The 72089-nt window shown below is 38.3% G+C and overlaps 5 protein-coding genes across 9 annotated transcripts in view; 2 read left to right on the top strand and 3 right to left on the bottom strand.

Moving 5' to 3' along the window:
• Positions 1-45568: 45568 nt before the first annotated feature.
• On the top strand, positions 45569-47423 carry LOC145052795 (uncharacterized protein At2g39795, mitochondrial-like). The gene is made up of 3 exons (XM_079000679.1): positions 45569-45893; positions 46556-46878; positions 47012-47423. The coding sequence occupies exons 1-3, from the start codon at positions 45651-45653 to the stop codon at positions 47169-47171; spliced, it is 726 nt and encodes a 241-aa protein (XP_078856805.1). The 5' UTR covers positions 45569-45650; the 3' UTR covers positions 47172-47423.
• Positions 47424-47672: 249 nt separating this feature from the next.
• Positions 47673-49835, bottom strand: LOC145052794 (Golgi SNAP receptor complex member 1-1-like). 2 transcript variants are annotated; one of them, XM_079000677.1, is made up of 5 exons: positions 49586-49835; positions 49130-49360; positions 48313-48480; positions 48042-48159; positions 47673-47913 (listed from the first exon to the last, which is right to left on the bottom strand). In XM_079000677.1, exons 1-5 carry the CDS (start codon positions 49748-49750, stop codon positions 47741-47743), a joined length of 855 nt encoding a protein of 284 aa, XP_078856803.1. In that variant the 5' UTR covers positions 49751-49835; the 3' UTR covers positions 47673-47740. The 2 variants fall into 2 exon arrangements, with proteins under 2 accessions (XP_078856803.1, XP_078856804.1); XM_079000678.1 differs by having other exon boundaries at positions 48046-48159.
• Positions 49836-52616: 2781 nt separating this feature from the next.
• On the bottom strand, positions 52617-55092 carry LOC145052792 (two-component response regulator ARR12-like). The gene is made up of 5 exons (XM_079000676.1): positions 54725-55092; positions 54170-54322; positions 53788-54081; positions 53152-53711; positions 52617-52897 (listed from the first exon to the last, which is right to left on the bottom strand). The coding sequence occupies exons 1-5, from the start codon at positions 54852-54854 to the stop codon at positions 52805-52807; spliced, it is 1230 nt and encodes a 409-aa protein (XP_078856802.1). The 5' UTR covers positions 54855-55092; the 3' UTR covers positions 52617-52804.
• Positions 55093-65665: 10573 nt separating this feature from the next.
• UBC23 (ubiquitin-conjugating enzyme 23) lies at positions 65666-71373 on the top strand. 4 transcript variants are annotated; one of them, XM_079000675.1, is made up of 10 exons: positions 65801-66151; positions 66514-66671; positions 66748-68526; positions 68609-68755; positions 68857-68966; positions 69045-69309; positions 70029-70098; positions 70198-70337; positions 70455-70766; positions 70844-71373. In XM_079000675.1, exons 2-10 carry the CDS (start codon positions 66636-66638, stop codon positions 71093-71095), a joined length of 3111 nt encoding a protein of 1036 aa, XP_078856801.1. In that variant the 5' UTR covers positions 65801-66151; positions 66514-66635; the 3' UTR covers positions 71096-71373. The 4 variants fall into 4 exon arrangements, with proteins under 4 accessions (XP_078856799.1, XP_078856801.1, XP_078856800.1 ...); XM_079000673.1 differs by lacking the exons at positions 65801-66151; positions 66514-66671 and adding an exon at positions 65666-65794 and having other exon boundaries at positions 68857-69309; XM_079000674.1 differs by lacking the exon at positions 66514-66671 and having other exon boundaries at positions 65802-66151; positions 68857-69309.
• Positions 71374-71961: 588 nt separating this feature from the next.
• LOC145051049 (signal peptidase complex subunit 3B-like) overlaps positions 71962-72089 on the bottom strand; it is a 1568-nt gene continuing 1440 nt past the window's right edge. Inside the window, exon 6 of the mRNA XM_078999199.1 lies at positions 71962-72089. This exon is cut by the window's right edge and continues 97 nt beyond it. Coding sequence (XP_078855325.1) covers positions 72061-72089 — 29 coding nt within the window. The 3' untranslated portion in view covers positions 71962-72060.

The raw sequence follows: 72089 nt of genomic DNA, 5'->3' as shown, positions 1-72089 counted from the left end.
ACATGAGGGCAAGTTTTAAACATTTAAAACATGGAGGATCAAATAACAAATAATTCCAATTAACAATTAATATCCTAATTATCTATATTTGATTTATTCAAGATTTCTTTGAAAGATAATTACCAAAATAATTAAAATAATTAATTAATTATCATATAAGGAAATTAAATATTTAATTAGTTGATAAATATCTTTTGCTAGATCAAGATAATAGACATATATATCATAAAATCGGATTTAGATTGATCTATTATGATTAAGGTAAGTTTCCATAAGATAAACGCAAAGAAATCCCGAATCTGGTCATTCCTGACGCCTGGACTCGCCGAGTGCACAAGGGGACTCGCCGAGTCAGGCCTACTCGCCGAGTCCACCTTGGGACTCGCCGAGTTAGTGACTCAGAAACCAAAAAATCGAATTTTGCAGGTTTGTTTCAGTTAATCAAGCAACAATTTAAAGAAAACCAAGCTAGGCTCTGATACCACTGATGGGTTTTAGCCATAAGAACTTTCCTATGTGCGCATGCAAAACCCTAATGCTTGGATCTAGGATTTCTAATAAACATGCTTTGAATCCAAGTCTTCCAATGACTAATTAGGTTAAATAACAACATTGAAATAGATCTAGAATCATACCTTTGAGTTCCTTGTTAATCTTGAGGTCTTGGAGCTTCTAGAGTCACAAATGTCACTCCTCTAATGGCTTACAAACACCAATAGCAAGAAGAATGATTTAGGAGAGAGGAGAGGGGAGGAATTTCGACTAGAGTTCTCTTACTTTTTGAGATGTGTCGAATTCCCTATGCCATGGGGTCTATTTATACTTGTAGACTCCTTAAGGGTTACAACCTAAACCCTAATTGGATAATCTTCTCTTAAGGCTATCCAAATCCATTCTATAGATAAGCATATGGACGATTTTAGCTATCCTAAAGCTCTTAGAATTCGTCCATACCATATCCAAATGGATTTACAGTCTAAAGCTTAACTATCAAACAATTGATAGTTTATACCCCTTTATTTAATTAATCTCTTTAAGTCACCAAATTAATTCTAATTAATTCTATGACTTATATTAATCAAATAACAAATATATTATTCATTATATTATTCTCATAATATATTAATAATATTTACTCTCTCTTAATAAATCATCCTATCAAGTTGCTATGGTGAAGGCAACCCAAAAGGATCATGCACAACCGGGTCAAGTACTTGCCCAATATAGTTGCAGCCTTAGACACTATTCCAACAGTACGGGCCCATACTACCTTCCACATCTATACGTGCTTTCCTCAAGGATTGCTTCAACTTCACCAGGTCCCTTTACCGATACCCCTTTCCACTAACCTCGTCCTAGGCTTCCCTAGGGTACTCTCCGACCTACTCTCTGTCATCAGCTGCACAGGAGCCCCTACCATTTCCCCCTAACTAACTTGTAGGTACTGTTACATAGCCGCTCCTTAGTCAGTTGGAAATAGCCAGAACCCCCATAGCACAAAGCAAGCGTCATTCGTGCATCGAGTAACCAAATCAGGCATAAGCTATACAGGCCATCCTACTGCTGACTAAACAGCCCTAGCATATAGCTCATACAATAGGCATATAAGGCATCCTACTAGCTCCTTAGCCCTAACTAGCATGCGATTATCAGAATCATATATCAGGCACACAAGGCATCTTCTAAGATCCTTAGTCCTATTCAATGATGCAATTCCGAATCAAGCCATATAGCATGACAGAACATGTATGGGTATCTTGGGGAACATTTACTTGAGCCCGGCCGGTCGCACGCATCACACACCTTGTCTTTCGTAAAATCCTTTCGCTTAGATTTTTAGAAAACCATTTTATTGTAAAAATCTTTTAGCCCCTTAGTTTGAGTCCAGACACCCCCAAGGGCATGTCCGAATCCCTCAAACCAGGGCTCTGATACCAACTTGTAACATCCCAAAATTCAAGCCCAAAAAATTCATTTTGATTAATTAATTCATAAAACATTCATTAGAAAGTATTGTATAAAACGGCATCTCAAAACCAAGTATCATATTTGAAACCCACAACCATGAACAAATGTCATATCATAGTACAATCCCAGAAAACACCATGCGGAAAAATCATATGTATGTGTGGGATGCCATGCTACGCCGCCAGCTCCTTCCCCTTAGACGAAGAGGTACCTAAAACCAAAAACTGAAACCGTAAGCACAAAGCTTAGTGAGTTCCCCCATCATACCACATACCATACAATACCATCAGTATCTTTCAACCGGTAATCGTCATCTTGTATCTTTCAACCGGTTATCATCATCGGTATCTTTCAACCGGTAATCGTCATCGGTATCTTTCAACCGGTAACCGTCATCGGTATCTTTCAACCGGTAACTGGGGACTATTCCATCCCCTACCACTAGCATACGATAGCAAGATAAAAGCACACATTCAGACATATCCGGGTACTGACCTACCCTCTTGGTCCTAAGGACCACTATCAGGGAAACAATCCCTATCATGTAACATATCATACAGATATAACTCATAACCAAACGCATACCAGACCAAGATAAATTATCACAATGACAATTATCTTCTAAATACTCCTCAATGGTGGGTTGCATTGTGGCCTTAGACCCACCCCTACTGGAAGGTAACTCACCTGGTATCTGCTGAACTGTGCGGGAATCCTCTGACTGCTGCCACTGCTGCTACGGAAATCCACCGGCTAAAATTCCCACAAAACACTTAGTCAGAAACTGACATCTACCCTTAGGGTAAAATGACCATTTTACCTCTTGACCAAATCAAAGTCAAAATCAAAGTCAACTTCCAGTTGACCTGACTCGCCGAGTTGACTTGTCAACTCGCCGAGTCCCTATCCTTCCATCAGACCTCATACCTGTCTCTACTCGTCGAGCTAGGCGATGACTCGACGAGTTTTCCTTCTAAGTGAACACTGACTTAATCCACATCCAACTCGCCGAGTTGTATGAACAACTCGTCGAGTTCATCATCAACTGATACTCATGTCTTGACTTGACTCGCCGAGTTGTATGAACAACTCATCGAGTTACTCTTCATCCTATGAACACGTTCTGTCCTCGACTCGCCTAGTTGATGAACAACTCGCCGAGTTCCATGAAGATTGTCTTGGACTCGCCGAGTTCCATGAAGATTGTCTTGGACTCGCCGAGTACCATAAATTCTCATAACACTTTGCTTAGTCCAGAACGTTGGGTCACTCCCCGTGACTCCTAAAACCCTTCCACACTCTACTGGTCCTTATGACCCTCACTGATATGGGACCAAAACCCTTGGACTTGCCGAGTCTATCACATTCCTTACTAAGAACTTCGATTTCTGATATACAACACTTAACCAAATGATAGATCCAGGCCCCCAAACTCGATCTAGCACGTAAAGTTACAAACTTTACGTGTATGCATGGGACATTAGAGCTTAAAAGGCTCTAAAATGGTTCTTTTGTTGCATGGGGCCTTCCTTGGTGAAAAATCAACCTAGATCTGACTTGTGACTCATAAAATGACATGATACAGAAGCCTAAACCCCCAACCATGTTTGCAAACTTGGTTGACCACCAAAAATGGCTTATAAAAGCCCTAAATCACCCCAAAGAGGGATCTAACAAAAGAATGAGCAAGGTTCAGACTTTATACCTTCCAAAGACTGCAAATGATGAACCAAACTCGAATCCTTCACTCCCCTCTTGATCCTTCTATGCTCTTCCTTCTTCCTTGAGATCAAAACTCACAAGAATCACTCAAAAAGCTTTAGATCTTCACAAAAACGGCTAGGGTTTGCTATGAGGAGTGTTTGGGAGCATAAAGGGGGAGAGGAGGCTACATAAGGTCGTTAAAATAGGGTGCAAACCCCTGGATTAGGGTTTTTGCCCAAACAGCAGCTACTCGCCGAGTCCGGGACTCGACTCGCTGAGTCCGCAACTTAATCCTCGCACCTCATCCCGCTTCTACTCGGCGAGTCAGTCCTTCGACTCGCCGAGTCCATGGCCAAAAATGCCAAAAATACATGAAGATTTAATAACAGAATACATACCAAGAACCATGTGCTACAACCTGGGGTTGAACTAGACCTGTTATGTTATGTATGGTGTTGGGTTTAAGTTCAAAAATAGTTTCAAAAACTCATAATGATAATAGCAACGGAACTCTTAAATTTTTTGAACATAATAACAACTTAGAATCCACCAAGGATCCTCTTGCAAGTAATGGAAAGATAAAACACAACCATAGAAGGAAGAAGTAAGAACAACCTTTGATTAACTTTGGATCCTCTAGGGAAGGCTTGGAAGTTGAAGAAGATGGATAAACTTTGAGACACCAATAGTTGTTGAGAATGCTAGTTCTTTGAAAGCTCTTAAGCTTGGAAACAATTACCCAAGTATTTGATCAAAGAGAGTGAAAGTAAGTAACAAATCTTAAAGAGTGCAAGACTAGAGATAAGAGGGAGAAGTTGCGAAATGCTCTCGGCTTTTTCATGCAAGAGTGAATCAATATGATAGTCTATCTCTCATCCCTTAAAGCATAAACATTACACACAAGTCTTTAACCATTAAGACTCATGCATCTACTAGCTAGATTGTCCCCCAATGCTTGCAACCCATGCCTATTTCTTTTGATTAAACAATCCAAAAGACAATCCCTCCTAACCTAAGCAATCTTCATCCATAGAGGACAAAAAGACAAGAAATGTTTAATTTTATAAACTCAAAGTTTGCAAAAATAGAAACTTTGTCTTTAGGTAGAAGACAAAATGATTCAACTAGTCCAGAAGGTTGTGTATGACTTATTAATGTATATAATATGAAATAATATGTTACTTGTTATTGCAAAATAGTTATTTCCATGAATAAATATTTTCCCAATCTATTATAAGAGTTTATGAATTTTTATTAAAATCAATTTCTAATAAATAATCAATTGTATCAAGTTGTTGTCAGTGTGACCCTTAGTATCATATGTTAATTATCAATATCATTCTAATATGACTCTTGAGCATATTAGATCTTTCAATCTCCCACTTGCGCAAGACTCATATTAGATTGATATAGACAGTGTTGAACGTCTAGAAACATTTCACTGCTCCCATCAACATACGACTTTGTGTCATTCTATCAACACCCAATTCCACAGAAGCCCAAGGGTACAAATGGTGTATAAGTTAAGTTTATCAGTTATTCCTTTGCTACAGACATCATATTGAACATGAGGTATAGATCGCGGTCAATCTCATGTAAATGTTCAACTTTATATCAGTCCTTAGATGTCTAACTCTTAACAAATAAAAGCAACAAATCTCATATTGACTACATACGCCTCTTTCATGGTTCACATTATACCTGAAAATAGCTTTTATAACTGCCTGGTTAAAGAACAGCGTTTGACTTCATCAAAGCACAACACTCCACACACTCAAGATGTAACACCCAGATTTCCAGGTATGAGATTTTCTCCCTTTATTTTTGGGTTTTGTGGGGGAACTCGGCGAGTTGGCGTCTAGACTCGCCGAGTATGGTCGCGGTTTCAGATGCGGGATCACAGCTAGACTCGGCGAGTCCACGCTGTTTAATGAAACCCTAATTTCCAGGGTTTGAGACCTATATAAAGGCCCTTATGTCCGTCCTTTGCGGCTACCACACCCCATAGAGAGTCTTAGATCGTTTGTGAGGTGAAGAGAGGCTATTGTTGATCTTTTGTTGGTGGAATTTGAAGGAGAAGGTAACCAAGGCAAAAGTAGGCTGAAGGAAGTGCAAATCTAGTGTCTTCAGAGATCTAAGGCTTCATATTAAGGTATTCCTTCGGACCTTCTCCGGTTTTGGGTGTTGATTCATAGAGTTAGGGTTTTTAAACCCTTTAGAAGAAGAGTATGTAGAGTATTTAGTCCCCTTTTCGAGTTGTGCTTTGGATCTAGACTCAACGAGGTCTAGAGACCTTAACCCTTGGAGCTTTATGAGCCATTTTGGAAGTCATGAGCTTAGAATGTCATTTTTGGGGCTAAATCACCATTTTGGACCATTTCTATGTTATATGTGTGTCAAGGCCCGAACTTTATGTGATTATCATGCTTGGGGAGGCTAGATCTATGATTGTATGGAACAGATCTAACCTCAGAAGTCGTTTTGATTTTGTGCATGGCATGAACTCGCCGAGTCCGAAGAACAGACTCCGCGAGTAGTTTGAAGGTTGTCCGTTAATCACTCAGTGAGTGGACTTGTCGAGTTGAAGGAATGACTTGGTGAGTCAGGGAGAGTCAGGGGTCTGAGTTCGAGTTGGAACTCGCCGATTTGTTCTTGGGACTCGGCGAGTTGAGTCGTGGTGGCCCTGCGATTCTTTCCAGGTGGAACTCGTCGAGTCAGGGGAGTACTCGACGTGCCAAGAGAGGGTCTAAGAGAGAGTCAGTAGACACGTGTAGACTCGCCGAGTCGCCCTAGTGCACTCGCCAAGTCGGTTCAAAGTTTGACCATTGACCTTGTTGACCTTTAGGGTTGAGTTCAGTTGTATTTATGGGAGTATTTGCTTTATGTGATTAGGCGGAGGCTAGATCACATTTCTACCGAGACAGAGACTTACCGAGATATCTGAGGTGAGTCTTCTCACTATACTGTACCTGGAAAGGTACCTATGTGTGACCGGAAGGTCTTGTATGCTATAAGTTGCATGTTTTGTATGCTATGCGTTGCATGTTCTATATGCGTGATGTATGTGATATGTATGCTATATATGATATGGGCCGGAAGGTATTATGACGTGGCCGGAAGGTCAGGGATTCATGGACCGGAAGATCGATACAAGTAGGACCGGAAGGTCTACTGGTACTGGGATGAAAGTCCCCTGAGACACATGGACCGGAAGGTCGTGTTGAGTATGGCCTGGAAAGGCGTATGTGAGTAGGGGTATTTTGGGGAACTCACTAGGGAATATGCTTACAGTTGTTGTGTTATGTGTTTCAGGTACTAGCGAGGACTGTGGAAAGGCGTCGGCGTGACTCATACACACCAGAGAGAGGATTCGATTTTTTTTGTGATCTTGGGATACGATATGTTTTGATAACTATTATTGGATACTTTATGAAACATTTATGTGAAAATGGTTGTGACAAAAATGAAATTTTTGGTTTGAAATTTACATTGTTACAAGTTGGTATCAGATCCTTGGTTTGAGAGATTCGGATGCACCTTCGGGCGTATCTGAACTCAAACTGAGGATTTGAGAAAAAAAAAGTTATAATAAAGTAAAATTTTTGTAAAGAGTAAAAAGAGTTTTGAGACAAACAGAGCAAAGTCGTGTGTACGATCAGCCAGCACCCGAACGGTGAATTCCCAAAAGTACCCTTACATTATGTGTTATGAGATATGTTATGTTACATTATGCATGCTAGAGTAGGCTAGGTATACATATTAGGACTAGAGTGGCCTGATTTATGATGCCTTAGCCTAGGAGATTTCTACTGCTGAGATGCTTTGAAAGCGAGTAGATGGCAGTTAGGAGCTCATGAGAATAAAGTACTTGTAATCCAAGAACCATAGAGGAGGACTTGGAGTGAATGCTGATACGGTGTGGTCAATAGTATTGGGCCTGTACTACTGAAGACACTGAATCAGTGGGCATTCCAGGTAAGAATCTTTTGTACAACGGAGGACAAGTAGGGTGGCGTCATCGAGTATGATTATGCTCGATCGAGTCTCTGATAATTCTTTGTTGTATTTCAGAGGCATCATGGTTGGGACACGCCACAGACCTGAGGCGAGTGGTGTGACTAACGAGGAGCTTCGTCAGATGATCCACGATGAGGTGGCTGAGGCGATCAAGGCCGAGATTCCGGAGATATTTGGGTCTATCAAGACGACACTGTTGGAGACTTTTGATGAGCGGTACACCGCGGTGACTGAGGCCGCAGCCGCAACAGCTACAGCAGCTGTGGTTGCTGCCAGGCCTCAGGGAGGTGACTCGTTGTTGTTCCGGGAGTTCAGCAACACGAAGCCACCCGAGTTTGATGGGACGCAAGATCCGATCGCTGCGATGTGATGGATTGCTGACATTGAGGGATACTTCTATACGTGTTCATGTCCGGAGCATCTGAGGGTACGGTTCGCTTTGAACCAGCTTCGCTTAGGAGCGAAGGATTGGTGGAAGTTCGTGACAGCGAACTTCACTCTTGCAGAGATTTCAGCAGTGACTTGGGAAAGGTTCACCACCATGTTCAGAGACGAGTATGTTCCCCCGGTGGAGAGGGAACGGCTGGTTCAGGAGTTCTTGACCCTCAAGCAGGGTAATGATTCGGTTGCAGTGGTCACCAAGAAGTTTCATGAGAGAGCGATGTTTTGCCCTGAGCAGGTGTCTTCTGAGCAGGCACGGATGAGCCGGTATTTGGGTATTCTAAGGAGGGACATTCGGGAGTTCGTTTCGAACTCAACGTACCGGACATTTGCTGAGCTCCAGGAAAATGCCCAGAAGAGGGAGATTGAGTTGCAGACTTAGGCCAGGGAGGAGGCCGAGTCTCAGAGGATGGATCGGCGGCCGGCTCAGTCTCAACTGGCAGCCAAGCGGACCAAGTCCGCCGATTCGAGGACTGGAGGCTAGAAGGGCCGCACTTGCGGGAAGTGCGGAAAGGGTCATGAGGGGGCCTGTCGATCGGGTGCTTGCTACAAATGTGGCAAGGAGGGGCATATCGTCAGGGATTGCCCCAAGGGATTTATGGTTTGCTTCCATTGCAACCAGACCGGCCATCGGAAGGCCGAGTGCCCTCATCTAAACCAGGGATCAGCACAGGGATCTGCACCTGCTGCTAGGGTTACCGAGGTTCGACCGGTGAAGGCCGAGGCTCCAAAGGCTCGTGGGAGAGCTTTTCAGTTGACTGCGGAGGAAGTTCGCGCGGCGCCCGACGTTGTGGCTGGTATGTATTCTATATTTTATCTTTTGTTTATAATGATGTGCTTATATGATGATATGCGTAGGTACTTTTCTTGTGAGTTTTGTACCTGCTCTGGTTTTATTTGACTCGGGTGCGATTCGGTCATTTGTTTCTTTGGCTTTTAGTCAGCACATTCGTACCCGTCGAGAGGCGTTGAGTCGGCCTCTACGAGTTTCCATAGCCGATGAGCGAGCAGTGTATGCTTCGGATGTGATTCGAGGATGTGTCCTTGAGATCTTTGGTGTGGAGTTCCAGATAGATCTAGTTCTGATCGCGATGGGAGACGTGTGTGTTATAGTGGGTATGGATTGGTTGAGCAGATATGGAGCTGTGATAGACTACGAGTGTCAGTTGGTGACGATTCGAGACCCTAGTGAGGGAGTTCTTACAGTGCACGGCGAGGGTACACATGCGGGGTCAGCATTTTGTTCGGCCGCCAGAGCGAGACAGAGTCTACAGCAGGGCTGTAAAGGATTTGTGGCATATGTGATGGATGCGAGGGTTGATTCAGAGGGTCCGAAGTCGGTTGATGAGGTTTCGATAGTGCACGAGTTTCCAGATGTATTTCTAGAGGAATTGCCAAATGTGCCTCCGGAGAGGTAGGTAGAGTTCAGTATTGAGTTGGTTCCGGGAGCTGCGCCTATCGCTAAGGCGCCTTATCTCCTTGCGCCTCCGGAGATGCAGGAGTTATCCTCGCAGATTCAGGAGCTGCTGGGGAAGGGGTTTATCAGGTCGAGTAGTTCGCCATGGGGAGCGCCCATCCTTTTTGTCGAAAAGAAGGATGGCTCGCTCCGGATGTGCATTGATTATCGTGAGCTAAATAAGCTAACGGTCAAGAACCGTTACCCATTGCCGAGGATTGACGATTTGTTTGACCAATTGCAGGGAGCATCTTGGTTCTCCAAGATCGATTTGAGGTCTGGCTATCATCAGGTGAGGGTGCGGGAGGAGGACGTCCAGAAGACAGCATTCCGGACTCGTTATGGGCATTACGAGTTCGTGGTAATGCCTTTCGGACTCACCAATGCACCTGCGGTGTTTATGGATCTCATGAACAGGGTGTGCAGACCAATGTTGGATCGCTCAGTGATCGTGTTCATCGACGACATATGGGTGTATTCGAGATCCAGAGAGCAGCATGAGGAGCATTTGAGGGAGATCCTCGAAGTTCTGAGATCGGAGAGGCTTTATGCCAAGTTCTCCAAATGTGAGTTCTGGCTACGAGAGGTCCAGTTTCTGGAACACCTCATTAACCAGAATGGGATATTGGTCGATCCGGCCAAGATTGAGGCGGTCATGAGATGGGAGGTGCCGAGGTCACCCACTGAGATCAGGAGTTTTTTGGGTTTGGCCAGCTATTATTGGAGATTTATTAAGGATTTCTCCAAGATCGTCGTGCCACTCACCAAGTTTACCCGGAAGGGTGTTGCGTTTTCTTGGGGTCCGGAGCAGCAGACCTCATTCGAGACACTTCGCCAGAAATTATGCGAAGCACCAGTTCTAGCTCTTCCAGAAGAAATGGAGGATTTTGTGGTTTATTGTGATGCATCAATATCCGGATTGGGAGCGGTGCTTATGCAGAGGGGGCATGTGATTTCTTATGCATCGAGGCAGCTTAAGCCTTATGAGTCGAGATATCCCACTCATGACTTGGAGCTAGGAGCGGTAGTGTTCGCTCTCAAGATCTGGTGACATTATCTGTATGGGGTTCGGTGTACGATATACACGGACCACAAGAGTTTGAAGTATTTGATGGATCACCCCAACCTGAATATGCGCCAAAGAAGGTGGTTGGACGTGGTCAAGGATTATGATTGTGAGATCCTGTACCACCCGGGCAAGGCTAATGTGGTAGCCGATGCATTGAGCCGTAGGGCGGAGGGCACCCCAATTTGAGATGTTTGTTTGAGATTGTCAGTGATGACTCCGGTGTTGGATGCTATTTTTGGGGCCCAGGCTGAGGCTGTGAAGCCAGAGAGCCAGAAGAGGGAACGAGTTGTCGGGCTGGTATCAGAATTTGTTACCGATAGTCGGGGGCTTATGACATTTCAGGGCCGGATTTGGGTACCGTCTGTGGGCGGGACGCGTACCATTTTGATGGAGGAGTTTCATCGATCGAAATTTTCGATCCATCCCGGGGCCACTAAGATGTATTTGGACCTGAAGAAGGATTATTGGTGGACCTGTATGAAGAGGGATGTCGCATGGTTTGTGGAGAGGTGCTTGACCTGTCGCAGGGTGAAGGCCGAGCACCAGCATCCACATGGTAAGTTGCAGCCATTAGAGATTCCCGAGTGGAAATGGGAACAGATTACCATCGATTTCATCACCAAATTGCCAAGGACCGCGAGGTGTGTCGATGCAATTTGGGTGATTGTGGACAGGTTGACGAAGAGCGCTCACTTTCTTGCTACCAGTGAGAGCTTTTCTACTGAGAGACTGGCAGAGTTGTATGTGAGGGAGGTGGTATCGCGGCATGGAGTTCCAATCTCGATTGTTTCAGATCGAGATGTGCGTTTATTTCCAGATTTTGGAAGAAATTTCACGAGGAGTTGGGTACGAGGCTGCATTTCAGTACCGCATACCACCCACGAACGGACGGGCAGAGTGAGCTAACAATTCAGACGCTCGAGGATATGCTTCGGGCATGTGTATTGGATTTTGGAGGGAGTTGGGACACGTATTTTCCCTTGGCGGAGTTTTCTTATCACAACAGCCATCATTCGAGCATTGGCATGCCGCCCTTTAAGTTGTTGTATGGGAGGTGGTGTCGAACCCCCATTTGCTGGGGAGAAGTGGGGCAGCGTGTGATGGGAAGCACGGAGATTGTGCTTCAGACCACAAAGCAGATCCAGCAGGTCAGACAGAGGTTGTTGACCGCTCAGAGTTGGCAGAAGAGTTATGCGGACAGACGCCGGTCCAAGCTCGAGTTTCAGGTCGGCGACTTCGTGCTCCTGAAGGTCTCTCCTTGGAAAGGAGTGATTCGATTCAGGAAGAGGGGCAAGTTGGGGCCCCGATATATTGGTCCTTTCAGGGTGATCGCGAGGGTGGGCAGGGTAGCCTATCATTTGGAGTTGCCAGCAGAGTTGGTTCAGATTCATGACACTTTCCACGTATCGCAGTTGCGGAAGTATATAGTCGACGAGTTGGCAGTGGTGCCATTAGAAGATATTCAAGTGGATGCGAGCCTGAATTATGCTGAGAAACCGGTGGCAATCAGGGATCGGAAGATTAAGGTTTTGAGGAACAAGGAAGTGCCACTGGTACAGGTCCAGTGGCAGCATCGGAAAGGGTCAGAGTTGACTTGGGAACCGGAGCGTGAGATGCGGGAGCAGCATCCGGAGTTGTTTGCAGAGGGAGACTTCGGGGGCGAAGTCTGATTCTAGTGGGGGAGAATTGTAACACCCGGATTTCCAGGTATGAGATTTTGTCCCTTTATTATGGTCGCAGTTTCGGATGCGGGATCACAGTTGGACTTGACGAGTTCATGAGTGGACTCGGCGAGTCCACGCTGTTTAATGAAACCCTAATTTCTAGGGTTTGAGACTTATATAAAGGCCCTTATGTCCGTCCTTTGCGGCTACCACACCCCAGAGAGAGTCTTAGATCGTTTGTGAGGTGAAGAGAGGCTATTGTTGATCTTTTATTGGTGGAATTTGAAGGAGAAGGTAACCAAGGCAAAAGTAGGTTGAAGGAAGTGCAAATCTAGTGTCTTCAGAGATCAAAGGCTTCATATTAAGGTAAACCTTCGGACCTTCTCCAGTTTTGGGTGTTTATTCATAGAGTTAGGGTTTTTAAACCCTTTAGAAGAAGAGTATGTAGAGTATTTAGTCCCCTTTTCGAGTTGTGCTTTGGATCTAGACTCAAAGAGGTCCAGAGACCTTAACCCTTGGAGCTTTATGAGCCATTTTGGAAGTCATGAGCTTAGAATGTCATTTTTGGGGCTAAATCACCATTTTGGACCATTTCTATGTTGTATGTTTGTCAAGGTCCGAACTTTACGTGATTATCATGCTTGGGGAGGCTAGATCTATGATTGTATGGAACAGATCTAACCTCAGAAGTCGTTTTGAGTTTGTGCATGGCATGAACTCGCCGAGTCCGAAGAACAGACTCAGCGAGTAGTTTGAAGGTTGCCCGTTAATCACTCAGTGAGTGGACTTGTCGAGTTGAGGGAGTGACTCGGTGATCCAGGGAGAGTCAGGGGTCTGAGTTCGAGTTGGAACTCGCCGAGTTGTTCTTGGGACTCGGCGAGTTGAGTCGTGGTGGCCGCACGATTCTTGCCAGGTGGAACTCGTCGAGTCAGGGGAGTACTCGACGTGCCAAGAGAGGGTCTAAGAGAGAGTCAGTGGACACGTGTCGACTCGCCGCGTCGTCCTAGTGCACTCGCCGAGCCGGGTCAAAGTTTGACCGTTGACCTTGTTGACCTTTAGGGTTGAGTTCAGTTGTATTTATGGGAGTATTTGCTTTATGTGATTAGGCGGAGGCTAGATCACATTTCTACCGAGACAGAGACTTACCGAGATATCTGAGGTGATTTTTCTCACTATAGTGTACCTGGAAAGGTACCTATGTGTGACCGGAAGGTCTTGTATGCTATGAGTTGCATGTTTTGTATGCTATGTGTTGCATGTTCTGTATGTTTGATGTATGTGATATGTATGCTATGTATGATATGGGCCGGAAGGCATTATGACGTGGACCAGAAGGTCAGGGAGTCATGGACCGGAAGGTCGATACGAGTAGGACCGGAAGGTCTACTGGGACTAGGACGGAAGTCCCCTGAGACACATGGACCGGAACGTCGTGTTGAGTATGGCCTGGAAAGTCGTATGTGAGTAAGGGTATTTTGGGGAACTCACTAGGCAATATGCTTACAGTTGTTGTGTTATGTGTTTCAGGTACTAGCGAGGACCATGGAAAGGCGCCGGCGTGATGCGTACACACTAGAGAGTGGATTCGATTTTTTATGATCTTGGGATACAATATGTTTTGATAACTATTATTGGATACTTTATGAAACATTTATGTGAAAATGGTTGTGACAAAAATGAAATTTTTGGTTTGAACGTTGTTACACAAGACCCATATACGTATCTCAAGTGTTAAGGATATATAGATATTACCTTTCAGCAAGTATCATTCATGACATCAATCAATGAAGTGATCCTGAATCGATCCATCCAATACTTTTTCTCTATCAAGTACCTATGAAACTGGTTACAACTTTTTGTCAACCATTCCAATTCATAATAGCCTTATTTCATTATTGCTCCCACTATAATAACCGACTATGGATTTTAGAGTGAATAATATTACTCATGGATTAAATAAGTTAATAATATTACTCATGTACTAAACATGTCCTTCAAACTTTGCTTGAAGAAGGGCCTTCGTGAAAAGGTTCTACCAAATTTTGATCAGTTTAAACTTTGTGAATACTGATTTCACCATCTTCAACTTTACATCGAATGAAGTTGAATCTCCAGGTTATATGTGTGACATCCCGAAAATTTCAATAAATTTTCAACTTTTCAAAACAACCCCTTCACTAAGGAGGTATTTAAAAACCCATTATTTCTAAAACATTAGTTAAGAATCGAAATCGTTTACAACATAGTTTTAAAAACATTTTCATTATCAGAGTTTCCCAGAATGCATAAGTTCCAAAAACACGAGGGTGTGTACGGCCACGCCTTCACCTTGCCACGTTCCACTGAAGTACCTGAAACCATAAACCAAAACTATAAGCATGAAGCTTAGTGAGTTCCCCCAAAGTACCAATACATAACAAACAACACAAAATATAACAATTGTTGGATTAAGTGTCTAAGCCCATAACTATATTTGGTATGTACTTGATTTGATTATGAGCATGGTCCTTTTGGGTTTCCTTCACTCATGCAACTTAACAGGATGACAAGTGGAGAGAGAGAGAGAGAGAGAGTAGGATTTAATATATGAATATTAAATTTGTACTCAGAATGATTTTATTAATATATTACAAGATTAATATATTATTTGGAAATCATATTATTAACTAGTAATTAATCAAAAATTAATCTATTATTAATTTTAGGATTAAATGAACTGATTAATAATAGAGGGACTGTTGTGCAAATCAATGATAGTTGCATAATTGGGCTGAAGGACTCCATAAAGTGGAGTAGACAAAATTTATGGGTAAGACCATAAGGAATTTCGTCCAAGGGCTCTAAGGAGGGAGTCCATGGGATGCTTGGTGCCTAAGTAAGGTATTAGGGTTTACACCTGAAAACTCTAGCAACCACAGCTATATAAAGACCCTCATTGTCACACCCTAAAACCTGAAAGGCGGAAACATTCTGGGGTGGATGACGTCATGTCAAGTATCACAACATATGCAGTATAGTAATCAAAGTACAACAACCATTGCATTAATAGAATAATTTTTACATAGGTTACATTTCATAGCAACAGCAAAGTAATACAAAGAATAATACAGATGAAGCTCGATTCTAGGCTGACTTCGCAAAAGCTCCCAGGATGTACCTGTCTATCGATGACCTGAGAATACAAGTTATTTTGAAAGCGAGTATCAGCATTTTTATAATGTTGGTGAGTCCATAAGTATTTAGTGTCATTTGTATAAATACACATTTTTATTCAAAATAACTTTATGAAAGATAGTAATCTAGAATCTACGGTGTATTAACGTTTTTTCCAGAAAATCCTATATTTTCTAAACAAAAGAAGTCTTCTACCAAGACCCGACAGATTTATGTTTTAAGGAGTAATTTTCCCCCAAAATACTATCATTACTAAAATACAGTATTGGCTTTAAAAGAATGATGAGAAAATCACAAGTGAAAAATACCAAGGGAAAAATAATATATACCTCAGCAGTAATACTGCTGACTAAAACCAAAGAAAACATAGACTCCAGGAAAGTATCGTATGAATGATACGCCTGGCTCAGTCTAACACAAGGAAGCACAGACTCCAGACAGTATCGAATGAACGATACAGCTAGCAAAGTCTAAAACAAGGAAATACAGACTCCAGACAGTATCGAGTGAATGATACAGCTAGCAAAGTCTAAAACAAGGGGTGAATGTGAACTCGTATGTAACCATGCTGATCGACGATAGAGTATCCGATGACCCTCCAGGTCACGCGTAGAGATAGTGGCATTATGTCACCCATGGTCCTTACCAGCGCGGACTGTAGCTAGTAGTCTGGGTGTGGGAGTGTCAGTCCTGTATAGATCTATACACATGAAGTTCGCTCTCCCTCCAGGAGACTCTGGTTACACGGCGTTGGCGCAATGAAGCGTCGTAGAGAGAAATAGGGTGTCACATTCTAAAGTAATATAGTAATAGTATAGAATCGCAAATGAACTGAATCCTGAGTAAATCTTCGTACTAGAGAGAGAGAGAGAGAGAGTCTCCTAACTATTCCTATAATAGTTACTAGGGTTCCACAAACATGAATAATGGAAGGATGGCCATACTATTCAAGGCGATGAATTAGCTGAGAGAGCTTTTATGCCCATACATGTATACATGATATATAATTAATATTTAAACGACCTTCGGACGGATACTCGATACCCACCAGACCACATCCCAACGAGGAAAAGTAAATAGGGCGAACTAGCCTTCCTAAGTCCTTTAATCATTATTTATATAACTATACAAATATAGGCAGGCATTTAACGAAATAAAAGCATAGAAGAAAACTTTGGTAAAACCTTTGGAAAACCTTTACAATTAAGAAATTTACGACTTGATGTCATTTTCTAAAAGAAGCTTTGAAAACCTTTGGAAAATCCTTTGAAAAAACTTTCATAAACAACTTTGAAAATGATTTTTATAAAACAGTTTAAGTGAAGAAAACCTTTGGAAAACCTTTAATAAGAAATTACGACTGGATGTCTCTTTAGTAAACAAACTTTGAAAAACTTTGGATAAACTTTAATAATCTAAAAAGGGATATTCATACTTTAACAAGATTCGAAAACATGATTTGGAAATCTTAAGTTGAATAAAACAGTTTAACAAGCAAAAATCTATTTTGCTATACAGTTATTAATCACATGTGATTTATCTAATAACTATACAGTTCAACTTGTATCCTCCCCCCTATAAAAGCAGTTAAAATCATTTAAAAGGTTATTTCAGGGGTATGAACTCACCAGAAGCGAGTGGATCGGATGGAAGTGTCGGTTGAATGCTTGGTGTCAAGTGAAGACTTGAACACACTTAATGACCTAGTAACATATGAAGACCTATGTTTACATATAATTAGTGATTATAACACTAATTAAACACATATAAACATCCTAATGTGCGGAAATACACTTTGGTCAAGTGCTAGGAGGCTATTGGGTTGCAATAAGGGAGTACATGGCCTAGTTAGGGAGTTTACTCTTCAAGAGTAAACTCTTAGAGGAGATTTCAGCCCAATGACCATATCCCCATGATTTTATGGTCGTAAACTCATGGGTGGTGTGTTCTTGGTTGCTCAAAGGTCTTATATCACTTGGGGAATTAAGCTAGGTTCAGTTCTAGGGCATAGGAAGTGACTAAGGCTTCAAATGAACCATTTAAGGGAGTTCGTGGCTAAAAACATAGAGTTTACGGCCGTAAACTCTTACTTGTCCCCTCACTTCATGATTTAAGGTCTCAAATGAAAGAATACAAGGTTCTATGCATTATTCCAAGCCATAGGGGGAAGTTAGGGCATCATTTGACCTCCTTAAGGGAGTTTACGGCCAAGGGACGAATCCTTGGGGGGGTTTACGGCTGCAATCCCCTTATGGTCATGGTTTCTTTGATGTTTAAGGTCCCTACTTCGATGGTGGTTGATTCTAGACATTTACCCAAGCCATAGGAGGTGTTTAAGGGGCAATTTAACACCTTAAGAGGTGTTCACAGCCTATGAAGAGGGTTTACGGCCCAAGAATGTTCTTGGGCTGTAAACTCATGTTTACTCCCTAAAAGACAAGATTTTGGTGTTCTAATCTCATACATGAAAGTCCCTAAGTCATAGCTAAGCACTAGAAGTGATTTGGAAGGTTTTTGGGGCTTCAAAACCCCATTTATGAGTGTTTGTGGTTTGGGGTTGTTCTATGGTCGTAAACACATAAATTTGAGGCTTCTAGATGATTTAAACACAAATTTGCATGTATAACAAGCTAAACAACAAGCTAGGATAGATTACTTATGATTATGGAGCTCGAAATGGGCGTTTTTGGATCGAAAGCAACTTGTAGAGAGGGATAGTAGAGAGAGGGTGGAAAGGGTGTAAATGAGGTTCACTCACCCTTATATAGGGTGAGTTTACTGCCCCGGAGTTTACCGCCCGAGTTTAACGCCCGAAGACTCTATCTTATGAGGTTTATGACATGATTTTTGGTGTTAGGGCTGTAGGGGTTATTTTTTAAGACTTGATCGTTAAGTGTGAAAAGCTCGGAATACTAAAACGGATTTTAATTTGCTAAAAGATGGCGGAAAGAAGTTTGACTTCCAAATGAAGTTTTTGACTGTAGAAATTATATATATAAAATTTTCGGGTTGTCACATCTCATACATGATGAAATCGGACCTATGCTTTAAGAAACCCTAAGGTGGCTGATTTCTAGCATCTCTCCTCTCATCCTTTGCATTGAGTATTTGTGACTCTATTAGAGGTGAAACACTTGGGGAACTAGGCTTTCAAGATTCAAGGACTTCAAGGATTGTTCTTGTTATTACGATATAACAAGTGAGGTAATCATCTAACCCTAGGTTATACATAGATTTCGAAAATTGTATGCTAGTCATATGGTTATTGCTTTGGAGTTTGTATTTGCATGTTCAATAGAGAAAAACTTAGATCCAAAGCAATTAGGGTTGCATGTACACCAAAGGAATGTTGTAATGCTCAAAACCCATCAGTAGTATCAGAGCCTAGGATGTTTTTCAATTGAATTGATGCAAGAGTCAATTGCTCAAAGCTGAAAAAAATCATTTTATGTTGTCTGACTGGCGGACTCAACGAGAACACTTTTGGAACTCGACGATTTGGCCCTACTCGACAAGTGCAGTGCCTAGAAATCAACGAGTAGGCCCTACTCGACGAGTGCGCTACCCGGACTCAACGAGTAGGCACCGTAACTCCTTTTTAATGCCTAAAATCGATTTTTATGATTAGTATAATCATATCCTTATCAAAATTAATGGATTTGGTTTAATATGGATAATATAAGATTATTTTGATTCAAAATTTTAACCTAGATTTTGAAAAGTTTCAAATTACACCCTTTTGGTTTTATAGTTTAAATTTAGAATTAAAAGTTTTAATTTTGGAAATTTAAATGGTTAAACCTTAATATTTTAAGAGTTTCAAAATGCACCCCTTTGGTTTTATATTTGAGAATTTGATTAAATAGTTTTAATTTTGAAATCTTAAATTTAGAACTTTGGTATTTTGAATAATTTAAAATACACCCTCATGGATTTTATTAATTAATCAATTGATGAATCCATAGATAGGTTTACTTTTAATAAAGTTAAGAGATTGATTTCTTAAAAGATTAAACAGCTTAGTATTTTAAAAGTTTAAAATACACCCTTATACTATTATAGAATTAAAAGTTTAATATTATATATGTATAAGAGAAAAGTCAGTTTTACCGTTAGTAGGCCTCATTCACGAAGCTAGTCTATAAGGGGTGTATAAGGAAGCGGCCTGTAAAATGACTGTCATTGGGTATCCACTCTTACCCACCGCACGGGTAGGATAGGACACTAAGCTCTCACTAAAAGTATAATGAACATATAAAGTAACTAAACCTTTTATAAATTCTCAATCTTAGTTACTTTAGGAAAAATGTGAATTTGATGCTAACCCATGAAATTGCACATTGCACCTTATTGGTCGTTAGTGGAGCATGTGTGGTTAACCGACACACTAAAATGGGACTAATGAAGGATGGAAATGGGTAGCTCGTAAAAAATCATTGATTGATGGAGCGTGAGTGGTTAACCGGCACATCAATTAGATGATAAATGAGATCGAGAGTACCAAGCTAATTTGCATGGTTATTCACACCTTGTTTGTGATCCTCGGTATCCCAGTCACAAACTTGAAGGGCGTAATCAAGATTAAACATGTCATTGAAAAGTTTAATGGGTCTCAAAAGATCTAGGAATTTAATTTAAATAATTAATTCATTCAAAATTTTGTTTTCGTTGTGGAATTGGTAAATCGTCATTCGTAACATCCAAACAATCATGCCAAATTTAAACTTTTTAAAACATTTTCAAAACCAACGATTATTACAAAACTTGTTTCCAAAATAGTATAATGTCAAAGTATCCTAGAATCAATCATAAAAATCATGAAAGATGAGGAGTTATACGACCACGCCTTCTCCTTCCCGCGATCATCAGAAGTACCTGAAACAATAATCGATAAATGTAAGCTCGAAGGCTTAGAGAGTTACCCCCAAAATACCAACGCCATAAAACATATTAATAACATATATGAAAAAAAACATGTATAATGAGCCTTCAGCCTGATTGGACCGCCTCGCAGGCCTTCAGCCTATCTGGACTGCTCTCCGAGCCTCCGGCACATCTGGATCGCCTCGCAGGGCCTATAGTTTATCCGGACCGCTCGTCGGGCCTTTGGCCTGACTGAACCCCTTTGAAGGGCCTTCAATTTATTTGGACCGCCCTAGGTATGTTGGCCTTCAGCACGAAGCAGGACCGCCTCAACCCAACCCCCAATCAAACAACCATGTGCACATAAATATCACACGCTAGCATATATAACAGTCAAACCGATCTAACAGATCACTAATCATAACAACATCCTATAATTAGGATACAGACCTAACCGGTCACTAACATAGCATCATCCTTTATACCAGCATACCGACCTAACCAGGTCACTAAGCATATTACCATCCTAATTACCAAGATGTAAATCAATAAGCATATCATGGAATAACCCGGATACAAATCCGTAAAGGGCTAGCATTGGTGCCTTCGAACCTATTAGTATAGTGAGGACAAGTCGCCTCTCAAGTAGCTCAAAATGATAATATCAACCTCCTCCAAATACAGCTTCAACACCAGCACCTACACCCATCATTGATCCAATTCTATAAATTCCCAAATTACCAAAATAACCCCAGAAGTCAAACTGATCAACCCTTAGTCAAAGGAAAAGTCAACAGTCAAGGTCAACAGTCCATGTTGACACAAATCGTCGAGTACAGCTCACTGACTCGTCGAGTCCTTCCAGAACTCGAGGAATCATGAAGATCCTAGTTGACTCGTCAAGTTCCCAGGCAACTCGTTGAGTTATGCGTGTCTAATTTTCGGGAAAACCCTAACTGACTCGTCGAGTCGTCTCGCTGACTCGTCGAGTTCATGCAGAAAACCTCAAGGCTAATCTTCATCGGACTCGCCGAGTTCACCATGCAACTCGTCGAGTCCCTTCAGCCCTTTCTCCATTCAGATGTTTATAAGCCACCCCAAAGCTCTATATTGCAGATCTGAGTTCCTAGGGCATACTTCCTACATAAAGTTGCAAACTTTACGTACATGCAAGGTGCTAAGGGCCACGATCAAGCTAAAGAGGAGGGTCTAAGTGAGGAAAAGGCATTATCTTGCTAAAGGCTGAAGCTTTATGACTATAAGAATCAAGATGAGCCTAGATCTGAAGTTGCTACTTCAGATCATGCCCAATACCCGAAATGAATCACCAACATGCTAAAATAGCTCTAATCTCAAGCACGGAGAGATCTAGCTAGAAGGAAGTCAAGGTAACTACTTGTTAGCTTCAAGTGATGCTAAAATGGAGTAGAATTCAGATCCACAACTTTTCCTTGCTCCAAGCTCCTTGGTCTTCAAGCTCTTCTCACCAAGATCTACCTTCCAAGCTTAATAACACACAAATATGGAGAGTAAATACGATTTAGGGTTTCTGAGCTCAAGGGGGCTATAAGGGAGGCTAAGGGAGGCTAATGACCCTTTAAATAGGGTCCAAAACCCCATATATTAGGGTTTCATCCTCCAGCTCCAACTTGTCGAGTTGTGTCTTCCAACTCGTCAAGTTGGTCACTTAATACACGCGGCCAAATTTGTTTCTACTCGACGAGTCAGGGCATCCAACTCGTCGAGTGGACCTTTCAAAATGAATATAAGACTGTAAATTTTATACCTAAGAGTCGGGGTGTTACATCATTTACCTGCCTTCAAATAATTAGCAATTAGATTACGGCATCCCTCTTCTGAATTGTGAGTTATTGTGTTGGATCCTAGCCTTAATATTTCATTTGGATGTTATATTAAGGATTAAATCAACTAACTTGAATTTCTCCCCATTCGTAGATGTCTGGTTTTGACAACTTTGGTCTTCTCAATCCTTTGGAAAAGGCTTTCCATTCGAAGATCATATTCCGCGTGTCGATGAATGTGAAATATTATTCTCTAGTGCAAAGGTGGAACTAGAAAATTTTTCTCTTCCCAGTGGAAAGGGATCGGCCAAGGTTAAATCGTTTGACCGAATGGTAAAGAGAAAGATTGAGTCTAAGATAGTCCCATGTACCATTCTGAAAGAGTTTGTTTGTTACTATTGCCAAGAGAAGGGGCATTGGATGCAAAGTTTTCGTGTATACCTGAAAGATCGCAAGGATAGTAAAGTCAAACTATGTGACTCTACTTCAGTTAAATCCACTATCTAACTCTATTAATTTCCTATTTATATATTCTTAATACATGATGTGATAAGATTGTATTTTGATGTTTTGTAGGATCGAAGAAAAGGAAGATAGCGTAAAGAAGAAGTGGGCTGAATTTGATCGAGAAGAAATGGATTTCGATCGGATGGTTCGATGATTAGATTTTTGAGCTACTACTTAGGAGTTATGATAGATTGCTTAGGAATATTTAGAAAAATAGTTTTTATATGTATTTGCATTGTAAGGACAAGTTTTCTGCATTTTTATAAATAAAGAAAAATTTTGATTTTTTCTTATTTTATGAAGGATCTAGGGCACATTGATGTGTACAAGTCAGATCCACCACAAAGAATGATAAAGGCTATTCTCATGATTTACTAATGGTTCGGTAAATATGGTTATGCTTACAAGTTTAAGTATAATTCTAATATCTTGAAATGTTTCAAAGTATAAGCAGAACGAGTAAGAAGAATCATGTAGGCAGAAAGATAAAAGTTTCTTCAATCTGAAATGAAAGGAGAGTACTTTAGTATCGTGTTATATGACCCTCGTAATGATTATGGAACCATGTCACAATTGATGCTCTAATGACACCTTAGTGCATTTGTATGGCTAAGAAGAGGCATCGGGAATTGTTGAAATGGTTTAAATCGAAAAGGATGAGTCATACTTCATTCCAATATCAAAGTTTTCGAGTTATACTCTAGTTACTCCAAGTTGTACCTTGAGAAAAATGTTCTAAGTAGGTTTATAACACCTCATGAAATGTAGAGTAGAAAAGTGATCATACTCCTGCACATTTGGAATTAGTAGTTGTTATGTTTCTATTAAAACAAAGATCAACTGAAACCAATTACATGAAGTGTTATCTTGATAAGAATCCGCACTAACTCTTGAATATTTGTTTGTCAAGGAATGTTGCTTGACAGAAAATCTTATATGTCAAGAGGTCAGTGGGAGTCTTAAGTGGTCTTGAATAGTTTCAGGAAGTAATCAAGAATAAACTTATTGTTTATCACTAGCATATGACTTAAGGTTTGTAACCTATCGTGTTGACATATTCTTGTTTATGTGCCATTCCATTTAAGTTAACTATGCATGTTAGTTCTATGAGTTCTCATTTGATTTCATAAGGCAAACCACCTTGATCAGTGAAAGTACATTGATCTGTGTAGGTGAGGTGGTCAATAACTTGGAAGCAATGGTAGGCCCTTGTGCTACCAGATAGTAAGAAATTGAAAATAAGCAAGTTCAGTCCATAAGAGTTTGGATTTGTCATGAACCTTGTCTTATGATAGTGGTTGGAAATGAAAATTTCATATAGATAGGAGCACATACACCATAAAATCTAAGTGGTAAGAGGTTTCTCTTTACTTCATGAAAATGATTATGGGGAAACGCATTCACTAGTAGATTTTGAAGGATTACAGTTAGTGGTTGTGATAATTGATTCTCAAATTCGAGTATGATTACGGCATCCCTCTTCATAGTTCGAATTGTGAAAAATGGAAAATAGTTTGAACACTCGGAAATTATTGCTATAAGTTCTCGAAGAGTTTGGACACACATGTAAGCTATCTAATGAATGATGTATGAGCTGGAGAAGCTTAGATAAAGTCTTATTGAAGTGTCACGTATCAGAAATATGAACTTTGGTAAGAAAGTCAATAGGTATTGATTTCTAGAAGTCTAGCTGATTTCTGAGTACATGTCAAAGCTAGTGGGAGCATAATTGTTATGAAGGGAAGAACATAATTGTTATGCTAGTGGGAGCATAATTATTATGTTAATTGTTGCAAGGTAGCAATGCTATTTATAGGAAACAAAGGTTACAAATTTGCAAAGTAGCAAAATTTGGAAATTGTTTCGCTATGGTAAGGCTTAAGGGAGAGGACATTTATACTTCAGAATGTCTTGAATGCTTTTGGTGTTGAGAAAAAGAGTGGCATCATGTCCTCTCATTCTTGATAATGCCCTTTTTCTCCTTCACTCACTATTATGGATGCAAGGAGCAACCACCAATGCAGTAAGTCTTGGTTTCATCTACTGACTCATAATCCGATAAAATCTCAAATGCCCTCATGTTGATCTTGTCAACATGATGATTTCATGGATCTGAGTTGGTTAACTCATTGGTTACAAAGACTATTTTCTGCTCTTCTTTTGATCTTGATGAAAATGAAGCTTAGAATCCATCTGCAACATCTCAATGATAAATGGCTTTATCATTCTGGTTTGTAGTGAGTTGTATTATATATATGTTTATTCTTAATTGTGTTTTCTTTTATAGCCAGATCTAAAGATCATATTTCTAGAAGAAAGGAAATTACTTAATGAGTATTTATTTCAAAAGATTCTTCTTTTGAAATTTCGCTCAAAATATTTTCTGCTTTTATGATCTTTCAAAAAAAAAGGCTACTCAAGTTGTAACGTCCCAAAAATCCGTACCAAAATTTTTTCTTTAAATCATTATCAAAGCCATATTCATAAAAACATATCACAAGTCATAACATAAATTCAGAGTATTAATTCAAAAACATATTTCATTATCAGAGTAAAACATCCCAGGCTGACTAATCAATGGTGTGTGCCATGCGATCACCCCGAGCTCTTCCCTCCGCTACCGGAAGTACCTGAAACCAAAACTGAAAATCATAAGCACGAAGCTTAGTGAGTTCCTCAACCTACCACATACCCTTCACAAACACATACATCATATACTGGGCTACGTCTGCTATTCCGGGCCTCGCCCGCTACTTCGGGCCCCGCCCGCTACAACGGCCCCGCCTGGCTTCGAGCCCCGCTCGGATACAGATCTGTTTCTTTTAGGCCCCGCCTGTCTCTGGGCCCCACCCGCTAACCACATATAGTAAAAAATAGAATATAACACGAAAATGAACATACCCTACTACATTCTTTTCCTTAGGCCTCGCCTGTCTTGGGCCTCGCCCCTGTCCTGTCACTAGTGAGTCATGGAACCCCGTCCAAGATCCTACGGTAAATGAGATACGGGCCCACGCCCACAATCACTCCATGCCTATCTCGGGCCTCGCCCATGCTCTGCTACTAATTAGATATGGAACACCGTCCATACTCTGCTATTAGTGAGATACGGGACCTCGCCCACACTCACCTTCCTACCAGGCACATACATGCATCACACAGACAACAAGTATACTCTATCATGCAAACCATTCCTTGGGCACCCGCCCGACATCGGAACTTGGTCCGGAATATCATACTAGCAAACAATGCCTAGGGCTAACCTCCGGGTCTTCCTACTCATAACTACATGGGCCAGCATTGTGGCCGTAGACCTATTCACACAAAGGGAAACTCACCTGCACTGTTGAACTTTTGTTGATAACCCTCTGACTGCTGACCGACAATTCTCTGAACCGCTGCTCCACTAACTCCCCGAGCTACCAATATCAATATATATATCACTTAGTTCCAAACTAAACTCTAGAAGCCAAACTAAGTCAACTCTGGTCAAAGTCAATCTTTATGGCTGACTCTACTCGTCGAGTCAGTCCTTTGACTCGTCGAGTACATATACTCAGAACCCTCATAATGCGACCCAACTCGCCGAGTCACCCCAAGACTCGTCGAGTTCAACGATCTTTGAGTCCCATCCTGTCCAACTCACTGGGTCACCATTCAACTCACTGATCTGAGCGTTAACCAGAAGGGGTAAGTGTTTTGCGACCTGACTCGCCGAGTTTTTCTTCCAACTCGTCGAGTCCATGCCCATCTTCATTCAACTCGCCGAGTCCACCCATGTGACTCGCCGAGTCGCTTCAGTTCTTAATCCATACAGTGGCTTTTCGAGCCATGCAGGGGCTCCAACTCATAGATCCACCCTTCCCAAGTCTATTCCTCACATAAAGTTGCAAACTTTACATGAAACCAAAGAGATATGGGCTTAAAAAACTCTAGGGCTAGGGTTTGGGGAAAACATGCTTAACCAACACACCAAAAACTGATACTTTATGGATCTTTGGGCCAAGACACACCTAGATCTGAAGTAGCAACCTCAGATCTGGACTTCTAACTCAAAAAGGCTCCTTATCATACCAAAATGGCCCCAAAACATCATCCATGAGAAGATCTAGAAGCAACAAAGGCAAAGTGACAGATTGTTACCTTCAAACTGATGCTCACAACAAAAGGGTTGGATCCTCCAGCTCCATAGTGGTCAAATCCTCCAAACCTTCCTCTTGCAAAATCCCCAAGTCCACTTCCTTCCTTCTCTCACTCAACTAGGGTTTGGAATCGTGTATAGCAGCTTCTGGCCGACAAGGGACACTAAGGAGAGGACTTCAGGTCCTTTAAATAGGGTGCAAACCCTCGGATTAGGGCTTTCCTCGATCAGACCAGACTTTCCGAGTCCACTTTCTGACTCGTCAAATCGGTCACTTATTCCATAACCCAGATCCCGCTCCGACTCGTCGAGTTCACCTATGGACTCGACGAGTTAGCCCCTTTGACCTAGGGTTTTCCTTTCCTTTCTTAGTCTTTCTGATTCTGGGTGTTACACAAGTCTTCTGAAAAAGCAAAAAAAATATCGCTTTTAGAATATTTCCTTGGTTCACTAACTCTTTTGTTTGTATATTATTATTGTGTACCATTTTTAACGGATTTGACGGTGGCAATTTGTGACATCCCCATTTTCACGGCCAGAAAAGACCGATTTTGTTTATGCTTTATAAAAATCAGAGTACCTCTTTTAGTGAAAATGTTGCGGAATTTGTTCCCAGTAAAACATGATAAATACATTATCAAATCATTTTCGAAGAAATGTATTTTTAATCATTTTAAAACATTTGGGATGTCATCTTCAATACAGAAAAATAAGCATAAACAGAACTTACATTCATTTACAGTAGTGATCTACATCTCTTTAATCTCTCAGTGTAATGTAACTTTGTATCCACACCTGTGACATAAATAAGCTTGAGTGGGTCAGGTTGGGAAACCTGGTGAGTACATAGGGATTTTAATCCCTCAATGTTATATCATACATATAATTTAGAACTCACAAAATATACAATTTCACCATATATATATATATATATATATATATATATATATATATATATAAAGCAACTCTTACCCCACCCCCGTTAATCCTTACAACGAGACTATCCATACTCTCGGACCTTAAATTTTACATATTGATTAACCCGTACTCTCCGATCTAATGCGTGCTCTCGGATCAATAATTGTGCCCATTCCATACTCTCGGATTAGGGACAAGTGTCTATGTGTAAATCCATTCTCCCGGATTAACGACAAATGACTATGTCCTATCCATACTCTCGGACTGAGGACGACTGACTATGTCTTAATCCATACTCCCGGACTAAGGACAACTGACTATGTCTTAATCCATACTCCCATATTAATGGAAGTTAACTATGTCCAATCCATACTCTCGGACTAGGGACAATGACTATGTCTAATCCATGTTCCCAGATCAATGATATATACTAAAGTTCTATTCTCTTAGTATAGCTCACTCGTACTCGTAAGAAAATACTACTCAATATTTCTCATAATTACTAAATCATCATATATAATCACGTATCTTCTTTAAAACGTATTTCAGGAAACATCAATTAACTCGCACATAAACATATAATTAATACTTTAATCAATACTTGTATTAAAATCATGTTCATGAAAGGGACTATGCACTCACCTGATAAAGTGGTGACTCGGTACTCGTACGGCACTTCGTTTACGTCAAACAACTCCTTTTACAAAACCTAGTATCATTACCACTAGTAGGGATGAGCAGCAGAACTGGGTATCCGCTTTCGGAACCGGAACCGCCTCAGAACCGCCGGTTTCGGAATCGGAACCACCTTAAATGGTTCTGGTTCCAGTTTTCATTTTTACGGAACCGCTACCCACTGGGTACCCGCTGGAACCGCTATATATATATATATATATATATATATATATATATATATATATATATATATATATATATATATATATATATATATATATATATATATATATATCACAATCACATACGTTATACAATATCTTCCTGAATAATGTCATTTAAAATTATAAAATTTTAAATAATTTGTTTTGAACCTTTAAATATCCTTATATAATTTTCATTTTGAAAATAAACTCTCAATTTTTAAATTGAAGTTATAGATAATAGATATAAGTTACTATGATTTTCAAGTTAAATTCTAACTTATAGAAATATTTGTCTAGCAATGGACTTCAATTCTTTGAATGCTAACTCATAGATATAGTTTTGAAGATTTTAAATTTTAACAAATTTAACGAACCGAGTACCCGCTAGTGGAACTGCTACCCACCGGTTCCGGTTCCAACATTTTAGGAACCGCTCGTTCCGGTTCCAAATAATTAAGGCAGTACCCGCCTATGCTCATCCCTAACCACTAGAGTTTAGTCTAATGCTCGACGAGACTAATTAATAGTCTGACTATTATTACTATTACATAAGCGTTAACACAATATTTTTCACTCACTATGCACAGACAGGGGCCAGACATGGAACACCGAAGGGCAAGATCATTTTGGCATATAGCACTTCTGAAATCCAGCAACCCAACCGGCCCTCCAAACCAGATTTCCCGTACCGCGAGTGGTTAAAAAGATATTATAACGACATTTATATAACTCATAATAATAACCCAAATATTTATTATAAGATCTTAACATTACTATTTTTAAATAAAAACTATATTTAAAATAGCGTAGCCATATCTTACCTACGAGGGGGTTTGGCTAGAAGTCGGGCTCTGCAGGGGCTGAACTTCCGAGCCGAAAGCTCTTCTTCTTGGAGTCGTCGAGTGCTCTGAGGCTTTCTTCTATCGCTAGGGAAGTTTTGGGAGGTTTAGAAAGACTGTAGAGAGAAGAAAAAATGGGAAAGGTGTGAAGAAAATGAGGGTGGGCGAGGTTCTATTTATAGGGTGAAATATGGCTGAACTTGGTGCCACATGTCACCATCTGGTGGCAAGACTTGAGGAGAAAGCAATGGCCAAAATTGTGTCACGTCACCCTTTTTCGCACAGCACACTTCCGACTTCTAGAATCCATAACTTTCGCATACGAGCTCCATTTTTGACGCTCTTTATATCCACGCATAGGTAAAAATAAGATCTACAACTTTCATTTTGACTCCGTTGGCTAATTCTCGACCGATCTTAAATTTAATAGTAGGAGGAGATTATACTGTTAAATGACCATGAAAAATTCATAACTCCTTCATACAGACTCCGTTTTCTTCTGTATTTTTATTGTTGAGTTCCTATTAATGAGATATTCAACTCTCATCTAGGTCGAGTAGGCCAAAAACTGCTCAGTCTAAAATTCGGGTTTCGGGTCGTGCACTGCTATGCCAAATCTTAGAAAATTCATAACTTCCTCATACGAAGTCAGATTTGGGAGTTCTTTTTATGGACGCTCTCGGTTTAACATATTCTACAAGTTTTGTTTAGATAAATAAGGCCAAAAAGTCTTCTATCCTAAATTCATTGTTTACGTCTCTCAGTGTCGTGCCGGTTTTGCCGTAAAACTTCGACGGGCCATAACTTTTTCGTTATAACTCGGATTTCGGCGTTCTTTATATGTACGAAACCCTTGTAACATATACTATAACTTAGTTAAGATTTATCCTTCTAAATAATCTTCCATCAAAAACTCATTTTTGATACTTACTGTCTCTAAATTGACTAGCCCGGATCTACGGGCGTCACAATTATCTACCCCTTAGGATGGTTACGTCACGAAATCATAAAAAATAGGGCTGTATAACGATTCCATATGTTATATGTCCATCCCAGGTAATAATCATAACTTCTATTTTTCTTCGAATGCGTATCTAACTCCTGGTCTTCTTGACTGCAAATGGTGCTTGATCTTGCACCCGTTCTCTATGTCTTGTTACACTTTCAATCATGACCTTCATGTCACAAACTCGCTCTTTATCATAGACTCCTACTTCTTCTTAACAAACTTAAGATAAGTTTATTTGATTTTCATGATAGATCGATGGGTCACGTTCTAATGAACTCTTATCGTATGTTGCAACGCTCAGACTCAAGTCTCTTAGAGTCAAATTCTGGAATGGAATATACTTTCCTTTGTTCTAATGTGATATAATCACATTTTAACGTGTAGCATTTCTAGCTACCAACTTCTTTAACTACCACGATACTTTTATTGACCGCTTCGATTATCTTTCACTTCAATCTTCTAGCTTAAGTTAGATTCTACATCGAAATTGGTTATCTGAACCATGTAACATACTCATCTTAGTCAGGCTCAATTTGATATGACCACTAGGGTCGAAACAACAATCATCTTCTTAATCATTAACGAAACGATGGTAACGACATACTTGAATAAAACGAAATCAATTACTAGCTTCTTGGTAACCTTGTGACTTTCCCTGATCCAAGTGTGAGTCCTATGCTTTCGGTAGTATAGGCCTCTACTACCATTCACACCTACTCATACTTGTTCCAAGTATTGCCTCGCAGTTTTCCAAGTCATCATACAAGAAAATCACACAACAGCTTAACACATCAGATAGTAAAACGAAGGTTTTATATTATTCCTTGAAACGATTACATGGGTGTTAAAGTTCACCCTAGACTATGCCTATAATAGGCTACACCTTAAGATACTATAACTTGATCTTCGGATATCCATCCTCACTCCTGATTCATGGCACTGTCAGCTGCTTTGTCTAGGATCATATGGAATGCTCTTGCCTTCGGTTTTGGCGGCACATTTGGCTTTGCAGCTTCTTCTCTCCTTGGGCAGTTTTGCTTGTAGTGTCCTTCTTCACCACACCTAAATCAGACTTCTCTCTTGGTTGTGCATTCGCTGGCATAATAACCAGTCTTCCCACATTTGAAGCATGTCATCTCTTTAGAGCATCTCCCAATGTGCTTCCTTCTACACTTGTCAGACAATTGTGCTCCTTCTCCATACTTTGAGAATTTTCTCTTTTCGTCGGACCTTGTGGATCCTTCAAACTTTCTCTTATCGCCAACTTCAACCTTGATGGCGGCTCTTCCCTTGATCATATCTTCAACAGACTTGGCAACCTAGATAGCTGCCTCTAGAGTAGGTGCTTGATGTACCAGCATTGCATACTCCCAGGGAAGTCCCTTTGTGTACTTGTTGACTTTTGTCAGCTCGTCTGGGACAAGGCACAAAGCAAACTCCATTTTGTCCGTGAAGTTGTTGGTGTATTCATCGATGGACATGCTCCCTTTCTTCAAAGTTAGGAATTGGTTCTCTAGCTCGAGCAGGTTTTGGGCTGAGCAATACTTGTGATTGAAATGCACCAAAAACTCTGCCCAAGTCAGTTACAGGGGCTCATTGGGGCTTAGAGTCTTCCCCAGGGTATTCCACCAGTGCACAACGCCTCCTCGGAACTGGCGTACTGCAAATGTGGTATGTAACTTACCTCTGCATCCACACATCATGAAGGTCAACTCCATTTCCGAGATCCAATCCATAACTCCGATCGGAACTTCCTTTCCAGTGAAAGTCGATAACTTCCAAGATATAAAATCCTTGTACTTGCATCCGTTCCTCTCGTCTCCATCATCTTGGTTGTTTCGTCGAACTATTGGTGGGTTGGCTTGACCAACGATCCCACTATAGTTCCCTCCTTCCGACTGCCCATCATTCAGTTCGGGTTGTTCAATTGTTATTGTAGCTTCCTCTCGATTCTTTTGAAGCAAACGCCTGGTTTCCTCCATTTGACAATCCAACATCATTTGGATCATCACCTGTACTCTGGCCATCGTGATGGGCTCAGGAGTGGCTACCACAGCTGGTATTTGCTCAATTACTGGAGGTCGGTTCATGTTTCCGTTCGTGTTCCTGACTCTACTTCGGGTTCTTTCCATTTCAATCTATACCCCAATTCAGACGTTCGATGTGTAATGACGAGAATTAAAATAGGAAAGATTTTATTTACGATCGATGTGTAAATCTCCCTATCATTTCGAAAATTTGTATGCCAGTTCTAATACTAAAATTAAATGTTTAGAAACCTGAATACATAAAGTTTCCAGATCCAGTCAGCAACAGACCATATATACGATCATATAATGGATATCATAAATCATTTAGCACATAAAAGCATGTTAGGTATTTCCCCAAAATAAGCTAGTGCTTGTGTCTATTTAGGTGATTACTTAAATTTTATTAGACACACTCCTCATAATAATTGCTTAGCATTCTAAGTTTAAGTCTACAAATAAATCCATATTCCCAGTTCGCTTAAACTAATACTCTGATACCAACTGTGACATCCCCATTTCCACGGCCATAAAATACCGATTTTGTTTATGCTTTATAAAAATCAGAGTACCTCTTTTAGTGAAAATGTTGTGGAATTTGTTCCCAGTAAAACATGATAAATACATTATCAAAGCATGAAGATGTGTATTATTATTCAGTTTAAAACATTTGGGATGTCATCGTCAATACAAAAACATAAGCATAAACAGAACTTACATTCATTTACACTAGTGATCTACATCTCTTTAATCTCTCAGTGTAATGTAACTCCGTATCCACACCTATGACATAAATAAGCTTGATTGGGTCAGGTTGGGAAACCTGTTGAGTACATAGGGATTTTAATCCCACAATGTTATATCATATATATAATTTAGAACTCACAAAATATACAATTTCACCATATATATATATATATATATATATATATATATATATATATATATATATATATAAGCAACTCTTACTCCCCCCCCCCCCCGATTAATCCTTACAACGATACTATCCATACTCTCGGACCTTAAATTTTACATCTTGATTAACCCATACTCTCGGATCTAATTCGTGCTCTTGGATCAATAATTGTGCCCATTCTATACTCTCGGATTAAGGACAAGTGTCTATGTGTAAATCCATTCTCCCAGATTAACGACAAATGATTATGTCCTATCTATACTCCCGGACTGAGGACGACTGACTATGACTTAATCCATACTCCCGGACTAAGGACAACTGACCATGCCTTAATCCATACTCCCAGATTAATGATAGTTGACTATGTCCAATCCATACTCTCGGACTAGGGACAATGACTATGTCCAATCCAGCTCCCGGATCAATGACATATACTAAAGTTCTATTCTCTGAGTATAACTCACTCGTACTCGTAAGAAAATACTACCCAATATTCCTCATATTTAATTTAGGTTTACTCTTTATACTAAATCATCATATATAATCAGGTATCTTCTTTAACACGTATTTCAAGCAACATCAATTAACTCACACATAAACATATAATTAATACTTCAATCAATACTTGTATTAAAATCATGTTCATGAAAGGGACTATGCACTCACCTGATAAAGTGGTGACTCGGTACTCGGATGGCACTTTGTATACGTTAAACAACTCCTTTGACAGAACCTAGTATCATTACCACTAGAGTTTAGTCGAATGCTCGACGAGACTAATTAATAGTCTAACTATTATTACTATTACATAAGCGTTAACACAATACTTTTCACCCACTATGTACAGACTGGGGCCATACATGGAACACCAGAGGGCAATATCATTTTGGCATATAGCACTTCTGAAATCCAGCAACCCAAGCGGCCCTCCAAACCAGATTCCCCGTACCGGAGTGGTTAAAAAGATATTATAACGACACTTATATAACTCATAATAATAGCCCAAATATTTATTATAAGGTCCTAACATTACTATATTTAATTAAAAACTATATTTAAAATATCGTAGGCGTATCTTACCTATGAGGGGGTTTGGCTAGAAGTCGGTCTCTACAAGGGTAGAACTTTTGAGCCGAAAGCTCTTCTTCTCGGAGCCGTAGAGCGTTCTGAGGCTTTCTTCTATCGCTAGGGGAGTTTTGGGAGGTTTAGAGAGAGTGTAGAGAGAAGAAAGAATGGGAAAGGTGTGAAGAAAATGAGGGTGAGAGAGGTTCTATTTATAGGGTGAAATATGGCTGAACTTGGTGCCACATGTCACCATCTGGTGGCAAGACTTGGGGAGAAAGCAATGGCAAAGATTATGCCACGTCACCCATTTTCGCATAGCACACTTCCGACTTCTAAAATCCATAACTTTCGCATACGAACTCTGTTTTTGACGTTCTTTATATCCAAAAGTAGGTAAAAATAAGATCTACAACTTTCATTTCGACTCCGTCGGCTAATTCTCGACCGATCTTAAATTTAATAGTAGGAGGAGATTATACTGTTAAATGACCACGAAAAATTCGTAACTCCTTCATACGGACTCTGTTTTCTTCTGTATTTTTATTGTTAAGTTCCTATTAATGATATATTCAAATCTCATATAGGTCGCGTAGGCCAAAAACCACTCGATCTAAAATTCAGGTTTCGGGTCGTGCACTGCTATGCCAAATCTTAGAAAATTCATAACTTCCTCATACGAAGTCAGATTTGGGAGTTCTTTTTATGGACGCTCTTGGTTTAACATATTATACAATTTTTTTTAGATAACTAAGGCCAAAAAGTCTTCTATCCTAAATTCACTATTTACGTCTCCCAGTGTCGTGTCGGTTTTGCCGTAAAACTTCGACGGGCCTTAACTTCTTCGTTATAACTCGGATTTCGGTGTTCTTTATATGTACGAAACCCTTGTAACATATATTATAACTCAGTTAAGATTAATCCTTCTAAATAATCTTCCATAAAAAACTCATTTTTGATGTTTATTGTCTCTAAATTGACTAGCCCGGATCTACGGGCGTCACACAATTCATAAGCCAAGTAGTTAACTATTGAAAAATCGTCGTCCCTGGAAGCATGTTGTTGTATGTGCCTAAATGTATCTAAGTATCTCATCTGTGAGACCGTCTGTTGAGAACATTGAATCACCCCACCCCCCCCCCACGCTGATTATCTAGCATCGTCTAAACTTTCTAAGTGAGATTGCTTGGTCCTAATAAAAAATGATAGAAAGGATTGGGTGTTTATTATTAGTTAATTATCCTATCTGACTCCATCCCTGGAAGCATGCTTGTCGTATGAATCAAGTCTCATGTTCTGCTGAAATATTGGTGAAACATTGAGCATAACCCAATGGATTACCCTGATTGCATAGTCATCAATGTAAGAGTTACTTTTATGGTCCTTCAATTACAATGGGTTATTCATGTCCCTGACCTCCTAGTCTTAGGTATGACATGGATCCATGATGAATTGATGGTGAATCTTTGATTCTAGACTGCAACTAACTCCATGATGAAAGGATTGAATTCTTGTTGATGTGTTATCACTGTTGATGATACACGCTGATGTCACCTCAACATGACTGAAACAACCCATTCTCTCCTTACATTCCTCTTTAAACCCTTATGATTTAGCATAATGTATCATATGATGATGAGAGCTTGAAAAATCTATGTCGATAGTTAAGCTAAAACACCACAACTTATCACACGCATCATACCACTCTTGCCCTTTTCTTCTAATAAAAGTGATTAATAATTTAGCGTATGAAACCACATGCTGATGAGATCTCGCAATACTATGTCAGTGAATGGTAGTTTAAGCCCACACTATCAAGAGACATCACAAACTTACTGGATTACAACCTTGATACACTGATTGGTTCCTCCAGTCCTGTATTTATTGCTAATGTCATAAAGGGGGGAGACTTGCAAAATGGGAAGTCAATATTATTGATCAAAAGAGAAGCAAAATCAAAAGGGGAGTCAAACTATCAGTCTGCATGATAATCAAAAATACGAAGTCATACACATTTTGTTAGGAAGAACATTTGTTAAAGTTGAAGAACTTAAAGCTTAAATCTTACTATCAGGGGAAGCATGAGTTGAAAAAATCTAAAGATTCGTTTTGACATCATCAAATAGCGGGAGATTGTAAGGTCACACCTTATGATCTGATGAGTCAAACACTCTATACGCTAATTGCCAGCGCCAGCGTCTCAAGTCTATCGGCGTTAGTCATATTATCTTATGTAACCTTTGTATATTAGGTAATGATACAGATAAGAATAGAATAGATAGCAGATTCATTATCTTTGTTATGAAGATCAGTTCTTAGTATAGATTAGATATAATCCCTTGATTAAAGGGATATACTTGTATAGATTATTATATATTCAACATGAGGGTGAAACCGTAGTGTACGTCTTGGTGACCATCTTTGTGACAACTCGTTTTCTTGGTGAAAACAAATGTCTTTATTAGTGAAAAACAATTTGGAAAATTCCTTGTGTTATCTACTTTTTTGTTCTTTATTTGCTTAGTAATTTTGTTCTTGTTTGTTATACTTGAAGTATATCTAATCGACACAAACCTTCAGAGCAGGTTCATACAGCGGTAGGTTCGGTGAAGAGGCCCAAGACGTTTGATTCACGATCGAGAGGCCAGCAGGTTCAGGGCCATTGTTCCAAGTGTGGGAGTTCTGACGAGAGGAGTTGTCATGAGAAAGGAGTGAGCCGCTTTAATTACGGCCAGACCAGTCACTACAGTAGGGATTGCACTTAGGGAAGACCCATATGCTTCCATTGCAATTAGACGGGCCACAAGAAGGTCGATTGTTTGAGATTATTAGGTGGAGAAATGAGGGGGCCCAATCAATGCCAGATGTTGTCACTGGTATGTATCTTTATCATGTCCTTTCCTACTTTCATTATTTATGCTTATGTTTTATCTTATCATGTATAGGGATGTTTTTAGTACTTGTTTTGGCTACTCATCTTTTTTCGAACCGGGTGATACCAGATCTTCATATCTCTTTCTCTTAGCAATAAGTTTGGTGATACTCCGAGAGTTTTGGATTACCCATTAGAGGTAGAGATTACAGACGAACATACTATGAGTGCTCCGAGTGTTCATCAAGGTTGTGTCCTTAAGTTGTTCTACGAGTAGTATCTGAGTGATCTAGTCATATTCCTCTACAAGGGACTAAAATTAGTGTGGGCATGGTTTGGTTGAGCCATAATGGAGCTATGATTGGTTGTGAGTGTCAGCTGGTGAGAGTTCAAACCCTAAGTGGGGGAGAACTGACTATTCATGGTGATGAAACTCAACGACTACCAGTTTTTTGTTCAACTACAAGGACTAGGAGATAACTTTAGCAGGGATGCCTTGGGTTTGTGGCTTATGTTATGGATTCATGGGTTGTGGAGAGGAAGACGGTGAGTGATGTCCCTATTTTTCGAGACTTTCCAGATGTGTTTCCCGAGGACTTACCGGGGGTGCCTTATGAGAGGTAGGTGGAGTTTCGGATCGATTTGGTTTCAGGTGCGACTTCGATAGCCAAAGCATCGTATCGCTTGGCACCACCAGAGATGCAGGAGTTGTCTACACAGCTTTAGGAGCTGTTAGACAAGGGGTTTATCAGGTCGAGCAATTTACCATGGGGAGCAACGATCATGATTGTAAAAAAGAAGGATGGTTCACAAAGGATGTGCATTCACTAGCAGGAGTTAAACAAGTTAACAGTGAAGAACAGTTACCCACTTCTGAGGATCGACGATTCATTTGAGAAGCTCCAGGGGCATCTTGGTTTTCCAAGATTGATTTAAGACCAGGTTATCATCAGATGAGGGTCAAGGATGGGGATGTGCATAAGATAGCCTTCAGGACTCGCTATGGTCACTAAAATTTTGTGGTGATGCCATTCAGGGTTCATCAACACCCCGGAAACATTTATGGACCTTATGAATCGGGTGTGCAGGCTGATGTTGGACTGGTCTGTGATAGTGCTTATTGATGATATTTTGGTCTATTGTAAGACCAAGGAGCGGCATAAGGAGCAACTGGAAGAGGTTTTGTAGACCTTGAGGAGGTAGACGATTTATGTCAATGTAACACCGATAAAATTCAAGCCAATTTAAAACTTTTTAAAACGGTTAAAGCCATTAAGTTATTACATTTTTCTTTCAAAATAATTTAAACATCATAGTATCCCCAAAATCAATCATGAAAATATATGGAGGTGCACAATCACGCCTGCGCCTTTCCGTGATCATCAGAAGTACCTGAAACAATAATCGATAAATGTAAGCTCGAAGTCTTAGTGAGTTACCCCCAAAATACCAACGCCATACAGATATAACCATATCATATAAACATATAAGCAAACAACATGCATAATGAGCCATCAGTCTGACTGGACCGACTCCCGGTCCTCAGTCTATCTGGACCGCTCTCCGAGCCTTTGGAACGTCTCAACCGCCCTCTTCGGGGCCTTCAACCTATCTGGACTGCTCGTTGGGCCTTCGACCTGACTAGATTTGCCTGGCCCGGGCCTATAGTCTACCTGGTCCACCCAGGGTGTCTTGGCCTACTGCACACAGTAGGACCTGCCTCAACCCTTTCCCAAACCAAAAAACATGTGCACATACATATAAACAAGTAAACATGCAGATCTAACCAATAACTAGTCATGGAAACCATCCTAGAACCAGGATATCAATCTAACCGATCACTAACATAGCAACCATCCTATAACCAGGATAGTGATCTAACCGGTCTCTAACATAGCAACCATTCTAACTACCAAGATGTGAATCAATAAACATATCATGCAGAAAACCCGGATACAAATCCGATAAGGGCTGACATTGGTGCCTTCGACCCTGTTAGTATAGTGAGGACAACTCACATGGCACTGCAGAAGTCCCGTAGATGAAACTCCAGCTACTGGTTGACAAATTCCCGAACTGCCAACATCAAACAATACCCAATTAATAATTGGGTTCTAAACCCAAGGTCCAACTCACACCCTAAATGCCCAAAAGTCAAGTAATGGGGCCGAAGCCCAACATATGGCCCAATTTTTCAAATTGGGCCCAAACCTCTACATGGTCTTACCTTAAGGCCCATCTAATTATTCTAATCCAGACTCTTGGTATTCCCATGTCCCAATATCACATAATCATCAAGGTCCAATTATGGCCCACCTATGGCCTAGTTTTCCAAATTGGGCCCAAGTCCTTCACATGGGCCTTATCCTAAAGCAATCTACTTATTTTGGTCCATTTACTTGTTCTTGGATATGCCATCAATAGTCCAATCACCAAAGCCCAATAGGAAGGCCCAACTCAAGGCCCAAGTGAAAATAGGGTTTTCACATGAAATGACGATTAGGGTTAAGTGTTCCTACTTAACCCATTAAGGACTTAATCCACTAAGGACTTAATCCATTAAGTTTAATATTGCCTTAGGTTAATTTGCACATGATTATTAATTAATATTTTAAGTTTAATAAATAATTCCCGTGCGGTCCTGATAAATCCCAAAATTAGGGTTTCAAGGCATTAGGGTTTTCCAAACCCTAATTGGGGTTTCCAACCCAAATACTAGCCCATTAATCAAATGGTTTGACTTTTAGGTCAATTAGGGCTTTATTGGACCATTAGGGTTTCATTAGGCCCACTTTGTCCAAGCATCCCCAAACAAGTCAAAACGCAAACGAGGCACATCGCAACCCAACACGACGGTTGGTGGCGGCAGGAGGCGGTGGTGATGGTGCTCGACGACTCCCACAACCGGCATGAGTTGTGATGATGGTGCTCGACGACTCCCACAACGGTGGTGCAATGTGATTATGGAAGAGATGGTGGCGGTGGGTGGAGAAGGAGGATGGAGATGGCGGTTGGTGTTTAGAAGTTTAGGGTTAGCGTTATCGGGTGGTAACGTTTAAATACCCCATCCCTCTTAGACATTTGTCCATAATAACAAAATCAGCCCCTCCATCTTATTTTCTTTCAAATTTAATCCAAATGTTACCCTTTCTGCCCTGACTCTAGAAACTCATTTCAAATCAAATCCGCAATTTACCCAAAAGCCCCCCATTCTACAAAACCTTTCCAACATAGGTCCAAAATTTACCTTTCAGCCCCCAACTTCCAAAAATCTTTTCAATCTAAGCCTAACATTTACCAAACAACCCCTGTCTTCAAAAATCCTTCGCAAAATAAATCCTGAAATTACACTTTAACCCCCGGAGATTCAAATCTTATCATTTGGCTCCCCGAAACCAACACCCCGCTATAATAATATAATATAATAAAATTTACTTCTCAGGGTTCCGGGTTTATTATTTAAGCATTATATTTTAAATGGGATGTTACAGTCAAGTTCTCCAAATGTGAGTTATGGGTGAGCGAGGTGTAGTTCTTGGGGCATATAGTTAACCAGAAGGGTATATTGGTCGACCCAGCCAAGATCAAGGCAGTGATGCAATGGGAAATTCTGAGGATACCATCTGAGGTTCAAATTTTCCTTGAGTTAGCAGGTCATTACCGGAGGTTCATTCAGGATTTCTCCAAGATTTTTGTCCCTTTGACCTAATTAACGAAGAAGAATGCAAGTTTCTGGTGGGGGCCTGAGCAGCAAACAACATTTGAGACCTTAAGGTAGAGATTGTGTGATGCTCTGATTTTGTCCCCTCCTAAGGGTATAGATGACTTTGTGACTTCTTGCGATGCGTCAATTTTGGGTTTAGGTGTGTTGCTTATGCAGATGGGTAATTTGATTGCTTATGAATTGAGGCAATTGAAACCTCATGAGGCAAAATACCCTGCTTGTGATCTGGAGCTGTGGGCTGTGGTTTTCATCCTCAATATTTGGATACATTATTTGTGGGGTCAGGTGTACTATTTATATGGACCACAATAGCTTAATATATTTGATGGAACAGTCGAACCTGAGTATGAGACGGCGCATATGGTTATATGTGGTAACGGATTATGATTGTGAGATTTTATACCATCCTGGGAATGCCAATGTTTTGGGCGATGTCGTGAGTCATAAGGCAGCGAGTACGCCCATCAGGGATCTATGTTTGAGGATGGTTATTCTTTCACCATTGTTAGACTTGATCAAGAAAGCACATGTAGAGGGGTTAAAGATGGAAAATTCGAAGAAATAGATGATCAAGGACTAGATTTCGTTATTTTCAGAGTTAGTCGTGGTTTATTGACTTAATGTGGCGAGGTATGGGTTATGCTGGCCGGCGGGGGGTCATACAAACATTGTTTGGGGGAAGCTCACAAATCGAAGTTTTCGATCCATCCGAGAGTACATGTATAGGTATTTGAGATTGAGCTACTGATGGCCCTGAATGAAGAGGGGGATAGCATGGTACGTTGAGTGGTGCCTGACTTTTCGGAAAGTCATTAGAGACCCCATGGCAAGATGCAGCCATTACCCATTCCCATGTGGAAGTGGGAGGAGATCAATATGGGCTTTATCACAAAGTTGCCAGTGATGTCACATTGGGTTGACTCTATCTGGGTCGTTGTCTATAGGTTACCAAGGAGTCCTTGTTTCATCCCTATTTCTGAGAGCATTTCCACCGAGAAGTTGGTTGATTTCTACATCAGTGAGATAGTTTCTCGTCATGGGGTTCCAGTTTTAGTGGTCTCTAATCATAATGTTCATTTTACCTCCAGATTCTGGAGGAAGTTTCATGAGGAGTTGGATACTTAGCTGCACTTTAGCACCGTATACCACCCCAGACCAACGAACAGAGCAAGCGTACTATTCAGACAATCGAGGATATGCTCAGGACATATGTTCTAGATTTTGGCGGGAGTTGGGATACTTACCTTCCATTGGTCAAGTTCTCCTACAATAACAATTATCATGCCAATATTGATCGACCCCCCCCCCTCCCCTTCGAGATGTTGTACGGGAGGAGATTTCAGACCCCGGTTTTTTAGGGCAAGGTCGGACATCGAGTTATAGGGAGTACTAAGGTAGTGCTCAAGACTATTGAGTTCATATAGTAGGTGCACGATCGGTTGTATATCGTGTAGAGTCTCCAGAAGAGTTATGATGATCGGCGACGTTCGCACCTCGAGTTCCAGGTTAGAGATTTTGTGCTTCTAAAAGTGTCACCATGGAAGGGTGTCATCCGGTTCAGGAAGCAGGGAAACTTGGGCTCCAGATTCATTGTTCCTTTCAAGATCATTTCCCGAGTAGGAAAGGTTACATATCGTCTGGATCTGCCTGTCGAGCTTAGCTAGATCCATAACACTTTTCATGTCTCTCAGCTGTTGAAGTGTTTGGCTGATGATTTCATAGTGATGCCCTTATACGACATCCATGTTGATGAACACCTGAATTATGTAGAGAGACTAATTTTAATCCTAGACAGGAAGACGAAGACCTTGTCCAACAAGGTGGTGGGCTTGGTGAAGGTGCAATGGCAACACCGGAAGGGTTCAGAGTGGAGTTGGGAACCCGAGGAAGAGATGAGGGAGCATTACCCCGAGTTTTTTGCAGTGACAAACTTCAAGGATAGATTTTTATTCAAGTGGGGAGAGTTGTAACATATGGATCTTCGAGGTATGAAATTTTAAGTAAAATATGAGTTTTGTGTTGGCCATAACATAGTGAATGTATCACCACAATGTGTTATGGCCGCATGAGATACGTATCTCATTTAGGTGTTACGTCGTGACATATGGGCATGGGGAAACCCTGAGTTTTCTAAGTTTGAGCCTTATTTGATGGATGTGATGGCTAGGGTTTTCACACCCTCAGCCTCTATCACCTCCCTTTCACCCTCATAGAAGCCCTAACTTTCATCGTTGAAGATCTTGAGTTTTGTTGGTGTTTTTGGTGCCTTGAAGGATAAAGAAGCACACCTGGTGTATAGATCTACCTTGCAAACCTCACTATCATCTTCTATCTTATATTCTTGACCCTTATAAGTGTTCAGGATCCAAGCTTTATTGTTCGATGTCTCTAGATCTATGTTTTTGTCCTTTTTCTTCAAGGATGAGTTAGTTGGAATGGTGGTCCCTTGATGACCATAAGGTTCAGATCTGAAGTTTGCTTGTGTATTGACCCCCATGCATGAGATTCTTGGTGTTGTTTCTCCATTTTTGACCTATTTTGAACTTTAGACTTGCATTGGACATGCATAGTTGAAAAGCATCGATCTTTAGGTTGTATTGGACGATAGGAAGCCTTTTGGAAGGAATTAGAGGATGGATTAATGGATTGAGAGTTGAATCTATTGAGTTGAGAAAGCCCAGTTTTCACGACGTGGCAATCTGCTCGCTACGACGTGATGACTGGGGGTTTCCCAACTGTTTTAGATAGACTCAGGCACGACGTGGTGGCTTGACCATCATGATATGACGGTAGCTTGGACCGTGACCGGGATTTTGATTGGGATTGAGCTAGATCGTTTCCTACGACGTGACCTCAGGTTTGTCATGACATAAAATTCAGTTAATGTTGACTTTGATCATTAACTATTAATCTTGTTGACTTTTGGTCAAATTGCTAGTTCTAGAGTATAGACTGAGGTGTGACCTTGTGTGATTCGATAGGTGGGTTGTAGCACCTATTTCAAGACATTGAGTTGGGATGTGTCTGACTTCATCAGAGAGGTGAGTCTTCTTACTATACTATGTAGGATGCTAGTTGTCTTTGTGACTCTTGCATTATATGTTGACGATATCCGTTTGTTTGTTGGGGGGCTGTTTTATGTTGGGTTGGGCCCGTTTGTGTCATAAGTGGGGCCCGTTATGATGGGCAAGGCCTGATGTTATGTATGGTTAATGGTATTTTGGGGAACTCACTTATCTTTGTGATTACGGTTTTGTAATTTAAACATTTCAGGTACTTATGGTTTCAAATGGAATGACCCGGCTAAACTTCATTGCATCCCCCGACGACTTTTCCGCATTGATTATCATTATTTCACTCTGATGTTTGAGAGAAACATTTTACTATGATTGTTTTTGAACAAATGTTTGTATGGATTTTATGGGTTGAAAATGAAAAAATTTTATTAATAGTTTTTAGATGTTACAATCATTAGTGGGTTAAAATGGTTTTAAGTTTATTCACCATTTTAAAGTTTATGTTGTTGTTTCTACTGTTTTTAGAAAAAAAAAATTGAATAAAATCCAACGTATGTAATTATGGTGAAGGGTTATCATCAATCTCCTCAATAACCACTTTTATAGGAGACATCAAGTATGTATTCAAATTAGTTGACCCATGCTCCGAACAAACACAAATTTCCTTATTCTTTCCAAAATATGTTAACAAACTAATGACATATTGGTCACAGCCTAAAGGTAAGAGTCAACAGTCGTAGGAATACAGTAATGGTAGTAAATACATTTCGGTCCAGCATATCCTAACTCCTTAAAGATCACATCAATTTCATGCACTGAGAAATCCTCGATGTCAATAAAGTCAACATAGTTGACCTTACCAAGCACATATCTTCTACCAGGGGCTTTTGAGAACATCCCTCCATGTGAAATATGCATTGTGAAAATATGTGGCAAACCTTCTACATAATGGCAAATTAATACCTAATAAAGAAAAAGAACGATCATGAACGTAATTTTGAAAAAAAAAATCAATATGTATCATACACTTTGTCGACGTCGATGTGAGAATTTCTAAGACGTATACTCCATAACGTTGGACCCATTCTCAATCTTCTGACAAAATAACCCTAACGAAGTAGATAAAGAAGAAGGAAGGAAAATGAGGTTTTTTGGGATGCCTGAGTAGAGTACACCAAAACGTTCGTATAAGATAATGTTGAACTGAGGTAATTAAGAGGGTGATGACAAGGTAGAAGGCAAAAGTAAATTGGCAAAAATGCCCCTCATGTGAAGGGCACGTGATGGTGTTTGGCAGATCAAATAAACATTGTATGCCTTAGGGAGGGATGGTCAGTGCAGTTTTTTTAAAGCACAAGGATGGATCCTATCAAAATCTCAAAGGTTTGAGTTTGACCAAATCTACGAATTGAAACAAACTATAAGGACCATTTGTGTAATTTAGTCTTTATTTTATTTTATTTTTGAAGAACGTTAATATTGTCCAATGAACATCTAAAACGCGGAACTGTTTCTATTACATGCTTAAAAGTTAAAACCCTACAAAACCTTCTTGCTCCTCAGGAAATTTCCAATAACAATGGCCGGGTTCATTCGAACCTGTAGAAGGTCCCTTTTCTCGCTCTCTAGAGCCCTAATTCCTAACACCCACAACCGATTTCTTCTCCAAACCAACAAAACCATATCGAAATTTCCCCCAAATTTTGCTACGAATCCATTTTCCACTTCAACTCTCCAACAAAAATCACCATTTGAATCAAATCTTCTTAGCCTGCTTACAAACGAGATCGAATTCGAATCAGAATACGACCCTCCTCATCAGGTAAATTACATACACATCACATTATTGATCATTGTCTACTAAATGTTTCCGTTTTTTGGAACATTATAACCTAGATGAACAAGAAAATGTGAAATTCCTTGTGCTTACAAATCTGATCAATCTACAACTGTCACGGCATACAGTACAAGTTTTACAGTATAATGTACAAGTCCATTGATGCATCGTTTTTCAAGAACTCATACCTAGCTTTAAATTGCAAACTAACCATCAATATTGTGAAATTGCCAAAAAGCCGCTATATTTTGCAAGAATGAGCAATGCAAAATCAAATCCGTTGTTCTTTTTTCTTTCTCTAGAATCACTATCTTTTTTCCATTTTTGTTAGATGGTTTTTTTGCAACATTTCAATATGTTAGAATTTTTTTTTTTAAGTTTTATTATATATTCCATTAAACTTTGCTAAGTGAAATGGTAAAGTTGTATGAAAAGTGGAATGTTGATGCGACAATACATTAAACTTTATAGAGTTGAATGCATTGTGGATGCGCTTAAGACATAACAAGGGAAAGTGGGAAACCCTAATTTCTCTGACTTTCTGTATTAAGTCGTTCTTTCTGCATTAAGTAAAAAAAGAAAATTTCATATATAACTTACCATATAAAGTTATGCCCCCATTAAGTCCATTACACTGCTAAATACAGCCCGACAAAAAGTTCAACGCGTTTATGGTGGAAGATAGGCCCGGAGAGCAATTTGTTACTTTGAGAGGGCGATCTACACTTGATGAAAAAATAAAAATTGAAGCTACAATGTTTGATGGTTATGCTACAATGTCAAAAGGTGAAAATACTGAGCCCGATGCCCAACTTCACATTAGTTTGTTAGTTGATATATCAAAGGGTGAAGGAGGTGAGATGTTGGAATTCGTATGCTCTGCTTGGCCCAAAAAGTTGGAGATTCAAAGATTTTATGTGATGCGGGTTGATGGTGTGTTGACTCGGCCCTACACGGGTCGTGATTTTAGGTAACTATTAATAGCAATGTACTTTGACTTCCTTTTAATTGGGTATTAATAAAAGGTGGATGCTATAATAAACAAATTCATTTAAAGTACATTGATATTTAACATGGTATAAATATTTTCAAATCTTTTTCAGGGTTTTGGACAAAACGCTACAAAGTGCACTCATGGAGTTCTTGAATGCAAGAGGAGTAAACAACGATCTTGCTTTTTTCTTGCATCGTTATGTTTGGAATAAAGATAAACTTGAACATATTCAACGCTTGAAGCTTCTCAAATCTTATGTCCAAACATAAACTTTCCCCTTTTGTTTTAAAGCTCAGAAATCATATAATTATTGTTTTCATTATTTGGTGTGATAGATTAGCTCTCTTCAATGCGAGAAGTTCGGGCCATTTTTATCCTGTTCTTGTCATCTATTTGCATAAGCATGAATTTTTTTTTTGTTGTTCGAGGATTTTACTAATATACTTTTTTATTTAAATCCTAAATGTGGTGTAGTTTACATGGTGTTATATTGGACATAACAGAACAGGAAGTTTTTTTAACTGTGTTTGACGTGTATTGAACTGGTTTTATTTTTATATTTATTGTTATTGGATATTTGGACATATTTTTGGGAACTTTTTTATACAAAATTGGCACAATATTAGGGGCTTTATCCCCATTTTGTGTCATAGCTCTTTAGCAACTACACAGCCAAGAAATAAATAAGTCGCCATGAAGAATATTATTCAGCGATTAAAAGTCAAAAGGTCAAACATGTAAACAAGTTGAATATGCAACACTTTTTCACATAATGAAACAAAAATGTAACTAGAGTAATAAATGTCTTGAATTTCATGAGGAATCTTGTACTCCATTTCTATGTAATGGACAAACAATACATTTTTTTTTCTTTCCACTGTTCTACCAATAACTTAACTATTTTGTCAACCAATAAATCCAAATCAGAAATGTACAACATGAGGCAACCATGGAAAGGATAATAGTCTCCATTGATTTTCTCTTCTTTATTGTCGATATAATATTGTTTACCTATAAAACCACAAAACCATACAATTTAGGTTTTATATTCATGCAACCATTTAGAATAACTTTAAACGATTAATATACAAGTTATGGAATGGATTTTAAATAATAATAAAAAAAGTTCAAATACTCACTTACTGTTGGGAGGCGACTCTTGACATTGCCAATCTTAGAACCAATTCCCCCAAATGTTGATCTTTGAAACACAAGCGTTCCTAGGGTTTCTTGTGCTTGAGATATTACACCTTCCATCTACATTCACATTGTCCATGTAGATTATTAAAAAAAGTAAACCAAGCTCCTATTATGTGTTAAATATTGTTATATCATTGGTAAATATTGTAAGTATGTTGCTATTATGAGTAAAGAATTATATAATCATATTGGTTCATACTTCATACACACCTGTCGTGTATTTCTCATGAGAGTACCACGCTCCTTAAGGAAATATTGGTCTTGGGACCCACCATCATCTTCTGAGACTAATCTTGATTTCTCAAATTCTCTAAAATCTTCAAGCAGTGACGCGTGGTCTCTCTTTGCTTTTAGGCTAGACCGCAATTGACTGAACTCCTATAATCAAACGAGTATAGAAACACAGGTTAAATGCAAGAATAGCAACATACTTTCATTTATTTGGCTACTTTTGTGGTTTAATAATTATATTTTAGTTTCTTCAATGACCACCCATGTTTTGACAATTTTTCTATGTCAACCACTTTAACCTGCTATAACCTACTATAGCAAGTTAAAGTGGTTACAATAGAAATTTTTTGTCATCGTTTAGTGGCTTTAGTGGAAGATTTTGTGTCAAATTTTTCACTAAAGCCGCTGAATTTGACAAGAATTTCTATTGTAACCGCTTTAACCTGGTATAACAGGTCAAAGTGATCGACATAAAAATTTTGTCAAACTTGGGTGGCTTTCATTGCCGAATGTGAATTATAGTGGCTTTTATATATTTTGTCCTTATATAGCATCATACTTTTACTTCTTTCTATTACAACATTGCATTTCGATTGTCTCTTTCAAAAAAAAACATTGCATTTCGATTTTTTTTTCTTATTAAACCATTGGGTGGATTTAAAAAAAAAAAAAAAAAAAAAGAAAAGAAAAGAAAATATAATGTTGTAATATGAAGAAATAAACGTAATATGCTATAATATGAAAATCAATGAGCACAAAGTGAACTATTCTTTGTATTTTACTATAGAATTTTTACCTTAGTAAGATCATGATGAATTTCTTGATGACGTGTCAATGTATGAGAAAATATTTCTGGTCCTCCAGTTGAAAGCCAAGATTGCATTAATGAAATTACTTGTTGCAATTCTTTTAATAGTTGTTCTATTCTAGATCCAAGATTGTTCTCATTATTATGATCAACTTTTGTAGAAACTAATTTACGATACACGTGTATTTGATCATCCAATTGTGCTTCAAGCTTCCTTGCCTATACCAATATCACCAAATCAACAAGCATGTTAATCATAATTGAAATCATCTCATTTCTCAAGAAAATCTTTGCCCTAACATCAATTTAAATGTCAAAACTTTCGTATCAATTCGAACTAAAAGTGGAACCACATTTGCACACATCAATGCTCAAAATGAATTGATTTAGATCTACATTAGCAGCAGGACGTAAGAATGTTGAAATTAATAAAGAAAAACGAACCTGTTTTCGCAAGGAGTCCCAAGAGGTTTTCGAATCCATGGAAAGTAGAGAAGGGGGGAAACAGGGTTCCTCCCAATTGTACACGGATTTGTTAAGAGAAAGAAATTGTTTGGAAATATGATTGACCAACAGACGCACGCTTGAAAGAGGAGGAAATTCCTCCATTGAATCGAGTGAATCGCACGAAATCCTGCGAATTGGTATCTAGTTTTGGCGACCAAATCTAATTAGATCTCTTCCCTACATGCAACATGGTAGGAGCTACAAACCACATTTTGACTCTCTAGTTTGACTTTTTAATTGCTTGATTTTTTTGTCTCAATATTATATTAATAATAAATCTTTTATTCAAATGAACCGTTTTTTGGATTTTTTTTTTTGAAGTTTTATGTTTTTTTCAAAATTAGTTATTTAATGTAACAATGTTTTTTTTTTTTTTTTACTTTCCTAACAAATGAAATATTTCAGGTAATTAATAAGACTTTGAGGAGTAATGTCATATTTGTTGTGACGACCTAAGCTCCATTTAAACTTTATCATCCAAAAAAAATGCGTCGTCATGGCAATAGAAAAGTGATAAAGTGGAAAAAGTTGGATTTAATACTCTTTCTCTCTCTCTCTCTGAGGCCTGAGGGGACGTATATGTCAAGATGGTTACGTCTTTGTCACATTATTATTTTTTTAATTTTGACCTCCAATTAAATGACATTTCTAATTGTTAAGTTTTTTCAATAGTTTATTATGAATTTAACTTATTTATTCTCATCTATCTAAAAAGTTTAGTAAAACATCCAAATTTAATTAGTTATTTTTTTAAACATGTTATATGAACAAAATTAAATAAAGATTATCACTAGAGATTAATACGTAGATGTTTCATTAATTCAAAAAAATATGATAGAAATAATTAATTAGATACAGAAATGAAAAATGTATAAAACTAAAATATAATTAAGAGTAAAAATAAAACATGATAAAAAAATGTTAGATGTTTAAAGCATTATAATATATTCATCATACAATATATATTGAGGAATTAATATAAATACAAAAAAAGTTATACAATTTAATGGTATTAAATTGTGATAAGTGGTTAATCAAATAGTAAAAAACTATAAAAATAAGTCTCTGTTGAAGATGTTCTACGTGACGTGTCAAACGTAGTGTTAACATTTAAAATTTTATTATTTTTTCACTAATTATTTTGTATCATTTTAATATCCAAGATTAAAAATTAAATTTATAATGATTTTCCATCATTCTTTTTTATTTTTATAACTATTAAAGATCCTTTTTATTTATTAAAAAAATAAATTAAAAAAAGCTGACATTTATCTTTTTCAATTTTTTTAGTTCGTGACATTTTTATGTTTATAAAAAGAGATAAACAAATAAATAAAGTCTATTAAAAGAATAAAAAAAATTATATATGAAGATATACAAGGCATGACCATCAAACAACTTGTGTATTATGATATGTTTAAAATTAACAAATTATATGAGGGAGATTTATAAAATATTTCACAAAGATGAAGTTAAATTAGTTAATTTCATAAAAGGTTTTTATAAGAGGTCAATGATTAGAGATGATTTAAGTTTGTAGCATTTCGTTTAATAAAGTTGGTGAAAATATGATATGGCAAAGCAGAAAAGATATACACGAGGGTCGATGATCGAAGATGCTCTCCGGGGTATATAGGGTTGGGACCATACTAATAGGGCATAAGGAAGAGATAGTCACAATAATATAAATGGATGGATGTTTTAACAAAATGATATTTGTTTACTTTTATTAAAAATAAATAAATAATATGTTATGAATAGTTGTGAAACCAGTTGATGTTGCAAAAGGAATGTTGATCACAGAGTTCACAATTAGATTTCGCAGTAAGGTTTGCACAATTAGACTGAAAATGTAAAGAACTTTAGAACTCCTTCAATATCAGCAAAGTTGGTTATGGTTCCGAATATGACAAATGCATTTGTTTATTAACAACTAGGTGTGAGCCCCGTGTAATACACGGGTTGATTTAAAAAAATATTAAACATTAAAATATAAATAAAAAATATTTTTTAATGTAAAACTTTAAAATAAGAAAGAAAGAAACATATTTATTGCAATTTAATATCATATATATTATATTTAATACTTTACATATATAAGTTTATGATTTTAATTTAAAAATTGAAACAAACCAAAAATTGACAAGTGGATAATATTTATTTCAAAAATACCACAAAATGACAAGTGTCAAAACTCATGAGAGATTGACATGTGGCAAAAAAAACTTTCATTTATTAAGGAGGACTTGTTAACTATTTTGACACATGGCATTAGCATTTTTATCATGATGGAGAATTATCACCGACAAAATTGTTAGCTAAATTGAAGAAAAAAAATCAATAATATGGTGGTGAATATTTAAAATAAAAATAAATAAATAAAACATATTACGGTTAGTATAAGATGAGAACGATGTTTTTTGTAATTATCATGGTTTCTATTTTATTTTTTCTATTATCATTAATAAATTTGATTCATAATAACTAACAATTTTCGTACGTGTTTAATTTGATACACCTATGCTACTATGCTAGGTTATACCTTCAAATGTGAGTTTCCTAGTTAATATTTTCTAATCCAGTTTGTCTGTCTATATTTCGAATTTTTCTGGTTACTGTTGATTACATAAATTTTTGTAGCAATATTCTTTCAATGATACCAATATAATTTTTCAAAATTATTTTTTAGTTTCGGATTTGATTTGATTTTATAACAAATCATGTTATATTAATATTACTGATGTAAAATTTTGTTAAAAATTATTACGAATGATAAGGAAAAAAAAGGTTATATATAAAAGAAACAAATAATCAAATAATATACCATGACATCTTTTTTCTGGTCATTTTAGATATATAAATAGAACTTGCCAAACACTTGCAAACAACTTATCAACTTATTACATATAAACTAACTTATTACATAGAAACTGATTAACATTTTTATAAATAAAAAACACATAATAAGTTGAAATAAACAATCCCAAACACCCCCTTGCTTTGAGCCATTAAAATAGTTATTTTGTACATAAGTTCTATTAGATATATACACACGAAAATACAACTAATGACTAATCAAATAACATTCGACAAAAATCTGCTTCAAATCCAAAATTCCAAATATTTACATCAACTAACACATAATTCCCGAAAACCTCACGTATAGATGTAATTTTCACTAGTAGCATAGCAAACTTCATCATAATACCCAGAATGCCCTTCCACAATCACCTTACCCTTGCCTTTCTCCTGCAATAATAATATACAAAAAGTTTTATGATTTATTTCATGTTTTCCACATTATCCAGCATCATATAAGACAAGACAAAACAAATTGTACTGTAATTGACATGCATTTCATTGGGACTGATACTGAGATACTGATACTGATATCAATGGAACAAAAATGACAATTAGAATTGCAACTTTGTTTTATATGCTCTCTCATGTCATGTCAAACACAGTACAATCTGCTCTGTTTGTTATGTTCTGTTATGTCATACCTCTCGCATCATCGCAGCCGCTATATCTTCCAAGGAGCCAACACCGCCATCATATGTTGTACTATATGGCGGTATCATACCTTCAACGTTATTCCCCATAGGGGTAAAACCGTCATTTGAAACATAACAACTTGATTGGATCGGACACACCAAGTTTCCAAGGGCATTTTGGGTAACGGGGTATAAAATTGACTCATCAACAACGTTCGGTGCTTCTTGAAGGTTTATGGTGGTTGCTAACTTTTGACTATCATTTTCTTGAATCATCGGTAAAGATGAAATACCAAAAATACCCATACCAGAAGGAGTACTTGATTCACCAATTAAGTTGTTTGGTGGATATGAATTTGATCCTAACGATGGGTTCTCATAACCAATAAAAGTAGGAAGATAAGCAAAATCCAACCTTCCGTTTGGTGAAATTACCATATTACCCTTCTGATTTTCCTCGTGGCTAATCCTTTTTAAGTAACCACGGTATTTCTGAAGGTGACTAGCAACGTTTTGTTTAGTGAGATTTTCCACATTCATCACTTTTAGAATGCTTGTGGGAATAGCCTCTGTAAACAAGTGAAAAGTTCATTAAAAAAAAAACAAATAAATTAATTAATTTACCATTTTAACCCTTAAACTTACTGTCAACGCCCAAATGCTTTACAGCTGCAACAAATTTGTTATGTAGATCTTTAGTCCAAGAAAGGCGAGGCTTTTTTTGTGCTGATGAATCTTTTCTTCTTTTGTTTGGTTTTTCATTTTTGTCTGAAAATACATTTTCCACCTCATCAAGGCGATTTTTCCCAATCTTTCTTCTAATCACATGTTGCCAAATAAGCTTTAGCTCTTCAATTCTAACGGGTTTGAGCAAATAATCACAAGCTCCATGATATATTCCTTTTGTCACATGTTTTGTGTCTCCATATGAAGATAACACTAGAATAACAAAACTTGAATCAGAGATCTCAAAAAATGTCCAAGAATTTAAGTAATAATCAACTTTTGTATTTCATTTATTACTTACTTATGACAGGAAGATCCATCTCAAGCCCCACATGTTCAAGAAGCTTAAAACCATCCATATCAGGCATGCAAACATCACTAATAACCAAATCGAACTTTTCTTTCTTTTCTCTTAGCATCTGTAAGGCCAAAACCGCTTGATTTGTAGTTGTCACTGCAAAAATTCGCATATAATGAGAAGAAGTAAAGTTTGAAGGAGAAAATGATGTGATCGATATGAGATTAGAGGAGAAGTTTGTGCTTTAGAGATCTTTTTGAATGATTATGTGAAATAGTGTATTTGAATGTGTTTTTTCCAAAGTGATTACACTGCGACTTGAAGAATCGTTATATCAGCTACTCGAGATTTGATTATTTTTGAATTTTGAACATAAATAACCTAATCAGAATCATATAAGTTTTGACCCACACGATGAAAACTGATTTATGTGATTTAAGTCTCAATAATTTGTTTGAAACTGCTTTTAAACATTCTGTAAGTAACCCTAATTACTTCTTTACATAAAGAATAAATCAATTACTGAAGCCATGAGAATCGAGAAGAGCAAAGACTGACCATGATATTGGCATTTACGAAGGAGGGCTTCCAAGATCTTAAGGCAAGCGGGATCATCATCCACAGCCAAAACTCGCATGCCCACTGGAAATTCATCCGACTCATTTGCAGATTTCGGTTCCACCCCCATTTTTTCACACCACCTCCAGAATGATTGATATCGACAAGTCTCTTAAACCCTAGAATTACAAAATTAAATTCTTCAAATCAGTTGAAATTGAAATGATGATCATTCGTCAGCAACTGCTTTATGTGGTGTGGAACGTCCAGTAGAAAATGCCGTGTGAAAGTTACAGTATGCATTTTAAATTGGGTAAACCCTAGGTCTCACGTAGAGGCACTCTCATTGCTGATTTTTCCGTGGAATATTTTGATATTTCTTTGAATAATTAATGCCCTCAATCTATTTTAATATCGGGAGTAAATGTTGTTTAGCTTTATAGTGTTTTTCTTGTCCTTACAATTTACATCATCCTTACTAGGAAACTTTGCACACAAATAATCATAATCATTATCATTAATATCCATTATATTAATAAGATAAAAAGAATTTTGAATAAGGTAGATAGACGTGGGCAACATGTTATTACATGTCATCACATCCAAAATGTATCAAATCATCATCCTAGTTATAACACCAAAGATAAAAATAGGCAATACCAAATAACATATAATAACACCATTTTTTTTTTGTGTTTGTAATTCCTATTTTTCTATTTTGTTTTATTTTTTGAATGTATGTCATAATAATTTTTTTTTAAAAAAACATATAAATTAAATAACACATAATTAAAATAAAAACTAATTAAAAACTGCATTACAACGAAAAAACATAAAACAACATTCCAACGAAAAAAAACATAGACCGAAAAAAAAATAACAAAAAAAAACACTAATCTTCGTCTAAATATTTATGCTCAATCTTCATCTTCATTTTTCGGAGTGTCTCCAGTCGGTGGCAAATTATCCTCGCTAATTTGAAGAATTGTCAAATCTTTCGCAATACAATCATCCTCGGCTTCACGACGTAGGAACTCAAAATGATCTCGTTGCAACTCATATCTTTTACGCAAGGTTTCATTGTGTTCGTCAAATTTTTGTTTCGTTTCGGCTTGCTCTCGTCGTCTACTTTCGGCTTCATCCGCGTGCCGTTGAGCACACCTCGCTTTGTCGCGGCCTATCGGTCGTCGAGGCGGGGAGATCTCTTCAAGGTCGTTCAAGTCGTCCGGTATCTCATCCATGTCCGTATTGAGGTCAATGTTCGTCCGTGCGTCCGAAACATCGACCGAACCCGAGCCGCGCGACCTCTTCGATTGTTCTTGTAACGTCCCGATTCTCAGGTATTGTCTAAATAAGGTTTATTGGGTTAAGCTCTACTCGATGAGTTGGTTGACCTACTCGTCGAGTAGCAGCGGGGTGGGATTGCGTGTTAAGTGACCTACTCGACGAGTCCATATTGGGAACTGGCGAGTAGGTGCTGGCAGATGAAATCCTAAATCCCGGGGTTTGCACCTCTATTTAAAGGAGCCTCAGCCTCCTTTGGCCTCTTTGCAGTCTTTGAGAGCCCCTTAAAACTCTAATACGCGTGTGTGTGTGTGCCCATTGTGTGTTTGAAGCTTGAAAAGAGGATCTTTGGAGGGAGAAGGCTTGGAGGAGAAGGAGATTGGAGCAAGTAGAAGGTGGGAATCAACTCTTGTCTCAGTTATCATCTTCTGGAGGTAACCACATCGCCTTTTTCCTTGTGAATCTCTTATATTGGTTGATAATAAGTTGGAAAGATGAGCTATGGGTTAGATCTGAGGTTGTAACTTCAGATCTGGACCCTCCTTGGATTCTAGAAGCATAAAGTTTCAGTTTTGGTCATGATTAAGGTCCCTCTTGAGCATAAAGTTCCATTAAGAACTTAAAATAGGCATTTAGAGCCTTTATAGCCATGCATGCACGTAAAGTTTGCAACTTTACGTGATAAGCGTGCCCTAGAAGCTTGGATCTGTGATTTGGAGCCGCTGCATGGCTCAAAATAAGTCTGTATAGAAAGAGGACTGAATGGACTCGGCGAGTCGCAAGGTTGACTCAGCGAGTCACATGAAGATGGTCGTGGACTCGACGAGTTGGATGAACAACTCGGCGAGTCCGATGAAGATTACCATAAGACTCGACGAGTTGAAGAACAACTCGGCGAGTCGGATGAGTTTTCCCTAGAATATGTATGCATGTGTATCCGTCGAGTTGCAATGAGGGAACTCGACAGGTTGCCTTAAAGTTTGAACGAGAATCGAAGGAACTCTACAAGTCACCCCAATGACTCAGCGAGTTGGATTGTACTTCAAGGAACTCGGCGAGTAGCCGAGGGTACTCGGCGAGTTGGGGTCAACATGGACTGTTGACCTTGACTGAGGACTTTGACTTTGACATGGGGTTGACTAGTGGGTTATGGAGTACCTTATAAGGTTAAGGACTTATGAGTATATTGTACTATGATCATAGGTGGTGGAGCTTGTGTCAAGTGATCCGAGAGTTGGAGTTTATCTTCCAAGTCGACAATTGCAAGGTGAGTTATCCTCACTATATCGATAGGGTTTACGGCACCAAGGTCGGACCTTTAGCTGTTAATGTTACGGTATGCTACATGTGGTTATGATCTGTTAAATCGGAATTAGGGTAGACAATATGTTATGCTCTTATGATCCGTAAGGATTGGTATGTTAGTGACCTGCTAGGTCGGTACTCTAGTTACGAGAGAATTCTATGTTTGATGATCAGTGTGATAGATACGTTTGATTTTGTATATGCCAGTATATGATAGTTATGCGCACATGGTTATTTGCTTGTTGGTTGGGTTGAGGCGGTCCTGCTTTGTACTGAAGGCCAACATACCCTATGAGCGGTCCGGGGAGACTGCAGGTCCACGAGGCGGACCAGTCATGTTGAAGGCTCGGGACAGATTCAGATAGACTGTAGGCCCAGTAGGGCGGTCCAGTCAGGCCGATGGCCAGTATGCATGTTGATTGATTGATTGTTACTGATATGGCATTGTCAGTGTGGTATTGGTATTTCGGGGGTAGCTCATTAAGCCATCGGGCTTACAGTTTCAGTTTATTGTTTCAGGTACTTCAGGAGATCATGGCAAGGCGAAGGCGTGACCGTACCGTTCCTCATCCTTATGTTATGATTTTGGGACACTCTGATGAATATTGATTTGAAAACATTTTTGTAAACAATGTTATTTGATTTTTATTTATGATCGAAAAAGTTTAAATTTGGTGTAAAATTTATGGATGTTACAGTTCTTCCGTAAATGTGTCTGTTTTATTCAACTTTGGGTCTTCCTTCACAATCTCCCAAAAAATTCCGTGCTAAAAAACATGACCAGTCTCGACATGATATTGCTTCCTCGCAGCTCTATAAACGTCAAAGCCGGTCGCACCACTTTGCTTGTGCGAGGAAAGTTTGTTGTAGATGGAATTGAACTTGGTGCACTTCTTGCTTATTTGAGTCCACTTGCTACTCAACATGTCGTGATTGCGGTATTTTTCATCTTTATTCAAAATGGCAGGAAAATTCACGATCACGACTTCCCAAAAAGCAACTATTCGCATATCGTTTCCTTGCATTGGATTTTTTGATGTCCCGCACCAAGCCTCCGCTAACGCGTATTCCTCGTCCGCGGTCCACCATGTAGGAGGTTCGTCTTCCGATTGCTCCACCGCAACCGCTTTCCCTTTCCTTCGTCCTCTACCTTTTTGGGCTATTTTTTTCCCGCTCCCCCCAGCTTGCGTCTCGGGTACAGTTTGTTGGGTGGGTTGTGGTTGTGTGGTATTTTGTTGCATTGTAGCAAATGGGTTGAAATATTTTGTGGAAGGTTTGTAGTGAAATGTTGTGGGGGTGAGACGAGATTGAAAAAGTTGTCTTGTGTGTTGAGAATGTTAGTGTACATTTCGTATTGTGCAAAACCAAGAGGATGAGGTGTGTACTTAGCGAAACATTAGAAATAAACGTTCGGCCACATGCAAATACTATACACGCGATTCTGCTTGAATCCAACTCATGTCAATCATAGATCTGGGTTTCTAGGGCCTGATTAACACGTAAAGTTTCCAACTTTACATGTAAATAAACACCCATGAGGGTTTTAGGGCTCAAAATGCACCAAAAGAGTAGATCTAGGGCTTTCATGCAATATGGCTCCATAAAGGCAGTAGATCCAAGCTCCTGGAGCTCAATCATGCCTAGATCTGGAGGCTAACAACTTATTACAACCCACAATGCACAAACAAGCTTGGGGAAAGGCTCAAGAAGGACTTTCATGGAGCTACATAGGACAATAAGCATGAAAACAGAGGGAAACTAAGTTATACCTCCAGGAAATCACTGAGATAACCCAAATATGCCTGGCCTCCTTCTTCTCTTCTTGATCCACACTCCTTCCCTCAACAAATCTTCAAGAAAACACACCAAAAAGCTTCAAACTCACAAGGAACAAGGCTTGAACGAAGTATAGAGCTCTGAGGGTGAATGGGGGCGAGCTTGGGGGCGGATAAGAGGGTTTAAATAGGGTGCAAACCCTTGAAATTTAGGGTTTCATCAGACAGCGGGGACTCGCCGAGTCCAGAATATGGATTCGCTGAGTCGCCAACTTAAACGTGTTCCGGATCCCGTCTCTACTCGGCGAGTCGGACCTGCAAATCGCCGAGTCCAAGGCTAAAAATGAAAAATACTAAGATAAATTTTACGTACCAGGAACCAGGTGCTACATTAAATACTACAGTCGTGGTGTTGAATACGACAAAACAGTCGCGAACCTCCTCACCACCACGTCGTAGTGGCCCCGCCATGTCATGCTAACAGGGTTTTCAGCAGCTTAATGCATTCAACCACGTTCTTTGATTCCAAAGGGTCTCCAACTTAAATCTAGTCCAAAATAGGGTCTAAATGGATAAAGTTTCTAACTTTATCCAATAGAACCCTCCAAAATGACTTGATCTCAACTTTAAGATCTAAAACACTTTATGGCTTAAACAATAATCATCCAATCCTTAAGGTTACTTGCCCAAAGTCTCCATAAGAGTTTCTGACATCAAACACATCATAAAAAATGGTGCTTTTCAGACATGCATGTCCAATGCATGTCTTGAACTCTTATTAGGTCAAATTAGGTAAAAAGGGCCAAGATTCCAAGCATGACCTCAAAACTTAAATCTAAATCAGATCAAAAGAGACAAATGCGCCAAATGGCTTAAAGATTCATAAAGTTGCAATATTTATGAGATTCAACCTTCAAACCAACAAAGCATAAGAGAAGAGTGGACAAAAACCATAGATCCATCAACTAACTCATCAAGGCGAAGAATTTATACCTTCTAGAGATGCTTGATGAAGATAAAAATTTGGACCTTAGTTGCTTTGGACTCCCAATATAATCTTCCACCACTTTCTTCCTTCACAAGCACACAACTGTGACATCCCCATTTTCACGGCTAGAAAAGACCGATTTTGTTTATGCTTGTTTGAAAATCAGAGTAATATTTTTCATAAAAGTGTTGCGGAATTTGTTCCCAAAATAAAATATGATAAAGATTTATCAAAGCATTTCCATAGAAATGTATTTCATTAAAAAGACTCGGGATGTCATGTTCGATACAGATCAAAAGCATAAACAATACAATATAAGCCTTACTACATTATTTCATATCTACAGGCCTATATCTGTAATCCCTCATCCAAAACATTACATTTATGCTCGAGCGCCACTACATATAATACATGAAACTGAGTGGGTCAGGCTTGGGAGCCTGGTGAACACATAGGGTTTTCAAGCCACAATAAATAAGTTTATTAATTTCATCAAACAACAATAACCCGATTACCCATTCCCGTTATCCTCACATTACGTCCCTAAAACAATTATCATAAGGGACCTAGACTAAGGATCAACATCGGGATAGACACTAATGCTAAGGGGATTCCTCAGCAATAAATGTCCTTAAGGCAACCATGTGGGGGATGGAGTACACCGGTGAACACGTCGTTCACAAACACCTACAGGTTGTGAGCCTGCTAGCATTCCACTAGAATGTCTAGAAGAGTCTGTGGTCGTCATCCATACTCCGCTAGATGATAAAATCAACAACAGCAACATCGAGGTCTCTCATCATTTTATCACACATCATCTTAGTACATCTACCCATGTTTTACCCCAACATTTTTGTAGAAATAAAATACATATACAGTTTAAATCATTTAAAACATGTATAAAAATCATTCATCCGACATAGATAGCAAGTATTTAGATAATATGCACACTTAGCATGTAATTTATATATAATACTTCATATCTATGTTAAGATGAAACTAACTATGCACTCACCTGAGAAGGTGGTGACTCGGCACTTGGACAACACTTTGTTACTCTTAACACAATTTTCCTTCGGCAAAACCTAGTATCATTACCACTAGGGTTTAGTTTATCATTCACCGAGACTAATTAATAGTCTAGATATTATTAATATTATATAAGCGTTAAACAATACTTATATAACCCATAATAATAGCCTAAGTAGTCATTATAAGTTCCTAATAACGTTACTATAATTATTTAAAAGCTATATTAAAAGTTGCGTAGGCGTAGCTCACTTACAGCGAGTTTTAAAGAAAACAGGGCTTTGCTTGGAGCAACGTTTCAAAACCGAAAGACCCTTTTCTCGAGATTCTGGGAGCCTCGGGGCTTCCTTCAGGTGCTAGGGGGTTTCCTAGGGTTTAGGGGGGGTTAGAGGAGTAGTGAGAGAAAGTAGATAGAGAAAGAGTTGTGAAAATGTGTGAGAAATCTGGGAGAATTCGCATGGTATTTATAGGGCCAACAGCTCGGACTTACGCTGGGCATACCGAAGGCTACGATGGGCGTAGCTTCGGATAAGGCTCCAGCTCGCATACAACTGGCTCACACTTGCATCGGAAGGATAAGGCCGAAGGTACGCGGGGCGTACCGGACTTCGTATGCGGGCCGTAATGCGAAGGTGAGGTGTCAAAATCCGAAGTGATCTCCTGATCAGCAATGGGCGGTCCAGATGCTGCCACGTCGCCTATCTCGCATCAGGTCTCGCAATTTGCACACTCAACTTCAAAAATTCGAATATTCCTCATACGAGCTCCGTTTTCGACGTTCTTTATATCCACGTGAAGGCGGGAACGTATTCTACAACTTTCGTTTATACTGTATCGGCTAATTCTGACTTAATTTTAAAAGTTATATTATTAACAGGCTGGTACATGATTGGTCCGTTAAATTCTCATAATTTTTTCATCCGACGTCCGTTTTCGTCTATCTTTTTATCGTTACGCTACTAATAACGAGATCTTCGATTCTCATTCAGGTTGTGTCGGCTAAAAAACGCTCGATCTAATACTCGAACTTCGGGCCGTACACCGTTAAGCCGAAACTTCGAAAAATCATAATTTCCTTATACTAAGTCAGATTTGGGCGTTCTTTTTTTTATGGACGCTCTCGGTCTAACGTATTCTACGACTTTTGTTTAGATTGCTAAGGCTAAAAGTTGCTCTATTGTAAATTCACTATTTACGCTTCCCGATATTGTGCCGGTTCCGTCGCAAAAGTTCAACGGGTCATAACTTCTTCGTTATAACTCGAATTTCGATGTTCTTTATATCACCGGAATCCTTGTTTCGACCACTACAACTTTTTGTAAAGATATCAGGCTTATCCCACACTTTAATTTTGACACTTATTTTTATTCTTTATTAATTATACATTTATAATTAAGTTATAAGCACACAAATACACATAATTCACATAGTATTCAAATATTTCATCTTTATTACTTCAAAAGAGTTATAATTGTTGACCTAGACTATTACATCATCTAAAATGCTTAGCCCCGAAACACGGGCGTTACAACAACACACACACTTATAGGCCAAAAACTCACACAAGGGATCTAGGGTTTGCAATGGACGATTTAGAAAAATGGAGGCTGATAAGAGGGAGGCTATGAGAGGTTACGAAGTTTAAATAGAGGATCAGCCCATAAACTTTAGGGTTTTTCTCCAACAGCCGCCTCCACTTCGTGGCAACCTTACCACGTCGCGATGATTCGTTAACCCCCCCGCGACCCAAAAGCTAATTTCCACGTCGTGGTGAGGCTTCACCACGTTGTGGCCGAAAAAGACATCCAACCTTTTTCCCCCTCTGAATCCCTGATTCGATTCATACAAGAAAACAGATGTTACAATAACCGTATACTACCTATCGACTACTGCTATAATAAATAAATTAACAAAACGAATGTAGATTGCTCCTAATGCATCGTCTAGGAGTGACCATATTCATTCAATTGTATCCACCATTTATTCATCCTTCCAGAACCATCCTAATGATCCATCTTATTTTCAAGATAAAACTATTTTGATCCCTACAAACGAAGAAGTCGATGCTATCAACGACTACATGTTAGAATTGATGAAAGATGAAGGGAAAACGTATCTAAGTTCAGATTCTTTATGTGAGACTGAGGCACAAGATTCTTTTGAGGAATCAGTATACTCTCTAGATGTGTTGAATTGTTTTAAGGATTTTGGAATTCCCAACCATAAACTTTATACTAAAAAAAGGTGTTCATGTCATGTTACTTCGTAATATTGATCAAACCAAAGGGCTATGCAATGGTACTAGATTACAGATTGTAAGGCTTGGAAGACACGTCATTGAAGCCCGAATTATATATGGTAGATTTTTCAACAAGACTACTTATATACCTCGCATGAAGTTAACCTCGTCTGATAAGAAAAATCCATTCCGTTTTCGGAGGCAATTTACTGTAGTTGTTTGTTTCGCTATGAACATTAACAAAAGTCAAGGACAATCATTATCACATGTTGGATTATATTTGTGTAAACCCGTCTTCACGCATGGTCAGTTATATGTAGTTGTTTACCGTGTCACAAGTAAAAAAGGTATGAAGGTACTCATATGTGACGTGGAAAGTCGTTCAACTAATAAAACAAAAAATGTTGTGTATAAGGAGGTCCTTCAACGATTATAGATAGTTGCCGATTTAAATGTATCTTCTACACATTTCAATAATACCAATAACCATAATTTTTTTTTGTATTTTTTTTAATATTTGTAGACATTTGTATGTTTGGTCGAAATTAGCACACAGTTTCGTATTTAAGTCCTCTACACTTCATTAGTTTTGACCGAAATCCATAAATTCCTCTAACTAGGGTAAAAACGACAATTTACCTAGAGTGGTCCGGAAGACAAATTTATAAAATTCGCCATAAATTGCAGAAAAATTGTATGGAAGTGTGTGAATACTACTTTAAAGATAAGAACTTAATCTATCTTCATGTGATACATTTTTGAAAACTATGGAGCTTGGTGGGGGGGGGGGGGGGAACATGTCCTGAACAGACCCTAAGTTTTATGTAGAAATCTGGAATTTAAAATACAATGAATTCTTAAATATTTGTAATTCCTGTGACATGTTGCGTTTTTTTGCATTCTTTTATGGACTTCCTCTTATAGCATTCATATATTATGTCATAAACTAATGAAAATTTACTCAATAGTTGTTATATTTGAACCCACTTATCATGCATCATTCCTTCTAGGTCATCCTATTATTGATAAATGGAAAAGTGATTGTTCCTCTCTTTACTGGTTTACTATAGGTTCCATAAATTGCTAAAATAATGAATCATATTATTAAACAACGAATGTTGTTATTACGAATCTCACACCTAATAGAAAAATTAAGTTATGCAATTTGTTTGATTCATTTTTTTCTGCGACAATTGTGAATATTTCACACATATTACCTTCTGTTTTGCTTATTGTTTGTCAGTTCGATTTATCAGATCACTTCAATTCATAAAATCATTAATGGAGTACATTTTGGGCAACAAAAGAAATGATGCACAAGATCACCCATCCATCGTAAATTACAGTTTTTGATTATTTTTTTTAGTTTTACACTTATCACCATCGAACTCTAACATCATTATTGAAACTCTTTCAAGAACATCATTACATACATTTGATATTTTATGTTGTACAAGTAAATATTTTTGAAAAACTAACATACAACAAGAATGTTCTTGATCTGTACAAGTGTTTTGAAAAACTAACGTACAACGAGAATGTTCTTGGTACAAGCGTACAAATAATGTGCTTTTTGGAGTTATTGTTAAAAAAACCATGGACAACTATACAACGTCAGTTTATTCCGTCAGGTGGTAGAGAAATTTTTTGACATTGGTGGTATATCATTTTTGTGTATAATTTTACCATCTTCCTTATGCGGACTCATTATTGCTGAATGTGATAATGGAGATGAATATCTAAAAAAGTTTTTATTTGTTTGTAAACCAACGACTTTAGATTGCAAATCGTTACCGTTCCCAATCTCTAAATACGTTGCGGTAAGATTGCTATGGTAGTTATGAGTTCGAAGTCGTTGCATTTCAAAATTATGTGGTTATCATACACACTGTCATCGTAAGACTTTATCTGTATTGTATTTTAGGTATATTATTTTAGTTTATTTTATTATTGATAGGTTATTTTCTTTGTAGTGATTGCTTAAGGATTTGATGGATTATGATTACTTCCACCTCATAAATTCATTTTAATCCAATACATCCAATTTGTTTTAACATAAAAAGTTGTCTATAAAAAAATCTTTCAATGATTATAGATATTTATCGATTTCATATATCTTCTACACATCAATAATACTATTAGCCATAATTTTCTTTTTATAATTATTATGTATTGTCTATACTATCCCATGTATGTATTTTTTATGCATTTAACTTGTTATAATCTAATAAATTATTTTTCTACAAACTCAAACTTTAATCAAATTTATTAAAATCTAATGAAAAGCCTAAATATAAGTCTTGCGTTGTTGATACACATGAGTCTATATACCTTCACCGTATTTCTTCAGCTCCTTCGACTTCTGGTCTTTATACAAAAGTTTTCATTACTTGTTCTTCACAATCGTGCAATCAACGTGGAATCAATACCAAATAGTTCCGTCTTTAGAGGTACATATTTTTTGATTTCATTACCCCTTTCAAACTTCGTCAAAAGATTCGTTGCTTTCAAGGGGATAGATTGCTTCCTGATGTTCATTAGCGTACACGATTCGTCCATTGATGTTTTCCTCCATTTTATACCAATTTTTTTCTAAAGTTTTTTGTTCGTCGATAAACGTGGGATTAATTTCAGCTGATTCCTCGTTTCGCCGATTCAACGACCGACTTCATCTCGTGGATTTTTGAGCTGTTTTTCGTTGTTTGTTTATTAATCCCCACTTCCGTCATTAGTATTGTTGGATTCACAATCTGAAATTATCTATTATTACCCCCAAATCTGATATTCATCTGACATCCGAATCAAAGGTAATTGTTCTGAGCCGCACTCTTGATTTGTTTCTTTTGTTTTCAAAAGTTTAACTCATAAATTGCTGCATTTGCTTTAATCCATCTTTTCAACAAACTCTATTGAAACCCTCATTATTTCCACCATTCTAGTAACGAACTAATTCTGTTTCAACTTTCAAATTGAGGTTCTCCTTTAACAATCGCTTGAATGTTAATTCAGATATGCCCTACCTATCTATGACTTGTTTGATGAAGCTTCAAGGGCAATAAAGAGAAAGTTATCTCAATGTTTTTTTGTTTTATGTTTTTTGTGCTAGTAAATGTTAGGAATATAGGGGTGTATCGATTTGCTTACTGAAAGTGATTATTGTGACTTACAGAATTAGAATCTACTAACAAGATAATCAATCGACTAAAATCTGCTTCACCAGCTCTGATTAGATAACGAGAAAGTGGGAATCACAAACTTTCACCCCAACATTCAAAACTGATTACTGTTATAATGCACATTCAAACACCCCCAAATTCTCAGTCTAGGGTAATAAGTTGATTGTTATTGACAAATATATGAACATAACTTCAGTTTACATGTCCTTTTTCTTTTTTACTTTTAGATGGAATCCAAGCTGGATTGTGATGCGGATCATGGTCATGATCATGATCCAAACGAAGGTTCCATGGTCAAGATAGAAGAGAATGGAAGGCGTCCAGGGGTATATATCTACAGACAAGATGTTGTAAAGAGCAAAACTGATGGAAAGACAGGTGTAGTGACAGAAGTTGCAGGTGATTCTGATTCAGATAGCAGTAGTGATGATGAAGATGAAGATGAAGACAATGAAGTGGTGGGCCCCAAAGAAGATTTACATGAAAACATCACTGGAAATAATACTGATAATGATGATGATGAAGAAGAAGAAGAAGAAGAAGAAAACACCCCACTTCCAGCAGACCATGTTAGGGTTCTATGGATGGATGAGTCAGAGTCAACCCATAGTCAAAATGATGTGATAGTCATTGACAGAGGTTTTTTACATGGAGATTATGTTGCTTCTGCTTCTGATCCAACTGGGCAAGTGGGTGTTGTTATTGATGTCAATATATCCGTTGACTTGTCAACCATTGATGGGTGTGTCATAAATGATGTCTCTTCAAAGAATCTGAAACGTGTAAGGGATTTTCAAGTGGGCGATTATGTAATTTTTGGTCCATGGTTGGGTAGAATCGATGATGTTCTTGATAATGTCACAGTCATGTTTGATGATGGATCAGTTTGTAAAGTTATGAAAGCTGATCCTTTAAGGTTAAAACCCGTTGGCAAGAATCTTCTAGAAGATGCACATTACCCATATTACCCTGGTCAAAGAGTCAAAGCAAGTTCTTCATCTGTTTTCAAGAATTCAAGATGGGTGTCTGGGTTATGGAAAGCTTCAAGATTGGAAGGAACTGTAACAAATGTGACAGCTGGATCCGTTTTTGTTTATTGGATTGCATCCGCGGGTTATGGCCCGGATTCTTCAATCACACCTTCTGAAGAACAAAACCCTAAAAACTTAAAGTTATTGGCATGTTTTTCACATGCAAATTGGGAACTTGGTGATTGGTGTCTTCTTCCATCTCCAAAAGACTCTGTAAAAGGTAGATTACAAGGTCAAGAGAAGTCCGAGAGTGATTCCGAAGTGCAAGAAAACACTGGAATCGGAATCACCAATTCCAATCCTTCTACTGAATCTAGTTCTTGTAGTGGTTCATTGCCTGTTTCAAAAGGTTCGAGTTCTGGGACTCATGAATCTTGGCCTTTACATAGGAAAAAGGTAAGAAAAGTTATGGTGAAGAGGGATAAAAGGTGTAAGAAAAAAGAGGAAAATTACGAAAAAGCCCTTCAAATTGTGAACACGAAAACACGAGTTGATGTACTTTGGCAAGACGGGAGTACAAAACACGGATTGGATTCCACTTCTTTGATTCCAATTGAAAACCCTGGAGATCATGAATTTGTTTCTGAACAATATGTTGTGGAAAAACCTAGTGATGGGAATGATGCTGCTGATGATGATCATGATGATGAAGTTAGTCGTGTTGGAGTTGTGAAAAGTGTGAATGCAAAAGAAAGAACTGCATGTGTAAGGTGGTTGAAATCGGTTGCAAGAGCAGAAGATTTTAAGGAATTTGATAAAGAGGAAGTTGTGAGTGTGTATGAGCTTGAAGGGCATCAAGATTATGATTATTGTTATGGGGATGTGGTTGTGAGGTTACCATCTGCTGACGTGGCAAGGTTGACCGATGGGAATGAGGTCAAAGGAGATTTTTCGGATCTTTCTTGGGTTGGAAACATTACAGGGCTTAGAAATGGTGATATTGAAGTTACTTGGGCTGATGGGATGGTTTCAATGGTATGTTGAATCATATTTCTTGTAAAAAGACATGAATGCCCTTGTTGTTTTTTTCATTGATATGTTTGTTTGGTGATATCAGGTGGGCCCACAAGCAATATATGTAGTAGGGCGTGATGATGATGATGACTCAGCTGGTGGTGGAAGTGAAGTAAGTGATGATGCAGCAAGTTGGGAAACAATGGAGGGTGAAGATAATGATATGGAAAATCTTCAAAAGGCACTAGAGGTTCTTTTCTATTTCTATTTCTATTTATAAATTATAATTCTCTTCATGTCATTCATAATTTTACAAATAAAGTGATTTAAAACATTTATTTTTTTGTTCAGGATCTTGGGATGCAAAATGGGTCACAGGATACAGATGAGCAAACAGCTGAAAGCATTCAGACAAATGGTGCGCTTTCTATACCCTTAGCTGCCCTTGGATTCATGACAAGGTTAGCAAGTGGAATTTTTTCTAGGGGTCAAAGAAACATTACAGATAATTCAGGGGGTGATAATGTAACATTACATAGGGAAGATAAAAATGATGATGTGTCTAGTTCACGAAAATCCAGCTCTACTGATAATACCCTTGAAAGATTGGCTTCTGGTAGTGAGGAGCATGAACATGAACATGCTGACGTGGAGGAAAAGTTTTTATTAGATTCGCCAGCTCAGCGATTAAATATTGATGATTCTGGTAAATCAAGTGAGGGGGGGAATGGAAATTCCAGCTTTAAAGGATTTGATATTGTGAAAGATCCTCTTGATCATTATTATCTTGGTGTCAATGGACAGGTGAGTTTAATGGAATTGTTCATTTTATTGAAATGAAAAAAGACATAATTACGCAAATGACCCCTGTTCTTTGCAGAAAGTCACAGGTTCTGTCCCTAACTTTTTTTTTTTCTGATACAGATGGTCATTGTGGTTTTAAATTATTGTGTGTTCGGTTCTTGACCCATGTGGCCATGTGAAATGACCACAATGTTCTTTTTTAATTAAAGTTAGTGAAAGTTATAAAAAAAATATTTAAAGGGGTATAAAAGTCATTTTACATTAGTCAGGGGCCGACCATGCAAGAAGTTGAAACCACATGGACCATCTTTATAAAAAAAAGCTAGGGACTGAACCTTGACTTTTTGTAAACCAAAGGGACTATTTATGTAATTTTGTCGAAAAAAGAAAATTGTTTGTTTTGCTTGATGGAATGGAATTGGCCATTCTTCCATTTTGTTATTTTTTTTAACGCTGTCATAGAATATAATAGAAAGTATAATCAATCTTTATTTATGTAAATCCTTTTGGAAAAAAATCATCATTTACAATGACGTACAATTTTATTATTGAAAATTACCAAAAAAAACATTATTGTTGTTACAACTTATTCGGGTTCTAAATTTATCCTTAGTTTATTTTTCATTTGTATATAGAAGTTCTTTAACTATAATCAAATACCATTTCAAATATCCTAAACCCTAAAACCTGTACATTATATTTTTACATTATATTCGCAGAATATCACCGGAAGAAAATGGCTGAAGAAAGTCCAACAAGATTGGAATATCCTTCAAAACAACTTACCAAGTAATTTCCAAATTTGCCCCTTCAGTTTCCCATACCAATAATTACAAAAAACTGCTAGTATTGTCTATAAAATAATCATTATCTTTTTTTTCTAAACAGATGGAATTTATGTCAGATGTTATGAAAATAGAATGGATTTATTGAGAGCTGTAGTAGTTGGAGCATATGGAACACCTTATCAAGATGGCCTTTTCTTTTTTGACTTTCATCTCCCCCCTGAATACCCCGATGTTCCTCCGGTAACCAACCTTCTACTGTCTGTTGTCAACTGTCAACTGTCAACTGTTAACTGTCTACTGATGTATTGTTTTTTTTTTTTGGACTTATATTAATAATGAATGATGAATGATGTACAGTCAGCATATTATCATTCGGGAGGATGGAGAATAAACCCTAATTTATACGAGGAAGGAAAAGTTTGTCTTAGCCTGTTAAATACATGGAGTGGAAAAGGAAACGAAGTTTGGGATCCAAAATCTTCCAGCATTCTTCAAGTTCTGGTTTCACTACAAGGCCTTGTGCTTAATTCCAAACCCTATTTTAATGAAGCTGGATATGATAAACAAGTTGGGACTCCAGAAGGAGAGAAGAATTCTTTGTCATATAATGAGAATACCTTCTTATTGAACTGCAAAACAATCATGTATCTCATCAGAAGACCCCCAAAGGCACACCTACACCCTACTTTTCTAATTAAACAGTAAATTCACAGTTTTAATTATTCTGTTTTACTTTTTTTTTGTAGGATTTTGAAGATCTTGTGAGGGAGCATTTTAGAGAGCGTGGGTATTATATTCTCAAGGCGTGTGATGCGTATATGAAAGGCTATTTAATTGGCTCTCTTTCTGAAGATGCCTCTGTATGTGAAACCAGTATTCCGGATGCTAATTCTGTTGGGTTCAAGCTCATGTTAGCAAAAATTGTGCCAAAGCTTTTGTTAGCCCTCAATCAAATCGGAGCTAATTGTCAAGAGTTCATTCATTTACAAGATTCGTAATGTCTTTTTTTTACCCTAAAAAAGTGGGATCCGATTAAATGCAATGTATTTGGAAAGGAATATTGTACATTTAGGGGGGTTTTATGGCAAAATTTGAAAAATCGGATATCCTGATTTCTCAAGCTAACTAACCACACAATTGGGGTGTGTTTTTGGGGTTTGATTTGTTGGATAAGCTATCGAGAGGATTTGGTGGCTATTTTTTGTTTGTTTTATACTTTTGTTGGTGGAAGTGCAACCATATTTGATTCAAGATGAGTGGAAAAGTTATTTGAAAACATGTTATATGCAACTTTGAAACATTTTTGATTTTGGATTCTTTGAGATATAATGTGTTGTGTAATCATGTGTTTGACCAATTTTGACACAGTAGATTTCATGTTTGTGGTTCGGTTTTTCTACTTCATATCTTGCTCTTCATCAGTTTGAAGATATGAAGATCAGAAAGAAGGAACTAAAACTGATGTTGGAATTAAGGATAATCAGTAAAAAAATTTGATTTTTATTTTGTAATTATTTAGATGTCGGATAAAACAAATGGAGAGGCATTTAATCGGGATATATTAATATTGAATGTTTAAAATATTATCTATATGATTCATGTATAAAACAAACAACTTGGTTTTAATCTCCAATACAGAAGCAATGTTCATTGATTAAGTAGATAAAAGTAATGAAAGACAAAGCATTGCAGATTCATACATTTTGATATTCAATATACTTGTGCCCTGATGCTAATTTTTAGCTTATAGATTAATTGTTTATTTTTTACTTAATGTTCACCTAATCCGATATTTCTTTTTCCATTTTCTCAAGTATGCATACGTATATTTGTTATATCATATGAGTATATACCAAAAGAAAGATTTAGTCCAAAATCCATATATCTAATATAATATTCCAATAATGTATAATTAGTTTTAGTAAATAATATAAAAAAACAATTAAATATAATCTTGTTGGCGTCATCTGTATGAGTGTGGCAACTGAAAAC

The sequence above is a fragment of the Lactuca serriola genome, chromosome 5, assembly GCF_051521515.1.
Source record: "Lactuca serriola cultivar US96UC23 chromosome 5, Lser_US96UC23_V15, whole genome shotgun sequence".
In the NCBI taxonomy this organism is placed as follows: Eukaryota; Viridiplantae; Streptophyta; class Magnoliopsida; order Asterales; family Asteraceae; genus Lactuca; species Lactuca serriola.
The sequence above is the reverse complement of the archived record's forward strand: the minus strand, read 5'-3'. Positions and strand labels throughout refer to the sequence as shown.

What these genes read in the sequence shown, in the direction of transcription:
- LOC145052795 (XM_079000679.1), top strand. Translation starts at nt 45,651, where the DNA reads ATGGCCGGGTTCATTCGAACCTGTAGAAGGTCCCTTTTCTCGCTCTCT. An exon ending in AATACGACCCTCCTCATCAG is followed by an intron (nt 45,894 to 46,555) that starts GTAAATTACATA and finishes TGCTAAATACAG; the next exon opens with CCCGACAAAAAGTTCAACGC. An exon ending in TACACGGGTCGTGATTTTAG is followed by an intron (nt 46,879 to 47,011) that starts GTAACTATTAAT and finishes AATCTTTTTCAG; the next exon opens with GGTTTTGGACAAAACGCTAC.
- LOC145052794 (XM_079000677.1), bottom strand. Translation starts at nt 49,750, where the DNA reads ATGGAGGAATTTCCTCCTCTTTCAAGCGTGCGTCTGTTGGTCAATCAT. An exon ending in TTCATCATGATCTTACTAAG is followed by an intron (nt 48,481 to 49,129) that starts GTAAAAATTCTA and finishes GTTTGATTATAG; the next exon opens with GAGTTCAGTCAATTGCGGTC. An exon ending in GAGTCGCCTCCCAACAGTAA is followed by an intron (nt 47,914 to 48,041) that starts GTGAGTATTTGA and finishes GTGGTTTTATAG; the next exon opens with GTAAACAATATTATATCGAC.
- LOC145052792 (XM_079000676.1), bottom strand. Translation starts at nt 54,854, where the DNA reads ATGGGGGTGGAACCGAAATCTGCAAATGAGTCGGATGAATTTCCAGTG. An exon ending in GATGGATCTTCCTGTCATAA is followed by an intron (nt 54,082 to 54,169) that starts GTAAGTAATAAA and finishes TTGTTATTCTAG; the next exon opens with TGTTATCTTCATATGGAGAC. An exon ending in CGGCTGCGATGATGCGAGAG is followed by an intron (nt 52,898 to 53,151) that starts GTATGACATAAC and finishes TTATTATTGCAG; the next exon opens with GAGAAAGGCAAGGGTAAGGT.
- UBC23 (XM_079000672.1), top strand. Translation starts at nt 66,636, where the DNA reads ATGCACATTCAAACACCCCCAAATTCTCAGTCTAGG. An exon ending in CCCCAAATTCTCAGTCTAGG is followed by an intron (nt 66,672 to 66,747) that starts GTAATAAGTTGA and finishes TTTTACTTTTAG; the next exon opens with ATGGAATCCAAGCTGGATTG. An exon ending in ATCTTGGTGTCAATGGACAG is followed by an intron (nt 69,310 to 70,028) that starts GTGAGTTTAATG and finishes TTATATTCGCAG; the next exon opens with AATATCACCGGAAGAAAATG.